The sequence below is a fragment of the Podarcis pityusensis genome (assembly GCF_964106645.2).
Source record: "Podarcis pityusensis genome assembly, chromosome: 13".
In the NCBI taxonomy this organism is placed as follows: domain Eukaryota; kingdom Metazoa; phylum Chordata; class Lepidosauria; order Squamata; family Lacertidae; genus Podarcis; species Podarcis pityusensis.
Window position 1 is genome coordinate 55,361,587 of NC_138038.1, and position 69,365 is coordinate 55,430,951.

The window sequence follows — 69,365 nt, forward strand, 5'->3', positions numbered from 1 at the left end:
TCCAGGGCTCTTTAACTGCTCCGATCTTGCAGTGCATATGGGACCTGGGGGGGGGGGGTGTTGTCTTTTCCTTCTCTTCTCGCATCTTCTTTTGGGGGGGGGTTGGGGTTGGGTTAGAAACAAGGATCAGGGGAGTAATGAAGGATAGAAACAAAGATTTCTCCTGAGCTCGGCTTGCCAAGGGTTAAAATGAACTTGGGGCGGATTCCTAGAGAGGACCGGAAGAAAGGTGCGCGGGGGAGGGAGTTCCTCCCAAGTCCCGGCCCCGCCCTGCACAGCCTTTCCTGCAAAGGGGCGTGGCTTTTGTCTCCCTGCAGGAGGAGCGGGGGCTCCGGGGTCTCTCCCTCGGGATCTGGTGAGTCTCCTCTTTCTTCTTGCATAAGGCGCATTGCAGAGGAAGATGCCTGGTGGGGGGCGCTCGTCTCAGGAATGGGGGGCTCCCAAGTCGGGGAGCAGAGGGTCCTCCCTCTTCCTCTCTGCAAAGCCAGAGGAGAGCCGAGGGAGAGGCACCTTGACAGAATTTCCGTCTGGCAGAATTATGCCTGGCCTGGAAAAAGGGGGAAAAGAAAAGGGTTTCTAGAGAAGGAGAGAGAGAAAAAACCAAGGGGGTTGAGATGTGCTCCTGAGCAAAAGCCCCTCCCTCTCAAGTGCCCTTCTGCAAGGGGAGGGGGGGCTTTGTCTCTCTCTTCTGCAGCCTGGGATGTGGGGAGTGGGGGGGGGGGATGCAGGGGTGGGTCTTCTCAGCTCATGCAGCAGGGGACCCCCAAGTCAGGGAGCAGAGGATCCTCCCGTCATCTCTCTGCAAAGCCCGGGAGGCGTCACAGGAAGGCTGCAAATGTATTTTTTCATTTATTTAAAGATAACTATGAAAAATGTTGGGCTGAAGTGAAAAAAGATTTAGAAATTTGGTCAAATTTGAAGCTTTCACTGCTGGGCCGTATTGCTGCGATAAAAATGAATGTATTGCCTAGAATGTTGTTTTTGTTTCAAACTTTGCAAATTGTGGACAGAATGGATTGTTTCAAGAGGTGGCAGAAAGATATTTCTAGATTTGTCTGGCAGGGCAAGAAGCCCAGAATAAAATTTAAAATACTAACAGATGCAAAGGAAAGAGGTGGATTTGCCCTGCCAGACCTCAAACTTTACTATGAATCAGCAGCTTTTTGCTGGTTGAAAGAATGGCTTGAAAACACTGACATTTTGGACCTAGAAGGTTTTAACAATGTATTTGGATGGCATGCATATCTATGGTATGATAAGGTCAAAGCACATAAAGCATTTAAAAACCACATTGTCAGGAAAGCGCTGTTTAATGTTTGGATAAGATATAAGGATTTGTTAGAAAACAAAACCCCAAGGTGGCTGTCACCAATGGAAGCGAAAGCCTTGAAAAAGCTCAATATGGAGGTCAAATGGCCGAAATATTGGGAAATTTTGGAACAAGATGGAGATAGACTGAAATTGCAGAGCTTTGAAAAACTAAAAAACAAAGTGCGAGACTGGCTTCACTATTTTCAGATAATGGAGGCATTTAAATTGGACAAGAAAATTGGCTTCCAGGTGGAAAAATCAAAATTAGAAACTGAACTGTTAGAAACCAAAACTAAGAATTTGTCAAGAATGTATAACTTGCTGCTGAAATGGAACACTCAGGATGAAACGGTAAAATCTGCTATGATTAAATGGGCACAAGACGTTGGACATAACATTATGTTCGCTGACTGGGAACAGTTGTGGACCACAGGTATGAAATTTACGGCATGTAATGCCTTAAGAGAGAATATTATGAAAATGATATACAGGTGGTACATAACCCCAGTCAAGCTTGCAAAAATCTATCATTTGCCCGATAATAAATGTTGGAAATGTAAAGAAACTGAAGGTACATTTTTTCACCTTTGGTGGACGTGCCCAAAGATTAAGGCTTTCTGGGAAATGATATATAATGAATTAAAAAAGGTATTCAAATATACCTTCCCCAAGAAACCAGAGGCCTTTCTCCTGGGCATGGTCGGCCAAATGTTGATAAAAAAGGATAGAACTTTCTTAATGTATGCAACAACAGCAGCAAGAATACTCATCACAAAGTATTGGAAGACACAAGAACTTCCCACACTGGAGGAATGGCAGATGAAACTCATGGACTGTATGGAATTGGCGAAAATGACTGGTAGAATCCGTGACCAGGGAGAAGAGTCGTGGAGGAAGATTGGAAGAAATTCAAAGATTATCTACAGAAACACTGTAAAATTAAAGAATGTTAGAGTGATGTTGGATTGAAAATAAGTGGTTTCCAGCTGTACAGGATTTAAAGTTATAGATAGACTAAGATTAAGGATTAGGATTAAAGAAGTTTAAGGAAATGGAAATTTGGCTTTTAGAGGTAAAATTTTAATGTTATATTATATTAAGATTAAAGATTGGGATTAAAAAAGAGGGAAAGAAATTGCTGGACAAACAATTTGAATTGGAATACAAAAGAGGGAGGTATGAGGAGGTCCAGAAAATAAGTAAATTTAAAGATGGAAACGAAAAGGTGATATTGTTTTTAATTGTTCTTTTTTCCCCCCTTGTATTTTGTCTTTTTTTGCTCTTTTTCTTCTTTCTTTTCTGGATTATGTATTGTGCTTTTTTGAATTGTGTATTTTTTGTTTATGTTTTTTCTGTTCAATCTTTTATTGAAACCTTAATAAATATCATTTAAAAAAAACGGCAACAAATGTATTTTTTCATTTGGACCCACACACTGCTTGCCACTTTCCGGAGGGGGGAAAACTGGTCAGGGGAAAAAGTGATGTATATTATTATTATTATTATCATCATCATCATCATCATCAGTGCCATGCCCATCTGGCTGGGCCTCCCCAGCCACTCTGGGCAGCCTACAGCATATATAAAAACATCAAGCTTTAAAAATCTCCCCAGGCTGCCTTCAGATGTCTTTTAAAAGTTGTGAAATTCTTTATCTCCTTGACCTCTGAAGGGAGGAGTGATGGATTGTTTAATTTCTATACCTCTTATTATAAAGCTCAGAGTCTGGCCTGTGGTGAAGTCCAGTCCTGCTTCCTAGCAAGACTCATCCACACTTGCCCAGGGAACATATTTCTCCTTCTGATTGTGTTCCAATCTAATAATGGAGCAATGTATTTGCTTTGCAGGATTTGCCACCATCTCTCATTAGGACAGACAGCTCTTGGCAGAAGACCAAGGGATTCCTTCTGATCTCGTGGAAGCTTCCTAAGAGCACAGATGGATGAGCAAGACTCAGCTGGCAATGAGAGCAGTGGGGGATTCTGGGCAAACTCTGTGCAGAGGATCCTGGGTGAGGAGGACACCCTTCGCTCAGATGTGCAGAGCCAGAGGTTCGGGCAGTTCTGCTCCCAGGAGGCCAAAGGACCCCGTGAGGTTTGCCACCGGTTCCTCCACCTTGACTGTCAGTGGCTGAAGCCAGAAAGGCACACGAAAGCTGAGATGCTGGACCTGGTGATCTTGGAGCAGTTCCTGGCTGTCCTTCCAGCGGAGATGGAGAGCTGGGTGAGGGAATGTGGAGCGGAGACCAGTTCCCAGGCAGTGGCCCTGGCCGAAGGTTTCCTCCTGAGTCAGGCGGAGGAGAGGAAGCAGGTGAGAGAGACTTTCCTCCGGATACTCCCAAGGGGCTCCAGACAGGAGGGAGAACATCCCTAAATCTCATCCTTCTTTGAAAGTATCCAAGGTGCTATATTGGACATCCCTAAAGATTTTGCCCCTAATAGTTCTCATTCTATGTTTTGAATCCTTGATTCTCTTTTAGGGAAAGGATCTGTTGACAGTAACAGGTCCCGATTCCTCTGAGGCAGAGAGGACTTCATTGGACACCAGAGAGAGGCCGCTGGGTAAGGAGGAAGGAATTTCTTCTCATTTGGGTCACATTCTCTGGACTTGGAAATTAATCCATGGGGTTGTTTCACCTTTTGGGGGAAGACAGTTGTGGCCAAGAGCCCAAAGGAGATGTGATGTATTTTTGCACAACAAAATATGAAATGGGTAAAAATGCAAAAATGCTCTCGGCAGGGGAGACTTCTTCTAAGGCCCACCTGCAGTTAGAGAGGCACTGCTTCACCTCTGAGAGAAGCATCATGCACTCCTGGCTCCCCACTTGCCCTTGTATCTTGCAGGTGACAGAAGGATGCCGGCAAGACCTCCTCATCTGTCTTTTAATGGTAGTGGAGTGGAAGCAGTGGCTGTGGAACCAGATCAGGTAATGGGAAGCAGCCTTGTGAAGAAAGGCTGAGGGGTGGGGCAGCCAGGGATCCTCTGGAGTCAGAATGAATCTCTCCTCTTGGTCTCTGTCAAAACTGCCTTTAACAAAGACTGACAGTGCTATTCAAAAAGGTTTCTGTGCTGAGAATAAGGAACAGACACCCCACCTTAACTAGCCCTCTGAATGTCGCTAGTATCTATGAGTAGTTGCTTTTTTATTTGTCTATTTATTGTGAAATGCTGAAATAGGCTTCTAAGGAATTAACAAACCATAAAAAATTGTAGCCAGGATTCATCTAACCAGTCCCATCTGTAGCCCAGGGCTTTCCCCACTCTCCTCCTTGTGCCCCCAGTCCATAGGGCATTGGGAGGGTTCCCTCCCTACACAGAACAATGCATACAATAAAAGACACAATAAAAGACGCTAAAGGAGCATCTGTGCTTAAAATATGTGGCAAGACTATCCCATGAAAGCAACACAGCAATTAACAGGCAGGACACAAAAGAGCAATGTGTAGTGGATAATATTTGTAATGAGTATGGGTTGCTCGTGCGTAAGTTGCCGCCTCTCCTGGCTATGTTGCCTTGTTAAACCTTTCTGTCTGGACAGCCCTTCACTTCGTGGCTGCCTCAGTCGCTAGCAGAATCCGTCAGTGGGCGTTTCTTAAACCTTTTCCAACATAAAAGTTGTTTGACGCCCAGTCTCCTCCTACTCTCCCTGCGCGGAAGTCTTCTGCGCAGGGAGGGCGTGGGTAGCGGAGGACCCGTGCTCTCCCCGCTGGTGTCCGGTGAAGAGTCCTGGAGCCCTCTCGCCGATTCCCCCATCTGCCCCCCTTTATCCCTGGTGTTGCGCTGATTTGCTTCCCCATCTGCTGAGCTGCCTCTCTCCCTGCTGGGCCCTTCTCCAGCATCATTTGAGAGCCTTCCCTCCGCCTCTAGCTCCGATGTCATTTCCCTGACATCCACCTCCTCCCCAGGACCCCCGGCCCAACCTGTTGACCCATCTTCGTCCCTTTCTTCGGCTGACGATGCGGGGAACCCCCGGAAGGAGCTGTCGCCATCCTCTGAGGATTCAAAACCCGCTTTCCACCCGCTCTGATCCCTTCCCGCGGGGTGGGCCTCCCAGTCTGCTTCTTCTTCCTCCGAAGCCTCTTCTCCCTCCCCTTCGGAGGCAGAAAAACCCACAAAATCCTCTTCATCGTCTTTGGTTCCAAATTGCTCCTCCCAGAATCTCGCTAGTGGTTTGGGTTTGTCCGGGAACAGGCGGTGAAATTCCTCCACCAGATACCCGTCAGTGATTGCTTCCGCGGGAACCCACGTGTTTTCCGACCCGGATTCTCCCTCCCAAGCCACCAAGTACTCCACCTGGCGTCCTCGCCACCTTGAATCAAGTATTTCCATGGCCAAGTTGTGGTGCTCCCTCTCTTCTACCTGCAGGTGTGTGGTGACTTCTCCCTCTCGCCCCGGGAACCCCCGTCCTTCCCTGTACGGTGAGAGTAGGGACCTATGGAACACCGGGTGTATCTTCATGCTGTCAGGCAATTTGAGCTTGAATGCCACGGGGTTCACCTGCTACCTCAAACGGTCCCAGCCGCCTGGGCTGCAACTTCTTGCACCCCCCCTTAAAAGGTAACCCTTGGGTTGACAACCACACCCGATCTCCCACCCGTATGGTCTCCCCTTCCCTACGGCGCTTGTCTGCCTGCCTCTTGTAAATTTCCTTGGCCCGCTCCAAGTTCATCTTAAGTTGCTGGTGCAGGGTTTCCATTTCTTCCACAAACCGCTCTGCCGCCGGTACGCTCCAACCTTCCTCCCCACTCCCCGGGAAGGCCCTGGGGTGACACCCATAATTGGCCATGAACGGGCTCATTCCCGTGGACACATGTTCAGCGTTATTGTACGCAAATTCAGCCAGCGCTAGTTTCTCTACCCAATCGTTCTGCCTCTCGCTGACGTAGCAGCGTAGGTATTGCTGGAGTATACTGTTCGCTCTTTCTGCTTGCCCGTTGGTTTCCGGGTGTCTCGCCGTCGAGAAGCCCACTTCGACCTGCAGCAAGCTCATGAGCTTCCTCCAGAAACGGGAAGTAAATTGTTTCCCGCGGTCGGAGATAACCCTCGAAGGAGCTCCATGCAACCTGAAGATGTGATCTACAAACAACCTGGCTGTTTCCTCTGCCGTGACCGCATGTGAGCAAGCTATAAAATGGCACATTTTTGTTAGTAGATCGACCACTACCATGACCGCTGTCTTCCCCCGGGACTTGGGCAAATCGGTCATAAAATCAATGGACACCACCTCCCACGGTTTCCCCGGCGTGGGTAAGGGTTCCAGTAATCCTGCGGGGGCAGCCCGCTCCCCCTTTGCCCTTTGGCAGTGGTCGCACCCCCGTACATATTCCCGTACATCCTCCCTCACCCTGGGCCACCAGAACTGCCTGGTGACGAGCATCATGGTTTTGTGCTGTCCAAAGTGCCCCGCTGTGGGGTTGTCGTGGAGTTGTTTGAGTACCTTCCCCTGTAGGGTCTACCCCGGTACATACAGCGCCCCCTTATAGTACAGCACCCCTTCCTTCTCCTCAAACCCTCCTTGGGTTTCTCTTCCGTCTCGGAGTTCCCAGATTTTAGTTTGTGCGAACACGTCGTTTCTAGTAAGTCCAGCCAGTTCTCGTTTCCCCACCAAGGTTCCCCCCCACACCCATCGGTCCTCGGGGATCACGTGTTGTATCTCCGGCGGCCCCTCTCCTTCCATGTACTCCGGCTTCCGGGAGAGAGCATCTGCTCTCACGTTTTCCTCTCCTGGCACGTATCAGATTTCGAAGGAAAACTTGGAGAACTCCCGTGCCCATCGAATCTGTCTTTGGTTGAGCACTCGTGCGGTCCTCCAGTATTCCAAGTTCTTGTGATCTGTACAAACCTGGATCTTGTGCTGCGCCCCTATTAGTAGATGTCGCCATCGACGAAACGCCGCATAGATCGCAAGCAGTTCGCGGTCATACACAGTATAGTTTTGCTCCGACTTGTTCAGCTTTCTCGAGAAAAAGGCACACGGTCTCCATTCCTGCTTGCTCCTCCTTGGCTGCAAAAGAACCGCCCCAATGGCTCTGTCGGACGCGTCGGTCTCTAGCCTCATGGGTTTCTCCAGATCCACGTGCAGGAGCTGCTCTTCCGATGCGAACGCCTTCTTCAGTTTTTCAAAGGATTGCTGGGCCTCCTCTGTCCAGACGAACTTCCTTTTGCTACTGAGACAATCTGTGATGGGTGCTGTCATGTGGGCGAAGTTCTTGATGAACTTCCTGTAGAAGTTGCTGAACCCTAGGAACCTCTGCACGTCCTTCCAGGTTTTGGGCGTCTTCCACTCCAGCACTGCCTGCACCTTGCTTGGGTCCATCGCTAAGCCTTTGTCTGACAACTTGTACCCCAGAAACTCGACTTCTCTGGCGTGAAACTGACATTTTTCCAGCTTGACCCACAACTGGTGCTTCTGCAGTCGTTTTAGCACTTCCCTGACGTCTCTGACATGTTGCTCCTCATTGTCCGAATAGATTAAGACGTCGTCCAAGAAGGCTACGCAGTTCTTGTACAACAGGGACCCCAACACGTGGTGCATGAAAGCTTGAAAACCGGCGGAGCCCGACTGTAATCCAAAAGGCATAACTAGGTACTCAAAGGCCCCCAGGGGTGTGAACATTGTGGTCTTCCATTCGTCCCCCTCCCTCATCCTAATCAAGTTGTATGCTCCCCTGAGATCAAGCTTGGTACAAAATTTCCCCTGCCTCACCCATGTTAAAATGTCGTCAATCCTGGGCATTGGGAAGGTCACTGGTTCCGATACCAAATTGACGGCCCTATAGTCCACAACGAGCCTGGGTTGATTAGTGTCCTTTTTGTCCACAAAGAACACCGGACTGCCCCCTACCGTTTTTGATTCTCTTATGAAGCCTCTTTTCAGGTTCTTGTCAATAAATTCCCGCAGCTCCTTCATCTCCCTGTCCGACATGGCATACAGTTTACCCACTGCCAGCTGCGCCCCTGGGAGCAAGTTGATTTGGCAGTCAAAGGGTCTATGGGGGGGTAGTCTATCTGCCTCCTTCTCGCTGAAGACCTCCTGCAGGTCAGCATATTGTGGTGGCACCTCCCCTTTCGGCTCCACAGCTATCCCAGCCACCCTGGCCACGGTCATTCTTGGGGTTTCTCCCCCTAGACAGTGTTCCAAGCAGTAAGCGGACCCAAATGTGACCGTTCTCTGATGCCATGCCACCACTGGATCATGTTGTGCTAGCCAGCTCATCCCTAATATTATTGGGGGCCCTGCCAGTGAGGCTACGTGAAAGGCGATGGTCTCCGTGTGCCTGGAAACCCTCATTCTCATTGGTGGGGTCTGGTGCGTCACTTCCCCTCCCAGAAGCTCCCTGCCATCAATGGTGGTTACTTGCAAGGGGAAATCCAGGGGCAGCAGGTGGAGCTGGTGCTCTAGTGCAAAGTCCTTGCTGAAGAAATTGCAGGAACTGCCTGAATCCAACAGCCCTTTCACCTTGACTGGGTGCCCATTTGGGAGTTCTAGCACCACTTCTATGGCTATAGCCGCCCTGGGGGGGTCTGGTTGGGGCACTTCTATTGGTTGCTGGCCTGGCTGCTGTACCCGCTGAGTGGCAGCCAAGCTTTGGCGTTTCCCTGCTCCTTTACCATCTCCTCCTCACCCCCTGCAGCTCCCACCATCCCTTGCCAGGCCTTTCTTTGCGGGCAGACCCTGGCAAAATGTCCTGGTCACTGGCAGAGAAAACACTTCTTGGTGGTTTTCCCATCCTTTCCCTCCCTTTGCGACCTTCACTGGGGTTTGAAATCTCCCGCGCGCGCGCCCCATCTATTTCCATTGGCTCCGCCGGCGGGGAAGGCTGCCTTGGTATTTCAGGAATGCGGTAGTCATGGTAACGTTGCTCTCTCCCTTCCCGCTTCTCCTGGGCCCGCGCTTCCTGCCTTACACCAATCGCAAGCACAGCCTTGGTTAGCTGATCCATCGACTGCGGGCGGGGTGCGCGGGAAAGCTCGTCCTTCGCCGTTGGGGACAGCCCCTCCTCGAACAGCATTTGAATGGGTTCAGAGTCCAATTCCCACCCGAGCCGGTGGACTAACATGGCAAAGCGTGACCAGTAGTCTCTAACTGACTGGTTCCCCTGTTTGCAGCCCATCAGTTCCCGCCGAGTCACACTTTGCTGTACATCACTGGAATACATCGCATCCATCGCCTGGAAGTATTTCCTCAGGTCTTTCAAGGCGGCATTCTCCGTTGCCATTAGGGGCCTGATCCATTCTCTGGCCCCATCCTGCAGATGTCCGACAATATAGGCAACCCTCTCCCCATCGTCTGCAAAATCATTCTGTTGCAGTTCCAAAGCGTACTCTATTTCCGTTCGGAACGCACTGTAGTCCTGGGGTTTCCCTCCAAATTTGTGTACCAGTCCCGGTACCTTCCTTGCTACGGGGGTGGGTCTGACCTGAGCATCCTGAGCCCGCCTTTCGTCCAGCCGCGCCGTCAGAAGAGCCACATGCTGCTCCAAATCTCGGTTCCTCTCCACCAGATTTTGCACTCCAGCTGCTCCCTCCGTGGCGCCAACTTCTCCGGTCTTGCTCATGATGCTGCCTGCCTGTCGCTGTGCACGAGCGACGTCAGGGACTGACGGATTGCTGTAATGAGTATGGGTTGCTCGTGCGTAAGTTGCCGCCTCTCCTGGCTATGTTGCCTTGTTAAACGTTTCTGTCTGGACAGCCCTTCACTTCGTGGCTGCCTCAGTCGCTAGCAGAATCCGTCAGTGGGCGTTTCTTAAACCTTTTCCAACATAAAAGTTGTTTGACACCCAGTCTCCTCCTACTTTCTCTGCGCGGAAGTCTTCTGCGCAGGGAGGGCGTGGGTAGCGGAGGACCTGTGCTCTCCCCGCTGGTGTCCGGTGAAGAGTCCTGGAGCCCTCTCGCCGATTCCCCCATCTGCCCCTCCTTATTGCTGGTGTTGCGCTGAATTGCTTCCCCATCTGCTGAGCTGCCTCTCTCCCTGCTGGGCCCTTCTCCAGCATCATTTGAGAGCCTTCCCTCCGCCTCTAGCTCCGAGGTCAGTTCCCTGACAATATTCATGCTGTCTAAGAGGAGGAACTGTTCCTTTTCCTTTCAGGGTCCTCTGTGCTTTGAAGATGTAGCTGTTCGTTTCACGGAGGAGGAGTGGGCGTTGCTGGATCCTGACCAGAGAGCTCTGCATAAGGAAGTCATGGAGGAGAACCGTGGGATCCTAGACTCTCTTGGTAAGGCTCCCTGTTGGATCACAGTATCTGTTTTGAAATTCCATACGTATATATATCTATGTGACAAACCTCCCAGGTTTTGATTAGCTCAGCAATGCCACCTACACCATCTGGGATTCTAACCCACAGCTCACCTTGAATGGACTGTTTTGTCTGTGAACATTTTTCCTCTAGCTATTTCTTTTAAAACAAGGAATTATGCTGATGTGAACTATTCACACATTTCTGAATGTATGCTTCAGGGTGTTGCAGGAAGTTGAAGAAGCCTCTGTCAGGTTTTTTGTTTTTGCTTCTGTCCGGTTTTGGCTGACCAAAGAGGCGACTGACCTTGGAGATGGAGCAGATTTCATGACTGAGTCAAATAACATCCACCCCAGAAAAAAGCCAGGCTTTTCGAATCTTAGGTTCCCATAGAGATGTCTGTGATTGCAAATCCCCAAAGGCAGTGAATGCTGTATTAAGATTTCCCATGTAACTCCCTTCAGTTCTTCCTCTATCAGAAGTATTAATGAACATTGTTCAATAACGGGTACTCTTTTGGCCGGGGTGGTTCTTTGGGTCTCAGTGAATGGAGAGCAGACAGACTATTGGGTGTCAGAAGCAAGCTTTATTTAACTGATGGATGATCCAATGAAGCAAGCAAAATAACATCCATATTCCACACTCACTACAAAACAATAACAGCTGTACAATCTAAAGCGAATAGCATACAAAATAACATAGCACACGTGTATAAAATGGGCTAAAATACCAGAAAGTGCCACACCTAACAGTTAAAATACCAGAAAGAGGTTGTTGTTGTTGTTGTTATTTTTATACTCTGCCTGTCAGGAGCCAAGCTGCTGTCTTGATAACACAGCACGCAAGTCGTAATTAGCTTGAAGATTTATTGCAATACAAACACTTTGGAGGTTTGTGTATGCTCTTTGCAATAAGCACCCTCTGCTTACTCAGAGAGATATTTGCAGTTCTTTATTTTACATATGTACAAGCAGCACAGTACAACTTATGCATCCGAATCGTCTGGTTCAGATTCGGGGAGTGGTCTTCACCCGCTTCTCCTCCAACAGAAGGGGCAGGGAAGTTTCATGTGACGTCTCTGAGCCTTGAGCTTTAACCCTCTCCTTTCCTGTGCCGAAGGCATAGGCTCTCCGCCTGCCCCTGAGCTCTCTGTGCAGTGCTGGGACTCTGCTTCAGCATAGCAGAGCCTTGACACCTCCTGGCTCCCTCCTGCTAAGTAAAGTCTCTCAATAGTTTTTCAAAAGTTTCAACGGAAGACGTCTCAAAAGGACAGTGTCTCCGGAATGATACTACTTTTTTGTAATAGTCTTCATCAGCCAATATTTTTCAACAGAATATGTAAGTACGATTCATGCTAAGGATCAGCAGAGCATTATTGAGAGACTTTACTTTTGAAACTTTTGAGACGTCTTCTGTTGATACTTTTGAAAGACTATTGTGAGACTGTCCTTAGACATCTGTTTTGAACACATGGCTTGACAGTCCTCGCTACCACTCTGTTATATTGTATATATGAACTTTGATTGGCTTACTCCTATAATTTGAATGATATCATTATTCTATTATATATTTTTTACTATTAGCCTACGTGTTGTGTTTGTATTGTGTTGATTCTTCAGTCAGAGCCAAATCTAATGCTGCAGCAGATATATCTATTAGAAGCTACATGAAAAGCAGTAGCACTACGCAGTCCCCATTTCTTCCTGAAATTAAAGGGACATAATCCATTTCTCTATTTCCTGCAGGTGGTGTTAAATTGGAAATGAAGAACAAGGGAAACCTTGACAAAATCTGCACAGTGGAGAAGCCATATCAATATTTGGAATGTGGAGAGAACTTAAATCAGACCTCCCATTCCACTTCCCATCAAAGAAATCCCTTTGGGATGAAACCCTATCAGTGCCTGGAATGTGGGAAGAGCTTCAGTCACAGGTCCCTTCTCACTTACCATCAAAGAATTCATACAGGGGAGAAACCATATCGGTGCTTGGAATGTGGAAAGCGCTTTAGCCAGAGCTCCAGTCTCAGTTCTCATGAAAGAATTCATACAGGGGAGAAACCATATCAGTGCTTGGAATGTGGAAAGAGCTTCAGCCAGAGCTCTGGTCTCAGTTCTCATCAAAAAATTCATACAGGGGAGAAACCATATCAGTGTTTGGAGTGTGGAAAGAGCTTCAGTCGGAAGAATAGTCTTACTTCCCATCAAAGAATTCATACAGGGGAGAAACCATATCAGTGCTTAGAATGTGGAAAGAGCTTCCGCAAGAAGGCCCATCTCTCATCCCACCAGGCAATTCATACGGACGAGAAACCATATCCGTGCGTGGAATGTGGGAAGAACTTCAGTCAAAGAGACAAGTTCATGGCTCATCAAAGAATTCATACAGGGCATAGACCACATCGGTGCTTGGAATGTGGGGAGAGCTTCTTTAAGAGTTCTGCTCTCATTTCCCATCAAAGTATTCACACAGGTGAGAAACCTTTTCAGTGCTTGGAATGTGGAAAGAGTTTCACTCAGAAGGGAGGTCTCACTTCCCATCAAAGTATTCATACAGCAGAGAAGAAATATTTGTGCTTGGAATGTGGGAAGAGATTCAGTCAGAGGGGCAAGCTCATAGCCCATCAAAGAATTCATACGGGGGAGAAACCATATCAGTGCTTGGAATGTGGGAAGAGCTTTGCCTGGAGGGACATATTCACTTCCCATCAAAGAACTCATACAGGGGAGAAACCGTATCAGTGCATGGAATGTGGGAAGAGATTCAGTAATAGGGCCTACCTCACTTCTCACCACAGAATTCATACAGGGGAGAAACCACATCAGTGCTTAGACTGTGGGAAGAGCTTCACCTGGAAGGAAAGTCTCACTTCCCATAGAATAATTCATGGAGAAGAGAAACCATATCAATGTGTGGAATGTGGAGAGAGCTTCACTCGTAAGAAAAGTCTTTCCTGCCATCAAAGAATTCATACAGGGGAGAAACCATATCAGTGCTTGCAATGCGGGAAGAGATTCAGTGACAGTTCCCATCTCTCTTCCCATCATAGAACTCATACAGGGGAGAAACCACATCAGTGTGCGGAATGTGGAAAGAGATTTAGTGAGAGGGCCAAGCTCACTATCCATCAAAGACTTCATACGGGGGAGAAACCCTATCAGTGCTTGGAATGTGGAAAGAGATTCAATCAGAGGGCCCATGTCACTTCCCACCAAAGAATTCATACAGGGGAGAAACCATATAAGTGCTTGGAATGTGGAAAGAGCTTCAGTCAGAGTTCTGCTCTCACTTCCCACCAAAGAATTCATACAGGGGAGAAACCATATAAATGCTTGCAATGTGGAAAGAGCTTCAATCAGAGTTCTGCTCTCACCACCCATCAAAGAGTACATTCAGGGAAGAAACTATAGCTGTGCTTGGAGTGTGGAAATAACTTAGGAGGGCCAAGCGAACTTCCAATCAGATGAATGACAACACATTGGCTATCAAACAGATGGAATCTTATTCCCTGCCGGAATAGATTTGGAAGATGTTTTCTCTTTCCTTACTATTCCATGGACAAGAAAATCAACCCACAAGGGAAGAAACGGCTAGAGTGGGTTTACTCACATGATCTTTATATCCTGCATGGGAGTCCTGTCAATGTTTTATATGGACAGATCAGATTGTTACATAAAAGGAGGGGAAGTGTGATTGACTACATCATAGTGTCACCATCTCTTTTCCACTCAGTGAATTCTTTTGAGGTGCTCGAGAGAGCAGAAAGCAACCATTTCCCATTATTAGTTAAAATCTACCCCCTGTTAGAATCTCTCTCTTCCCACCCCACCCCCCAGCCAACAGATACTTCCAGAGAACTTGTGGGTGCAAAAAAGCTGAAATGGTCATTGAGACTAAGTGACAACATCCTAAAGACCCTGGTCTCTGAATATCGGATGTGTCTATGCAAATTCCTTGAGAGAAACTCGTCCAACCCGGTGGAGATTTACCAACAAATAACAGCAGAAATCAAACCCTTCTTGCTCAACACCAAAGAACCTAAAAATTATCTTGTAGAACAGGGATACTGGTTTGACACAAGAGTGCAGAAATGCAAGGAAAAGGCTGCCTGGATCTATTAGAGCACCGGGGTTCTTTCAAAATACTCTTAACTTTTGGGACACTCAATAAAGATAGGATAGCATATAAGAACATTTTAAAAAAGCAAAAGATAGGCTTGGGAAGACAGTTGTGGCAAGACTTGGCTCAAGAAGCAGCTGACTGGAGGGAGGACAAATTTTGGGAATTGGTGTCCTGTGGAATGAAATATGTGAAATTAACACATGATACCATAATCCCAGCCTGGAAAGGGTTGAATACTACAGCAAGCTTTTTAGCGATCATTCAAGGCTCCCAAATAAGGCCGGTATGAACACCAACCTGTCAAATTTACTTAAATGGTGAGAGGTGTCCCCAAATGACATAAAACATCTCACTGAAGGTTTAAAACCAAACAAAACCCCAGGAAGACACGATGCCTCCAGAGCTCATCAAGACTGACTTGGAATGGTGGTTACCTATTTTGGCCAGGCTATTTACACAGATAGATAACACAGCCCAAATTCCTCCCAGCTGGAAGATGAACATAATTGTTCCAATTTTCAAGAAAGGAGGCAGATCTTTGCCACATAATTACCACCACATCAGCCTGTCCCCATCCCATGGGGCAGCCCTTTAGATAATGGGAGATGGCTATCATATCTCCTCTTCTCCATGATAAACATGCCCAGCTCCGTCAACTGTTCTTCATAAGGCTTGGTTTCCAAACCCTTGGTTGCCCTCCTCTGCACCTATTCCAGCTTGTAAAGGATGGAGCAGATCCAGAACTTTGGCGGCTTGCAAAAGGGATGAAGGGAATCCAAAATACACCACCCACAGCAAAGTGCATAGGCTGCATTTTTGAGAAGAGGGTTAAACCTCCTTTCCCTTCCTGCACACAACATAACTTTCCTGCATTGCAAGGGAAAAGAAGACTAGAAAACCCTCAGGATTCCTTCCAACTCTCTGATCCCATCAGTCCATGATTCTATGTTGATGCAGTCTAGAATAGCTTTGTTGGTGCCATAATAAATAACAAGATGGAAGATGAAAAAATCTTTTTTAATAATTCCAGTGGCACCTTTGTTACTGCAACACTGTTGACTCATAATAAGCTTGTGATCTACTAAGAGCCCTAGATCCTTTTTACATGTACTACTGGCAAGGCAGGTGTTCTCCATCATATATATATATATATGCAGGGTGATTGAGCGGGTGGTTGCTAAACAACTCCAGGCACATCTGGAGGAAGCAGACCATGTGGATCCCTTCCAGTCGTCATTAAGGCCCCATCATGGAACTGAAGCTGCTCTGGTTGCGCTGCCCGATGATCTCTGGTGAGCTAGGGACAGAGGAGAAAACTGTTTTCTGCTTCTGCTGGATCTCTCAGCGGCTTTTGTTACCATTGACCATGGTATTATTCTGGACCGTCTAGCGGGGTTGGGAGCTGGGGGCACTGTTATGCAGTGGTTCTGTTCCTCCTGGGTCATGTCTAGAAAGGGATGAGTGTTTGGACCCCTGAAGGCAGCCATGTACCAAGAGGTTTCTAATGGTCAGTGTTTTATTGTGTTTTTAATATTTACCCATCTTATATATTTGCTCCTGATTATTCCTGCCTGTATGCAGAACCTGACATTTGTCCTTGCTGAAATTCCTTGATGGCATTAATATGCCATCTTTCTCTCCAGGAAGCTCCAGGTGGAGTCACATGGGTCTTGCCCTTCTGATTTAATCCTGTGAGGTAGGTTAGGCTGTGAAGTTACACCTGGCCCCCAAGGTCATCCAGTGGGCTTCATGACCAAGTAATTAACTTGGCTGGGAAACAGGGAAATGTAATTATCTCTTTTGTTTCACTTGGTGGGGGTTTGGTGGAGAGCAAGGGAACCATGGGGCAGGGTCCAGGATGCTCAGCTTACTGCCACCAGACCTCCCCTTTCATAATGTAACCCTGATGTATTAGTGATGTAGTTTGGGGGGGATGTAACATGGGGATTGTAAGTTTGGGGGCTCTTTTGTTTGGGGCTTCCATCTTGTTCCACCTGGTGGCAGGTGGGAGTCCTGTCGCGACAGTCTTCAATAAAGACCAAGCCTACTGGCTGCTGTTTTGCTCTGGTATTCCTGGCTGGTGTCCTTGTTTTTTGTCCAAGAGAGCCCTCCAATTTCTCCATTAACATGGTATATACCGTATTTTTTGCTCCATAAGACACTTTTTTCTTCCTAAAAAGTAAGGGGAACTGTCTGTGCGTCTTATGGAGTGAATACATGGTCCCTGGAGCCGAATTGCCCAGGGGCAAAAAGCAGATCTTTTATTTTCTTTTTTTTGAAAGAGGGAAGTGGGTGTTGAAACAAAGCAGCTGATCCTTTGCGATCAGGGAGATAAGAGACGATCAGGGAGATAAGAGACGCTAGAGATAAAGGAGGCTGCCTGGGTGGGGGAGGTAAAGACAGCAAACTTGCAAAGGGGGGAAACAGGAAGACTAAAGCTATAAGGAGAGAAATTAGAAGAAAAGGAGGAGCAAAAAACTGCTCCAGCTAAGGAAAAGACACTAAGGCAAACAAGAGGGAAGGGAGTGTTGAAAGGAAACAGCTGATTGGTGGGATCGGAAGAGAGATAAGGGAAGCTAGTGGAGGCTGCCTGGGAGTGGGGAGGTAAAAGCCCATGGATCCTCAGGATTTTTGCATTGGGTCACCACAACAGCCACAACCCCCGGAAAACCTGTTAAAACCTATAGTTTGTTCAGCAGCCTCAGCCTTTCTAGCTGGAGTCCATGGGCCCATCAGTCAATCACTCCGGGGGGCGGGGGGAGGTTGCAAGGCATGGAGCTGGTCTTCCTGGACTCCCAGCTGTGGTAAGAGTTTGCTGCTAGACTGCTGGTCCTTGCCCAGTGAAGAAATGAACCTTGGAATGAAAAGGCAGCTCAGCACATTGGCCAAGAAGGTCCCCAAATAAACGGGGTTGGGGTGGGGCAGGGGGGTTGACGCATGATGCTCCTGCTGGGCTTCTGCTTTGGAGAGAGATAGAAGGGTTACATGGTGCGCTAGGCTTGCCAAGGGTTAAAAGGAACTGAGCTGGATTCCTAGAGAGGACAGGAGATAAAGGTGGGGGAGGGGCAGGTCCTCCAGAGCAAAAGGCCCTCCCTCCCCAGTCCCTTCATTGAGCTACATAACTGGGAAACAGCGGCAAAGGCAACTGCTTATATACATTCCTGAAAGCCTGGGCCACTCCCAGTCCCAACGTGATTGGCTGTCTAAACTTCCAAGCTGTGAATCACGACTCTCAGTTCAAGGGCCAATGGCAGAGGCCCAAATCCTGAAATGTTCTGTGATTGGACATCATGTATCGAATCAGAACACAGGAGCTCAGATTCCTTAGTCCAGACTCGGGCTCAGGCAAACACAGACCAGTGAATACATAACAGGCTCCAGCCTCAAGATACACATGGTGCCCCCCAAAAGCATTTTTTGGGGGTGCGGGGAGCCTGTTGGCATTTGTGGCGGTTAGAACATATTCAAAGCTGGATCAAAGCCAGGAGTTTCTGCCCAGGAATCAGAGGAGAAAAGAGTAGTCTAATGATCTGTCCTTCTGGCCAGGGAGCTCTGGGAATTGTAGCTCAAGTGGAAGGCGCTGGTGGGGGAGGGTCTCCCAACAACTCTAACCACTTGGGGGGGGGGGCTGTCTCTTTCAGCCCCACCCTAGGTTTGTCTCCTATAATCCTTGAATTGTAGATTTGGAAGGGCCCTCGAGGATCATCTAGTCCAGCCCGCTGCAATGCAAGAGTCTCATCTACAGCATCCCTGGCAGGTGGCTGCCCGACCTCTTCTTAGAACCTTCCAAGGAAGGAGAGTCCCTTCCTCTTTCCAGCAGGGCCTCTCCTGCCTCGGATTCCTTGGATGGGGAGACCTCCAGGGCGTCTCAGCAGGGCTTTCTGTTCAGTCTCTAAAGATCCCCTGAACACCTGAGCGGCCTCATGTCTGAATGGGCAATCACATGTCGATCGGGAGTCTGATGGGTGGGTGGTGGGGAGAGCTTTACTTCCAACGGAAGGACAATAGAGGACTTGCTTGCATCTTGATCTCAGCATCTGAGGAGCCCTGCAGGATCAGGCCAGTGGGGTCCCCATATTGAGTCCAGCCTCCTGTTCTTCTGGAAAGCCCACCAGCAGGACTGGGGGGGGGGAGCCCCTCTCTCCACCTGCGCTTCCTCCTTCCCAAAAACTGGGTTTCAGAAGCAAGGCTGCCTTCGACTGGAGACAAAACATGAGCCCCCCTGGACCTCTCTTCCTCCATGCGTTGCCCTCATCCTCTTTGCTCTCCATCTTCCAACAATCTGTGTCTCTTTATAGCATAGGTCAGGTTTTCACTTCTATTCTTTGTTCATATTTTGTGTCCAAATGCTTTCATCTGCTTAATACATGGGAATTTATGGGCTTTATGTTTTTGTGGTTCTCATTATTCCTGTTATTAGGATAGTGCCATTAGAATGCTGTTATAATAGAATCCAGTTCTCCAGAGCAAAGGTACCTCCTTCCAAGGGTTAAAATGAAGTGAGTGTTACATTCCTAGAGAGGACCGGAAATAAATGCAGGGGGGAGCAGGTCCTCCCAAGCAGAAGCTTCCCTGTCCTTTCCTGTAAGGGGCTGGTTTTTGTCTCCTCTGCAAGGAGAAGGGGGTTGTTGCCTCTGCCTCTTCTGGGATCTGGTGAGTCTCTTCTCTCTTCTTGCATGGGGTGCATTGGGGAGGGTGCATGGGGGGCTGGGGGGCTGTTCGGCTCATGCAGGGGGAGATCCCCAAGTCAGGGAGCAGAGGGTCCTTCTCTTGCTAAGAGGCAAAGGGACCCCTGACCCTTAAGTCCGGTCAAAGGCAACTATGGGGTGCAGCGCTCATCTCGCTTTTCAGGCCAAGGGAGCAGGCGTTTGTCCACAGAGTTTCTGGGTCATGTGGCCAGCAGGACTAAATAATAATAATCAGTGCTTTTTTCTGGGGGGACGCAGGGGGACGAATACCCCTAGACATTTTCTGAATCTAAGTTTGGCCTCATTGAGGGGCAGTATTTCAATATGAGTAGGAAAATGAGAGTACCCCTAAACATTTTTAAAGGAAAAAAGGCATTGATAATAATACTAATTTATTACTTAGACCCCGCCCATCTGGCTGGGCCTCCCCAGACACTCTGGGTGATTCCCAACAGAATATTAAAAACACAATAAAACATCAAACATTAAAAACTTCCCTAAACAGTCTTCTGAAAAGTCAGATAGTTCTGTATCTCATTGACATCTGGTGGGAGGGTGTTCCACAGGGCAGGCGCCACCACCGAAAAGGCCCTCTACCTGGTTCTCTGTAACCTCACTTCTCACAGGGAGGGAACCGCCAAAAGGCCCTCGGAGGAGGACCACAGTGTCCTGGCTGGACGATGGGGGTGGAGACGCTTCTTCTGGCACAATGGGACACCAAGAGGGAAACCATAGTGCCCAGAAACGCTGTTTACCTTCCCGCTGCAGCAGTACCTATTTATCTACTTGCACTGCGTGCTTACGAACTGCTAGGTTGGCAGGAGCAGGGACCGAGCAACGGGAGCTAACCCCGTTGCAGGGATTTGAACCGCCGACCTTCTGATCAGCAAGCTCAAGAGGCTCAGTAAAGCCAGAGCGGGAGGCAAGTTCTCAGGAGGTCTGCAACTGTATTATTTACCTGGACCCATACACTTATTGCCACTTTAGGGAGGGGTCTCTGGATCAGGGGGGAAAAGTGATGAGTTTATGGATTATTTGATTTCTATACCTCTTCATATATTAGAAAAATCTCTAAGCAGTGCACAGGAAACGAAAGCAAGCACAGACTACGTAAACAAAAATATTGCAAAAATACACAGTTGCATATAAAAATGTTACATTGATACAAAGTTACTCATATAGATAAATAATGTAAATCAGTGAAATTAATAAACCCCATTTATTAACCAGATGGAAACATTGGGACATAAAATATACACACACCAAAAAAATGAAAACCTGACCTATGCAAAAAATGAATAAACACTCTTAGAATACGGAGGGCAGAGACACATCCTCACTTAATAGAGAACTTTTTTCTTCTGACAGTGTGCAAATTTTATAACAGAACAATGTATTTGCTTTGTAGAATTTGCCAGCACCTCTCATACAGAATTTGACAGGTGAAAAAGGGGATCCCTAACATTCTCTTGGAGGCTTCCTGAGAGCACAGATGCATGAGCAAGACTCAGCTGGCCCTGAAGCAGGAAGAGACCATGCTATGGAAACTGGGAGCAGTGGGGGATTCTGGGAAAGCTCTGGGCAGAAGATCCTGGGAGAGGAGGACACCCTTCGCTCAGAGGCGCAGAGCCAGCAGTTCAGGTGGTTCTGCTCCCAGGAGGCCAAAGGACCCCGAGACGTTTGCAGCCACCTCCACCACCTTTGCCGTCAATGGCTGAAGCCAGAAAGGCACACGAAAGCTGAGATGCTGGACCTGGTGATCTTGGAGCAGTTCCTGGCTGTCCTTCCAGCGGAGATGGAGAGCTGGGTGAGGGAATGCGGAGCAGAGACCAGTTCCCAGGCAGTGGCCCTGGCCGAAGGCTTCCTCCTGAGTCAGGCAGAGGAGAGGAAGCAGGTGAGAGAGACTTTCCTCTGGATGCTCCCAAGGGGCTCAATAGATAAGGGAGAGTATCCCAAATGCTCTACTAATGGCCCATCCTTTTTTTTGGAAAGCATCCAAGGAGGGATATCAGAAACCTCTAAAGTTTTTGCCTCTTTCATTCTTATTCTGACCCTCTTCCCTGTTTGGAATCCTATTTCAGGGAAAGGTTCTGTTTGCAGAAACGGGTCCTGATTCCTCTGAGGCAGAGAGGACTTCATTGGACACCAGAGAGAAGCCGCTGGGTAAGGAGGAAGGAAGTTTTTCTTCTTTTGATTCCATACTGTTGATTTTGAAACTAATATTTTGGGAGAAGCCACTTGGGGCCAAGAACCCAAAGGAGATGAGATATATTTTAGCATAACTAAAATATGAAATGGGGACAAACTCCCAAATGCACCTCTGAGAGAAGCATCCTGCACTCCTGTCTCCCCACTTCCCTTTGTCTCTCACAGGTGAAAGAAGGATGCCGGCAAGACCTCCTCCTCCATCTCTTCATCCTGGTGGAGGGGAAGCAGCGGCTGAGGAACCGGATCAGGTGGGGGGAAGGAGCCTTGGGGGGAAAGAGGCTGAGGGGTGGGGCATTGGAATGCACAATTTAAAAAATTCCATTTAGACATTAAAATAAGCATCCATAGTCAAAATGTGTAGTGAAACAAAGCCATTAAAACAGCACAACAACAAACAGGCAGAAAACAACAGAACAATGTGTAGTCGATATGCTGTCTAAGGGGACGACCTTTTTCTTCTTTCAGGGACCAGTGTGTTTTGAAGATGTCGCTGTTTGTTTCATGGCTGAGGAGTGGGCGTTGCTGGATCCTGCCCAGAGAGCTCTGCATAAGGAAGTCATGGAGCAGAATCATGGGATCTTGGCTTCTCTAGGTAAGGTTCCCTCTTGAATCATAATATTTGTTTGGAAATTCCATAAATATATCTATGTGTGAAGCCTCCCAGATTTTGATTGAGCTCAACAGCACCACCTAGAGCACCTGTGATTATAACACCCTCACAGCTCACCTTGAATGGGGGGCTATGGATGCTTTTGTCTGTGGTTATTATTTCGCCATTGATGCCTTTTTAAACCATGATCTGGCTGTTTGAACTACCATGGACTTTTAAAATATAGACTTCAGAGTGGTTAGGGAATCATAGAATCATCTAGTCCCACCCCCTGCAATGCAGGAATCTCATCTAAAGCATTCATGACAGATGGTCTTCCAACCTCTTCTTAAAAACCTCCAAGGAAGTAAAGTCCATAACATTCCAATGGACACAGTTCCACTGCTCAACAGCTCTTACCCTCAGAAAGTTATTTCTGATAATTAGTCAGACTCTACTTTCTTGTAACTTCAAGCCATTGGTTTGGATCCTACCCTCCAGAGCAGGAGAAAACAAGCTTGTTCCTTCTTCCATGTGGCAGCCCTTGAGATATCTGAAGATGGCTCTCATATCTCCTCTCAGTCTCCTGTTTTGCAGGCTAAACATACCCAGCTCCTTCAACCGTTCCCCATAAGGCTTGGTTTCCAGACCCTTGATCATCTTGGCTGCCCTCCTCTGCACACCTTCCAGCTGGTCAGCATCCTTCTAAAATTGTGGTGCCCAGAACTGGAAACACTATTACAGATGTGGTCTGACCAAGCCGGAATAGAGTGGGACTATTACTACCCTTTATCTGGACACTAGACTTCTGTTGATGCTGCCTAGAAGATCATTCGCCTTTTTTGCTGCTGCATCACACTATTGTCTTATATTAAGCCTGTGGTCAACTAAGACCTCTAGATACTTTCCACATGTACTACCATAAGGCCAGGTGTCCCCCGTCCTATATTTGTGCATCTTGTTCTTCCTGCCTAAGTGAAGAACCTGACATTTGTCTCTGTTGAAATTCATTTTGTTAGCTGGGGCCTAGTTCTTCAATCTGTTAAGGTCATTTTGATTTCTGGTTCTTTCTTCTGTGACATTAACTACCCTTCCCAGTTTGGTGTCATCTGCAAATTTGATTTGCATCCCCTAAATTCCTCTATCCATGTCATTTATAAAGCCATTGTACAACAACAGATTCTGACAATTTTTTTGTTTTTGCTTTTGCTTTTGCTCTGGTCTGTTTTTTGTTGACCAAAGAGATGACAGACTAGAGATGGCCCAGATTCCATGATTGAGTCAAACAAAATCTGTCCCAGAAAAGAACCAGTCTTGTCAAATCTTAAGTTTTCATAAATATGTCCCTGAATGCCAGTCAACAAAGGCAGTTAACCCTGAAGTACGTCCTCCCATCTAACTCCCTTCAGTTCCTCCTCTCTCAAAAGCGTTAATGAGCTTTGTTCAATAACAGGGGGCTCCATTTTTTTCTGAGGCTTTAATCCATTTCTCTCTTCATTGCAGGTCGAGATGGATTGGAAATTAAGAACAAGGGAGACCACGACAAAATCCACACGGAGAAGCCATATCAATATTCGGAGTCTGGAAAGAACTTTAGCCAGAGCTCCCATTCAGTTTCCCATGAAAGAAGTCCCGTTGGGAACGAACCCTGTCAGTGCTTGGAGTCTGTTAAGGGCTCTCATATAAGCACAAGCGTCTGTCGACATCAGAGAATTCACAGTGGGGAGAAACCATATCAGTGCTTGGAATGTGGGAAGGGCTTCGTCTGGAAGATAAGTTTGACTTCCCATCAAAGAATTCATAGAGGGGAGAAACCATATCCGTGCTTGGAATGTGGGAAGAGGTTCAACCAGAGAGCCCATCTCACTTCCCATCAAAAAATTCATACAGGGGAGAAACCGTATGAATGCCTAGAATGTGGGAAGAGGTTCAGCCAGAGGACCCACCTCAGTTCCCATCGAAGAATCCATACAGGAGAGAAACCATACCAGTGCTTGGAATGTGGGAAGGGCTTCAGTCAAAGGGCCCACCTCACTATCCATGAAAGAATTCATACAGGGGAGAAACCATATCAGTGTACGGAATGTGGGAAGAGCTTCCGTAAGAGTTCCGTTCTCACTAACCATCAAAGACTCCATACGGGGGAGAAACCATATCATTGTTTGGAATGTGGGAAGAGGTTCAATGAGAAAACGAATCTAATTTCCCATGAAAGAATCCATACAGGGGAGAAACCGTATCAGTGTGTGGAATGTGGGAAGAGCTTCCGTAAGAGTACTTTTCTCACTTCCCATCAAAGAATCCATACGGGGGAGAAACCATATCAGTGTCTGGAATGCGGGAAGAAGTTCAGTCAGAAGGCCCACCTCACTTCACATCGGAGAACTCATGCAGGTGAGAAACCCTATCAGTGCTTGGAATATGGAAAGAACTTCAGTCATAGCATCTCTCTCACTTCCCACAAAGAATTCACAAGGGAGAAACTCTAACTGTCCTTGGAATGTGGAAATACCTTTGAAGGATCAAGCTCACTCCCCATCAAAGAAGTCACAGCGGGGAGAATCACAGGATCATGGAGTCATAGAGTTGGAAGGGATTCTGATGGTTATCTAGCTGAACCCTGTGCAAAGCAGGAATCTCAGCTAAAGCATCCATGACAGAGGACCATCCAACCTCTGCTTAAAAACTTTCCACTTTCCACCACCTTCTGATGGCATCTGTTCCTCAGTCAGATAGATCTTACCTTCAGAAGTTCTGCCTGATGTTTAGTCAGAATCTCCTTTCTTGTAACTTGGAGCCATTGGTTGGAGTTCTATCCTGTGGAGAAGGAGAAATCACATCTTCCATGTGACATCCCTTTAGATATTTGAAGATGCCTATCATATCTCCATGCACTCTTCTCTGTGATAATCACCCCCAGCTCCCTCAAGCATTCCTCATAAGTGTCAGTATTCAAGACCTCCCTTTTTGTGATATTATTTTATTTTCCTTATAGAAAGTTACATTTGTTAATCAACAATTATATTCCAATTCAATAAAACTAGCAACTTCCCGCTTAATGATAATAATAATAATAATAATAATTTATTATTTATACCCCACCCATCTCGCTGAGTTTCCCCAGCCACTCTGGGTGGCTTCCAACAAAATATTAAAATACAGTAGTTGGTCAAACATTAAAAGCTTCCCTAAACAGGGCTGCCTTCAGATATCTTCTAAAAGTCTGGTGGTTGTTTTTCTCTTTGACATCTGGTGGGAGGGCGTTCCACAGGGCGGGCGCCACTACCAAGAAGGCCCTCTGCCTGGTTCCCTGTAACTTGGCTTCTCGCAGCCAGGGAACTGCCAGAAGGCCCTCGCTGCTGGACCTCCATGTCTGGGCTGAACGATGGGGGTGGAGACGCTCCTTCAGGTATACTGGACCGAGGCCATTTAGGGCTTTCAAGGTCAGCACCAACACTTTGAATTGTGCTTGAAAACATACTGGGAGCCAGTGTAGGTCTTTCAGGACCGGTGTTATGTGGTCTTGGCGGCCGCTCCCAGTCACCCGTCTAGCTGCCGCATTCTGGGTTAGTTGTAGTTTTCGGGTCACCTTGTAAGATAGCCCTGCTTAAGGGAAGTGTTCGTGCTGCTTCCCTTGTGATTTAAGATTCAGGTTTCAGCCCTTGAGATCTCTCAGGTATCATATCTCCTCTTAGGCTTCTGTTTTCCAGGCTAAACATACCCAGAACACACCCAAGGCAGAACTGAGTGGTGCTATGACTTCCATTGCTCTGCACACCAGACTTCTGTTGATTCAGCCTAGAACAGCATTAGCTTCCCCCCCCCCCCCTGCAGCATCACATTGTTGATTCCTATTCAGCTTTTGTTCCATTAAGACCCCTAGATCCTTTTCACATGTCCTTATGGCAAGCCAGGCGTCCCCCATCCTATATTTGTGCAGCTGATTCTTCCTGCCTAAGCGCAGAACCTGACATTTGCCCTTATTGAAATTCATTTATTGCCTTCATACATCACCTTCAAGGAGCTCGAGGTGGTGCCACATAGTTCTCCCCCTCCTTTTGTAATCCTGACAATAACCCTGTGAGGTAGGTTAGGCTATGAAGCAGTATCTGGCCCCCCAGTGTGGGAATTTGAACCCAGGTCATCGTCCAGCCCTCCTTCCAGTATACTACACTGACTCTCTAATGAGTCTCTTAGAAATTGTGCATGCATGGGTGTCTGCTTAAAGTTCAGTTGTGGTGTTCTGGTGTTTGTACGCATGTGTAACAAAGTAATTAATATAATAAGAACAGTATAATAGTAGATTTAAGGTAATGATAGCTAGTGAGGGGTAAAGTGTGAGTTTGGGATGTTGGGGAGTGAGAGGTGATTGGCTAAGAGTTTGAAAAGGATTTTGAATAAAACATACAATCAGGCCTGTGGCTTATTAAACTTTGCATATCGTCTTAAATGTGTTTGTGGGAGGGCGGTGATTGGTTTGTTTCGTTGTATGCTCTGGATGAAGGCAGTATACAAATTGAATGAATTAAATACAAAAAGTAGTCATAAGCAATAAATAAAACATTTAAAAATGCAAAACCAAACCGAACAATTTCCACATAAATCGCAAGAGCTAAAAAAAGCAAAATAGCCACACAGGTACAACTCCCTATGAAACATTTGAAACCATGTGCTTATGTATACAAAAAGTTATCTTAAAAACCTAATTATTAAATAAATCAGCTGTGTTCCAACACACACTTCATTCTTCACTCCTTTAGGGTGAAGTGTTCAGGGAAGAGTTCTCTGGGGTGTCACTGGGAATAAAGGGGGTGTTTGGTGGAAGACCCAGTCAAGACCCAGCTCCCAGCTGTGCCCCTTGAATGCAGTGGGGAGGGGGCGCAGGAGGGGGGGGCGCTGCCAGAGCCCCTCTGAGCCAAGGCGGTGGCAGCGCAACACAGGCAGACAAACTAGACCTCTGCAGAAGTAGAGCGCATCTAGAGCTCTTCATAAAAGCAAACCTAGCTATACAGCAACGTACCAACCAAGCACAAACAGAGATATGGGGACCCCATGTCTGGAGCAGCACAGGAAGACTGCCCTGAAACCATGTTGACTCCCAAACGGACCAAATGTTTTCTGGGCAAGGAGGGAGGGGGCGAGGGAACCTTCCCATTGTCTCAGGAATTGGGAAATCACCATCTCAAAGGAATGGCCAGACTACCAGGAAAGGCAATCAGATAAGGCATCATCAGATAACCTGGCAGGCAGGAAAAACAACAACATTCAAATATCTGTTGCAGACCACCTTTTCTGTGATGTAGGCATGATGTTTGTGGGGGGTGATCTTGGCTTACACCCCTTCTGTGATGTATGCATGATGTATGGAGGGGCGGTCGAGCTCCAGGGCAGGGAATTTAAAATGTCTGTATAAGGGCAGGCACGCCTTGGTTCGGGGTCCTCCTCAGGGGCAAGCACCCTGTTGCAGCAGATCAATAAAGACCAGGCTTACTAGCTGCTTTGCTTCTCAATATTCTCTGGTTGGCCTCTGTTCTTTTCTCCGACCGATAGAGAACCTGCAAAGGACTCTCTAAGGCTCTTGTGTCCCCCATAAGGGAAGGGCAGATTTTTGTCTATTACAGTGCAGTGTTCCCTCAGCCTCCTCTCCTCTCCCTCCTCCTTGGGAGTCCTCTGGACAGCCGTTGCTGCTGCCCTGGTCTCTGAGCTGCCCCAAAGAGATGTGTCTCCTCACGCTGCCCCACAGGGGCCTGGGACTTGTCTGTCCATTCCTACCAGCAAGGGCTGGCAGATGGGCTGGCTGGGCTCCCTCGTCCGCTTGCTTGCTTCCTCCAAACCCACTTCAGCTCCTGCTAACCAGCACCCCCTGGCCTGCCCCAGAGGCACCATTTGTCAGGGGAGCTGGTGACCAAGGCTGCTGCAACAAACAGCTGGGCCAGCCTTTGGGAGGCAGAGACATAGTAATAATAATAATAATAATAGTAATAATAATAATAATTTTTATTTATACCCCGCCCTCCCAGCCAAGGCCGGGCTCAGGGTGGCTAACAAGCAATAATAAAAACAAGTTGAATGATTACAACTAAAAAAAAAGGTTAAAATACAACATTAAAATATTGAAACATTAAAAAATTAAAATGTAGCCTCATCGCAGGAGGAGAAAGGAAAAGAAAAAAGAAAGGGAGGGAGGGAATCAAATTGGCTCCAAGCCAAAGGCCAGGCGGAACAACTCTGTCTTACAGGCCCTGCGGAAAGAAATCAGATCCTGCAGGGCCCTGGTCTCATGAGGCAGAGCGTTCCACCAGGCTGGAGCCAGAGTTGAAAAGGCCCTGGCTCTGGTTGAAGCCAATCTGACTTCCTTAGGGCCTGGGACCACTAGGGTGTTGCTATTTATGGACCTTGAGGCTCTCCGTGGGGCAGACCGGGAGGGACGGTCCCATAGGTACGAGGGTCCTAGGCCGTGAGGGCATCAGAGGAGGGAGTGAACAAAAGAAGGCCAGAGTTGCCTGCAGCACCCCTGAGCATCACTCAAGGCACCCCAGGGTGCCACAGCACGCTGATTGAAAACCACTGCGTTAAGTAATATGTTTGAATGTTGAAGGTGTGTGTCTAGAGACAATGGATAAGACAAACACTGTTCCATGTCCTGCTGGACAAGTGTCTGAGTCCAGAGTCCCTCAGCATGCACCTAGTCATCTCCACAAGAGACTGAAACTTTCCCTCCATGACTGAGTTTTGTTGCATGGTGTGGCTCACACACCTCCCCTTCCTCTTCCAGGAGGGTTCTCATGTGGCTCGAGGTAACCCTACCTCCATTGTCGCTGACCAGAGTTGTGAGTTTCCTCTGAAACTTGCTGCTCACTGTGGCCAGGTATTTTCTGAACATCTCCACTGCTTCACTTTTCTCTTTTAGAAGTACCTTGAGAAAACACCCAGAAAAATTAGAATATGCTTCACACACATCTGCATACACTACACTCTGGTGCTTTTCTGTTATACAGTGGTACCTTGGGTTACAAACGCTTCAGGTTACATACGCTTCAGGTTACAGACTCCACTAACCCAGAAATATTACCTTGGGTTAAGAATTGTCGGCTATGATCGTTTTGAATTCTGATTCTGTTTTCTATGGCATGAGCTGTCCCTCCCAGTTTGGTGTCATCTGCAGATTTGTTGAGCATCCCCTAAATTCCTTCATCCACCTCATTTATAAAGACTTTGAACAACATCGGGCCCAGGACAGAACCCTGCGGCACCCCACTTGTCACTTTTTCTGGGATGACAAGGACCCATTATGCAAAACTCTTAACTTCACATACTCACTCCTGGAATCTGGGCAGGTAGAGATGGACCAGGAGTGAGACCTTGGGGGTTGTAGCCGGCAGCTCCTCAGTGAAGATGTAGATGCAGTGTGTGGTGACTGTGAAAAAAGACAAACTTCACACTAGGGATCGCTAGGAAAGGAGTGGAAAAGAAAACTGCACTTCCTATGATGCCTTGATAGGAATCTATGGTGTGACTGCATTTGGGGCACAATCTCCAGTCCAGGAAACAGTTTCAGCAAAGGGCCGCCGAAATGACCAAGGGGGGTGGCCGACTTTCCTATGGGGATGTCTAGTTTAGAGGAAGGCGAGTGAGAGGCAGCTTGATGGAACTGGACAGAAGTCTGCCTGGCCTGGAGAAAGCGCACAGAGAGAGAGAGAGAGAGAGAGAGAGAGAGCAGCTTTTCTCCCTGTCGCCGAGCGGGGCTGCGCTGGCTTGCAAAGGGTTAAAAGGCACGAAGCTGGATTCCTAGAGAGGAGAGAGGAGATCCAGGCCGGGGGGGGGGTCTCCTGAGCCGAAGCCCCTCCCGGCCCAGTGTCTCCTCCGCACGTGCATCGGTGGTCTCTTGGGAATCCGGTGGGTCTCTGCTCTTCTTGCCAAGGGTGCAATGGGGCGAAGGGGGCAGGGGGGTGCAGGGAGGGCCTTCTCAGCCCATGCACGGGGGGGGGGGGGCAGGGAGCAGAGGGTCCTGCCCCCTCCTTCTCTCCTGGGGGGCTCCTTCTGCAAGGGGGGGGGCAGCTGTCTCTCTGCCCCTCCTGGCCTCGGGCGAGTCTCTCCTCTCTTCTTGCCAAGGGTGCAATGGGGAGAAGGGGGCAGGGGGAGGGCTGCTCAGCTCAAGCAGCAGGGGGACCCCCAAGTCCGGGGGGGGGGCAAGGAGGGGCGAGCTCACTGGGCGCCTGCAGCTCTTCTTCCTTGGCCCTTTGGCGGGGGGGGGGGGCTGCAAAGAAACCCAGTTCAAAGCACTGATCATCTGCCGGGGTTGTCGCCCAGCAGAAACATTAAAATGTACGCAAAAAATAAAAAGCAAAACCTGACCTATGCAAGAAAGAAAGAAAGTCTGTGGGAAGATGGAGGGCAGAGAAGAGAAAGCGCTTCTTGGTGCGGGGCAGAGTCCAGCCTGCGGAACTCCCTGCCACTTGAGGCCAGGCTGGGAGCAGGGCGGGGAGGAGGAGGAGGAGGGGGGGGCTCTGCTTGGCTTCTTGTCTCCCCAGCGATGCTGCTGAATCCCAGTTGCTGGAAGGAGCGCAGGGGGAGAGAGGGGCTCTTGCGCCCCATCCTGCTGGGGGGCTTCCCATTCAGGCCCCAGTGGGAACGGGAGGGGGGAGTCCGGAGGGGCCCAAGGGCCTGATCCTGCAGGGCTCCTCTCCTGCTCCGATGCTGAGCTCCGCAGTTGGAGTGAAGCTTCCCTACCACCACTTGTGAATCAGACACGGGAGTTATCAGGACTCCAGGCTGACACTCATGTGCCCATTCAGACATGCAGCCGCTCAGGTGTTCAGGGGATCTTTAGGACTGAACAGAAAGCCCTGCTGAGAAGCCCTGGAGGTCTCCCCAGCCAAGGAAACTGAGGCAGGAGAGGCCCTGCTGGAAAGAGGAGCAGGATCCCTTGGGAAGACTCTCTCAGGGATGCTGGAGTTGAGATTCCTGCATCGCAGCGGGTTGGGCTGGATGACCCTCAGGAGCCCCTTCCAAACCTACAGTTCTCTGACCCCAGAGCCATTGGAGGATGGAAGTTTTTAAATGTTTATTTATATGTTGGAAGCCTCCCAGAGTGGCTGGGGGAACCCAGTCAAATGGGTGGGGTATAAATAGTAGAATAATCATCATAATCATAATCATAATCATAATAATGGAATAGGAGGGTCCTATATTCATTAGGACCTCAGCGCCTAGGACTTGCCGATCACATGGTCGGCGGTTCGAATCCCCGCGGCGGGGTGCGCTCCCGTCGTTCGGTCCCAGCGCCTGCCAACCTAGCAGTTCGAAAGCACCCCCGGGTGCAAGTAGATAAATAGGGGCCGCTTACTAGCGGGAAGGTAAACGGCGTTTCGTCTGCTGCGCTGGCTCGCCAGATGCAGCTTGTCACGCTGGCCATGTGACCCGGAAGTGTCTGCGGACAGCGCTGGCTCCCGGCCTCTAGAGTGAGATGAGCGCACAACCCTAGAGTCTGGCAAGACTGGCCCGTACGGGCAGGGGTACCTTTACCTTTTTATATTCTTTAGAGAAATGTTGGAGGGTATGCAGTCAATCTTCTTTTGAAAGATCTGGACTTTGAACAATCTTTTCGCGTAATTAAAAGTAATCCTGCCTTTGCTCTGCTAAGTAGTGTATTTTTTGCTCTATGACTCACTTTTTGCCTCCTAAAAAGTAAGGGGAAATGTGTGTGCGTCTTATGGAGCGAATGCAGGCTGCACAGCTATCCCAGAAGCCAGAACAGCAAGAGGGATCGCTGCTTTCACTGCACAGAGATCCCTCTTGCTGTTCTGGCTTCTGAGATTCAGAATATTTTTTTTCTTGTTTTCCTCCTCCAAAAACTGGGTGCATCTTGTGGTCTGGTGTGTCTTATAGAGTGAAAAATACGGTACTTTGCAGCATGGAAATGGTGACGGTGATGATAATTCTTCAATAATAATAATAATAATAATTCCACTGCATCATTTTTTCTTTTTTAATATTTTCTTTTAAAGAATTTTTTGTTTGCATTCATACCAATATAACAAAACAATATATTTTGGAGGTTCTTGACCCCTGGACTTCCCCCCACCCCCTCTACATTATTTTCTCTGTGCTCGGCTGAGGTGCCTGTGGCTCAGCTATTCATGCCTGTTGCTTGGGAATTTTAGGCCTACTCCTGGTTCCTGCATTTAATAATAATAATAATAATAATAATTATACCCCACCTGTCTGAGTAGGTTTCCCCAGCCACTCTGGGTGACTTATTCTGCTGGGCTAAGTCATTACCTAAAAGTATTTGCACATCTATCTCTTCCCAGACTCCTCTTGGGGGGGTTGTTGGTTTTTGTTGTTTTTATTGTATATTTTGTGTTTTTAATATTGTGATTTTATGTTGTGAGCACCCTGAGACCTGTGGGTATAGGATGGTATACAAATTAAACAAATTAATTTGATAAATTTGATCAGCAAAGTGTTGAATTGAGCCTCATCATAATCCTACATATTTTTATTTATGTGTTTGTAAGTTGTCCCTGCAGCTATGAATGAAAACAAATAAAGGCACTAGAGGACTAATCTGCATAGTATTATTATTATTTTAAAATCCAAAGTTCACAAGCTAAGAAACTGGTTTCTCTGGTGGCAGATAGAAAAATTAAGTATAACTTGTCTTTGCATCCTTGATGGAACTGTCTTAAACAAAATCTGCGCCGACATTTTAAAAAACTGCACCAGAGCTTCTGAGTCCTCTCGGCAGCTTCCAAATGCAAGAATTATCAGATTTAAGGCATTTGTATTCACGTCTGTGAATGTGGGTTCAGGCTGACACAAGTGGGAATAGTTCCTGGCATTTCATAAAATGAAATTCAATTAAATGAATAAAATAATAGTTCCTGCCTCCTTTGCCTCAGCCTCCAGGCCACCATTTCCCTGCCAGATTCTGGCCTCTTTTTGCACCATCTTGGCCCTCAGATCCCTCAATCCCCCCAGCTCCTCCTCCTGGGCTGCCATTATTATTATTATTATTATTATTATTATTAATTGAATTTTCTCCGGCCGGCTCTGCGCCGCTTGACCAGCGTCTCTGGGCTGAACTGATTATTTCCGTTTTCTCCCCTTTGGGGCAACAGAGTCCTTTCAAGACCAAGCAGAAAGGCTCCTTCTTCCCTCCATTTTCCCGCCTGGTCTCTGGGAATTTCCCCTTTTTCCCCCTGAGGGAATTCATTTCTCCCTTCTCTGCCTTCATCTCCAGGCGGAGGGACATTTCTTTTTGGGCCTCTTTTCTAGGTCTCACTTTCTGCATCTTCCGCCGGAGTTTTGGCTCACAATATTTCACGTTTTCTCTTCAGCGCAGCCTCTTTTTCCTTGTCCGCCTTTTCCCCGCCAACTGAATCTGTTTTCTTCAAAGCCTGAGCTTCTCTGTCAGGTTTGGGTTTCCTCCATTTTGTCTCCTGACTGAAATTCCCTCAGAGGTTTTTCCTCCGTTTCTGCTTCTGCCTGACTCTCTCTTCCCTTCAGGAGTCCTGGGTCACGGTGGGGCCTTCTCCTCACAGAACTCTCTTTCCCTCACAAAATAGACAACTTTCTGCAGGAATTCATTCTCCTCCTGAGTTATACTTCCTGTCACGACTCTTCCACCATTTGAGGCAAACCCTCCAACTTTCTAGGACTCCTAGAGATAGATATATATTTAACCACCACAGGTTCTCTCTTGGATTTTGTGTGAGGGAAACCTTAGATGCTTGGAGACTCAGGGAGACGTTGAATGGATAAGAAAGGTTTTATTTACAAAACCAAGTTGGTAAAACAAAGAAGGGTCAGGAGTTGTGTCCTTTCAGGAAACCGTGAACTTATTAATGACACTAAACCTAAAGAGCTTTCAGGCGTTAAAACAAAGAAGTAAATGCACAGCTTCTCTTCAACTTCTCTGGCTGAAAATCAAAGGTAGATGTTCCACTTTCTAGAAGAGGAGGTGAAATGCTTCACTCGGTTCCTCTTTCCTCCCTCTCATTCCTTTACTCAGTTCTGAGTTAAATCCTTTGGACGCAGCCCAGCTTCCTTCTCTGCTTAAAACTGGGGCTCCCTTTCCGTCACTTCCCCTCTCTCTTGGCAATCCCACTCCTCAGGGGTTTCCAAATAGCAATGCATATCTGGCTCTGCGGGGGTTAAGCTGTATAACACTTATTATTATTATTAATATTATTAATTTATAACCCATGCTTTCCCTTAAGTTCCCAGGGAAGAGGACACCATTAAAACCATTTAAAACAAGTTGCAGTGACAGAAAGAAACTGAGTTGTTCTTTTCCTGGCTTTTTAGCACTTTCCTACCCACATGAACCTTAGTCTCATGCATGTGTTCCTCTGGGGCTTGGCCAGATCAGGATTTGGCCCTCAGAACAAGAAATAGGGATCCCACCCCAGGAGTCTGTCTGGAGATGTTGGAGATGCAAAGTGCTAGAAGCAGAAATGTGTCCTGAAGGGGCTGGGATGGAGAGCAACTCTTGAGGAGCCCAGGATGAGGACCCTCAATAGTGTCCACACTTGGAACAAATGATTCACTTCTCCATCACTGTTCTGCTTCTATCCCTGGGCTGAAAACACCGAGAGGCAGGAGCCTCCAGGCTCATTCGTCGGACAGAAATCTCTTCCGTTGCCTCCACTTTTGGCCTGGTCACTTTCCTTCCAGGAGAGCAAGAGGATTTCTTCTTCTTCTCCTTTCTTCTTCCTTTCCTTCTTAAACAAAGCTCAGAGTCTGGCCTGTGATGTAGTCATACTCTGGTTCCTAGCAAGACTCATCCACACTTGCTCAAAGAACCTTTCTATTCTCCTGACAGCGGGTCAATTTTATAACAGAACAATATATTTCCTTTGTAGAGTTTGCCAGCACCTCTAATTCAGACAGTCAGAACTTGGCCAAAGAAATAATGGATTCCTTCCTAAAGATGGATGAGCAAGACTCAGCTGGCCCTGGAGCAGGAAGAGGCCATGCTATGGAAACTGGGAGCAGTGGGGGATTCTGGGAAAGCTCTGGGCAGAAGATCCTGGGAGAGGAGGACACCCTTCGCTCAGAGGTGCAGAGCCAGCAGTTCAGGTGGTTCTGCTCCCAGGAGGCCAAAGGACCCCGAGACATTTGCAGCCAGCTCCACCACCTTTGCCACCAGTGGCTGAAGCCAGAAAGGCACACGAAAGCTGAGATGCTGGACCTGGTGATCTTGGAGCAGTTCCTGGCTGTCCTTCCAGCGGAGATGGAGAGCTGGGTGAGGGAATGCGGAGCAGAGACCAGTTCCCAGGCAGTGGCCCTGGCCGAAGGTTTCCTCCTGAGTCAGGCAGAGGAGAGGAAGCAGGCGGAGAAGAAGCAGGTGAGAGAGACTTTCCTCTGGATGCTCCCAAGGGGCTCCAAACAGGAGGGAGAAGATCCCTAAATCCCATCCTTTTTTTTGTCCCAGCCATTCCTTTTCAAACCCATCGCCACATTCTCTAATTGCTCATCCTTTTCCCTTTTTTAAACATTCTCTACATTCTCTATTACAAATTCTTGTTGCTCTTTCAGGAAAAGGATCTGTTGGCAGAAACGTGTCCTGATTCCTCTGAGGCAGAGAAGACTTTGTTGGACACCAGAGAGAAGCCGCTGGGTAAGGAGGAAGGAAGTTTTTCTTCTTTTGATTCCATTCTGTTGATTCTGAAACTAATCTTTTGGGAGAAGCCTTTGGGGCCAAGAACCCAAAGGAGATGAGATATATTTGAACATAACTAAAATATGAAATTGGGACAAACTCCCAAATGCACCTCTGAGAGAAGCACCATGCACTATTGGCTCCCCACTTCCCTTTGTGTCTCGCAGGTGAAAGAAGGATGCCGGCAAGACCTCCTCCTCCATCTCTTCATCCTGGTGGAGGGGAAGCAGCAGCTGAGGAACCGGATCAGGTAGGAAGAAGGAGTCTTGGGGGGAAAGAGGCTGAGGGTGAGGGACAGAGGGCATTTCTGAGACAGAACAAATCTCTCCCCTCCGCATTGCTTCTGTCAAAGCTCCCCTTAACAAAGGCTGAAAATGCCATTAATGAAGGGTTATGCTCTGAGGATAATGAGTTGCCAATTCACCTTAACTCTGAATGTCGCTAGTATTATTTCTTACAAATTGTCTTTAGGACATCTGGATAGTCTTTTCATTCCAGAACAAAACTTAGGGAGAGGAGAGAGGGATTCTTCCATTTGGCAAACTGGAACACTTGCACAGACATATTGATCTGAATAAAACAACGTGGAGTTCATTAAAATAAGCACCAATAATCCAAATGTGCAGCAGACCAATCCTATTAGAACAATCCAGGCAGGAAGCAAAAGAGCAACGTGCAGGAAATAATCTTCATGCTGCCTAAGAGAAGGATATTTTTCTTTCAGAGCTCAGTTTCTTTTGAAGATGTCGCTGTTCGTTTCACGGAGGAGGAGTGGGCGTTGCTGGATCCTGCCCAGAGAGCTCTGCATAAGGAAGTCATGGAGGAGACTTGGAGGACCATGATCTCTCTGGGTAAAGTTCCCTCTTGGGTCATAATCTCTGTTTTGTAATTCAGTAGATATTTCACCGTGACAAACCTCCCATATTTGGATGGATCCCAACGTTGCCACCTAGAGCACCTGGGATTCTCACCCCCCACAGCTCGCCTTGCATGGAGGGCTGGGGACTGTTTTTTCTGTGGATATTGTTCCTCTGCTTCTCTCTTTTTGCACAAGGATCAGGATGTGGATAGGCTTTCTGATTGTTTTGAAACAATCAGTTGTTCCATATCCAGTTCTAACTGTAGCTTCTGGCTTAGGAACAGCTTTCTTTCTTTCTTTCTTTCCTTCATACAGTTGTAAAGCTATGGACTTTTCTTCATCTACTGCTGACTCAGGTTTTTCCCCAACAGATTCTGTCCATTCTCTCATCTGCAGTCTCTCAAACCTCTCCAACCATTCTGCACATTTCGTCTCTTAGCTGTTGGTTATGACATATCAAAAATCAAAAGGCATTCATTGTTATTTTTGCTATGATTTACTAATTATGATCTATTAGTTCTCCTCCCTTGACTGTCTCTGCTTCTCTGCACTTATAAATAGTTACCGTCGGTTTTCAGTCCGTTTCACATAGAAAAAACAAACAGAGAATGGAGATTTACAAACAGTGTAGCTTTCAAGCTAAAGGCAAAGTTTCAGAACTATATATTCATTTTAATCTTTTGAAATCAGCAGTACTTAGTTTTGAGCTTTTTTGAGATATTTTCCAGACCCATTTAGAATTCTGTCATTACCCAGTAGTTTAATTCTCCCCTGCACGCTAGGTAATTGGTAGACAGAGAATCCAATTCATATTCAAAAAGACTTCTGACCTTGCAGATGGAGTTGGTTTGATGATTGAGTCAAAGAAATTTCATCCCAAACAAGAACAAGCTTTTTGAATCTGAATTTCCCATAAATATTTCTTTCTTAGGCTCTGATTTGTTCCTCTCTTCATTGCAGTTGATGATGAATCAGAAATTAAGAACAAGGGACAACACAACAAAATCCACACAGTGGAGAAGCCATATCAAGATTTGGAGTGTGGGGAGAACTTCAGTCAGAGCTCCCATGCCACTTCCCATCAAAGAAATCCTATTGGGAAGAAACCCTATCCGTGTTTGGAATGTGGAAAAAGCTTCAGTGACAGCAGCAATCTCGCTTCTCATCAAAGAATTCATACAGGGGAGAAACCATTTCAGTGCTTGGAATGTGGAAAGAGCTTCAATCACAGCTCACATCTCAAAGCCCATAAAAGAATTCATACGGGGGAGAAGCCATATCAGTGCTTGGAATGTGGGAAGAGCTTCAGTCAGAGCAGCCCTCTCACTTCTCATTTAAGAATTCATACAGGGGAGAAACCATATCAATGTTTGGAGTGTGGAAAGAGCTTCAGTCGGAAGAATAGTCTTACTTCCCATCAAAGAATTCATACAGGAGAGAAACCATATCAGTGCTTGGAATGTGAGAAGTGCTTTACTACGAGAAGTGACTTTCATCAACATAAGAGAATTCACAGTGGGGAGAAACCATATCAGTGCTTGGAATGTGGGAAGAGCTTCAGTCAGAGGGCCAATCTTACGTCCCATCAAAGAATTCATACAGGGGAGAAGCCATATCATTGTTTGGAATGTGGGAAGAGCTTCAGTCGCAGCTCTTATCTCACTTCCCATCGAATAATTCATACATGGGAGAAACCGTATCAGTGCTTGGAATGTGGAAAATTTTTCACTACAAGCAGATACTTCCGTCTACATCAGAGGATTCACAGTGGTGAAAAACCATATCAGTGCTTGGAATGTGGGAAGTTCTTCACTACAAGCAGATACTTCCATCGACATCGAAGTATTCACAGCGGAGAGAAACCATACCAGTGTGTGGAATGTGGAAAGAGCTTTTCCAGGAAGGACAGTCTCACTTCTCATCAAAGAATTCATACAGGGGAGAAGCCGTATCAGTGCTTGGAATGCACAAAGTGCTTTGCTGCAAGAAAAGAGTTATGGCGACATAGGAGAATTCACACTGGGGAGAAACCATTTCAGTGCCAAGAGTGCGGAAAGAGCTTCACCTTCAAGCAAACTCTCACTTCCCATGAAAGAACTCACAGCGGGGGAAATCCTGGAATTATAGAATAGTAGCTTTAGGAGGAATCTTGAGGGTTATCTAGTCTGACCAATGCAATGCATCTTCTTGATGTTTAATCAGATTCTTCTTTCTTATTATGTTATTGTGGGGTTACATGGTTCTTCATCTCCTTTTCAATCACTGTGAGTTAGGTTAGGCTCCCCAAGGCTGTCCAGTGAGCTTCATGGTCAAGTAGGGATTTGAACTCACGTCTCCCAGGGTGTAGTCGAATCCTGTAGGCCAGGGGTGGCCAACTTCCAAGAGACTGCGATCTACTCACAGATTAAAAAACTGGCAGTGATCTACCCCCATTTTTAGGGGTTCAGGTCAAAGCCCCATTTTTAGGGGGTTTGGGAGGCATAAGTTGGTTGGCTTTTGGGGGGGCGCAACATTTTTACATTATTTTGGGGTCAAAGGAAACAGTAGCTCACCGAAGGATGACAGCGGGGCAGGGCAAGGTAGCGATCAACAACGATCTACCAAAACCTTGCGATCGACCTGTTGGACATCCCTGCTCTAGGCAATATACTACACTGGCTCTCCCATGAGGCTCTTACAAATTGTTTGTGCATGTCTGGTGTTTGTATTTAAAGCTGTATACTCCTCTAGCAAAGTAATTTATGTAATAATAGTAAATCAACTAATATATTATAATAGATTTAAGGTAATATTAGCTGGGGGGAGGGGCTGTTGATTGGCTGAGAGTTTGGAAGTGTGTTTAAGTAAGTACAACTTAACAGTCAGGCCTTTGGCCAATTAAATGTTATCCTTTTAAGTCTCTTTGTGGGAGGAGAATATTGGTATGTTTCATTTTTGTTTTTATTATGTACCGTATTTTTCGCTCCATAAGGCGCACCTAGTTTTTAGAGGAGGAAAACACGAAAAAAAATATTTTGAATCAAATGTTGTACTAAACTATTTAAAGTAGCAAAGGGGGCGGCTCCTGTCCGCTTTGCTGCTTTAAAGCGAGCCTCAGAGGAGGGAAGGAAGGGGAACCATGGCTTATCTAAGTCCAGTTCATAATGCTGAGCCTGACTTTATATGCATCTCAAAGCCCTTGACATATATACATTATAATGACAAGCTGAGATAGGCCTCCTGCAGAGGAGGAGGGGAGGGAGCCATCATAGCTCAATGGGGAGAGCATGGAGAAGATCCCAAGTTCAGTCCTTGAAAGCTTCTCCGGGTAGGGCTGAGGGTGGGTCTCCTGAAACCCAGGTGAGCCTCTGCCCATCAGTGAAGACAAAACTGAGCTCAGTGGGCTCAGGGGTCCTGATGTGGTACTCTGTTCCTGTTTAAATTAGCCTTTTCTTCAGAACCATGAGGACTACATTCTTAGTTTTTTTTTAAAGGGAACAGCTGTAACCTCAGTGGCTTTGCATGCAGAACACCACACGTTCAATCCCCGGCTTCTCCAGGCCTGAAACTCTGGCAAACTTCTGCCAGTCAGTGTTGCCATTACTAAGCTAGATGGAGTAGTGGGTCCGACTCCTTATAAGGCAGCTTCCTAGGTTCCCATTTTTGCTTCAGATCTGAGTGTGAGGCTTGCTGTCATGTTTAGTGTGGCGAGGGTGGTTCTTTGCACATCTGGAAGATGACTGTGTCACCTCCCACCACCCTCCTGAAGGTGCTTTTACAGCTCAGGGAAAAGGGCAGGCAGCCACAGCATCTGTAGACTGTAGCATCCTGAATTAAGGGAGGGAGGGATTCCCCTTGCAGCCAAAGGATTGTTGGAGACCACCATGAAAGAGCTGATCTTCAGCTTGAAACCAGGACTTGCTCTTTCACCATGCTGCTCCTCCAGCTGCCAATGCCATCCATGTGTGTGCGTGTTTTCGTCTTTAAATAAACAGCCCATGCAAGTTTCCAGCTCTTATGGCCATCAAGATTAGCCTGGCCGTCTCAGTGGAAATCTGGGGAGGCTGAGGTGGACTTTCCAGTGGTCAAAGTGTGGTTGTGTCTTCCTGCCCAGCATCTATTTCCTGCCCTCTTCCCCCGCACCCTGCTTCGAAGCAAGCCACGGAGGAGGGAAGGAAGCGGAGCCATGGATCCTCTGCTCGCAACTGCAGCAGATTCCCTTCGCTTTGAAGCAGGAAAGTGGGAGAGGAGCTGCTTACACCTGCTTACACGCTTACGGGTGTAAGCAGCTCCCTTCCCACTTTGCCAGAAAACAGGGAATTGTGGTTACGTCCTCAACAGAAGCTGAGTACTGTGCATTAGCAGAACTATGTAACAAAATGAAATATTATGTACAGATCCTCAATGACTTAGGTGTGAAATGTAATTATCCAGTACAAGTGGGGGAGGATAATTAAGCAGTAATCTCATTGGTGGGTTCTGAGCAGTTTAAAGGCAAAACAAAACATATTGAAATTAAATATCAGAATGTAAAATAAAATGTGAAAGGAAACCTGATAATGTTGAAGTATTGTGCAAGTAAGCAAAACACTGCAGACATTTTTTACAAAACCTGTCCGTTTGAAAAACATGCAGAACTGGTCACAATGCTGGGAATTGTATTACATGATATGTGAATATGTTTGTATATGTTTCATAATCCTGTATCTGTTTCTGTTCGAATGAGAAGGGGTATTAGGAATACATTCTTTAAAGAAACAGATAAGGTTCCTTTAAGTTAAAAAAGCATTACAGCAGTTTCTTCAATGTGTGGGAGTGCCAGCTTAACTGGAGTCAGCTGGAGATGCAGTTAAAAGGAGAAGCTGTGAGTTTGCAATTTGAGGCAGGACTGTTTATCATAAGATTAAAAGTATACCATGCCAATGAAGGAGAAGAACTGTAAATAGTTTTGTAAACAGTAGCAACTAACATGTTTGTAGTACCTGAAAATGTTTGCATAAAGTAATTCTTCACTGTGCATCCGAGTGTGTCTGCAGTTCTGTCGTCTGCCGCCAGGGAAATTCTGCTAGAGCTTTGGGAAGCAGTTATAGTCGGTAACCTCTAATACCCTGTTTGATCATAATACACATTTTGAAATTCCATACATAAATCTCTATGTGATGAAGCTCCCAGATTTTGATAGAGCTCAACAGCACACCTTCGGCCCCAGTGATTCAAATCCCCCCACAGCACACTTTGCATGGATGTTTGTAAAGGCTGTTTGTTAAACACAATAAACCAAACGGACTCACTTTGCATGGAGGGCCATCTACTGATTTGTTGTGAATATGCTTCCTCCAGTTATGTCTTTTTAAACAAGGATCAGGCTGGTCTGAACTGCCCAGTCCTTTTTAAAATGTTGGCTTCAGAGTGGTTAGGGAAATGGAAGTAGCTTCTGGCAGATTTTTTTTATTTTAGCTATGTGTTTCTGGTTGACCCAAAAAGATGGCTGACATAAGAGGTGGAGCAGATTTCATAATTGGGCCAAACAAAATCCATCCCAGAAAATAGGCTTTTCAAATCTAAGGTTGCCATAAAGATGTCCCTGAATGCCTGTCAATAAAGGCAATGAACCCTGAAGTAACACCCTCTGATCTAACTCCTCTCAGTTCTTCCTCTCACAAGCGTTAATGAGCATTTTTCAATAATTGGCGGCTTCATAGCTTTCTGGCGCTCTGATTCATGTCTCATTTCATTGCAGCTGGTGACAAATTGGAAATTGAGAGCAAAGGAAACCATGAAAATTTCTACATGGAGAAGCCATATGAATATTCAGAGAGTGGAAAGAACTTCACTCAGAGCTCCCATTCTACTTCTGATAAAAGAAATCCCTTTGGGATGAAACCATTTAAGTGCTTGGAATGTGGAAAGAGCTTCACCCACAAGAAAAGTCTCACTTCCCACCAAATAATTAATAAAGGGCAGAAACTGTCCCTAGAATGCACAATGGGCTTTACTGCAAGAAAAGCACTTCTGTGACATCAAAGACTTCACAATGGGGGAAAACCATTTCAATGCCAAGAGTGCGGAAAGAGCTTCGCCTTGAAGCAAACACTCACTTCCCATCAAAGAATTCATATGACGGAGACACCCTAATAGTGCTTGAAATGTGGAAAAAACTTCACCTGGAATGAAAGTTTCACTTCCCATCAAATAACTTGCATCCGGGAATGTAATAGAGTTATAAGATTGTAGTGTTGGAAGGGACGCTGAGGATCATCTAGTCCAATCCCTGGCAATGTTGTGATGTAGTGCCTGATCCTCAAGGTTGCCCAGTGATCTTCATGGCTGAGAAGGGATGCCAGATTTAAAATTATATTATGAGGCATCCTGTCTCCGCTGGCTAAAGGAATGGATAACATTGAAAAGTACAGATATTTTAGACCTGGAAGGTCACGATAATAGATTTGGAATAGATTTGGATTGCTTGCATATTTATGATATGAGAAGACCAAAGACATTTTATTTGTAAAATCTAATAAAAAATACTTATAAAAAAGAGAATGCATTTTAATACTACTACTAAGGTAAAGGTAAAGGACCCCATGACGGTTAAGTCAGGTGACTATGGGGTTGCGGCGCTCATCTTGCTTTCAGGCCGAGGGAGCCGACGTTTGTCCACAGATAGCCAGGATGACTAAACTGCTTCTGGGGCAATGGAACACCGTGGTGGAAACCAGAGTGCACGGAAATGCCATTTACCTTCCCGCCACATTGGTACCTATTTATCTACTTGCACTGGCGTGCTTTCAAACTGCTAGGTTGGCAGGAGCAGGGACCGAGCAATGGGAGCTCACCCCATTGCGGGGATTTGAACCGCTGACCTTCTGATCAGCAATTGCAAGATGCTCAGTGGTTTAGACCACAGCGCCACCCGCCACCTACTACTACTAATAATAATAATTGTGTTTTTGTTGTTAAATTTATACCCCACCCATCTGGCTGGGTTTCCTGAGCCACTCTGGGAGCCACACAGTACATATAAAAAATTATAAAACATCAAAAACTAAAAACTTCCTGATCCAGGACTGCCTTCAGATTTCTTCTAAAAGTTGTGAGGTTCTTTATCTCCTTGACATCTGAAGGGAGGGTGTTCCACAGGGCAGGTGCCACTGCTGAGAAGACCCTCTGCCTGGTTCCCTATAACCTCACTTCTCGCAGGGAGGCAAGCAGCAGAAGTCCTTTGGAGCTGGATCTCAGTGTCTGGGCTGGACGATGGGGGTGGAGACGCTCCTTCAGATATACTGGGCCAAGGCCGTTTAGGGCTTTAAAGGTCAGCACCAACATTTTGAATTGTGCTCGGGAACATACTGAGAGCCAATGAAGATAATTTAGGACCAGTGTTCTATAGCCCCAATGCCCACTCCCAGTCCCCAGTCCAGCTGCCGCATTCTGGATTAGTTGTAGTTTATGAGTCACCTTCAAAGGTAGCCCCATGTAGAGTGCATGGCAGTAGTCCAAGCAGGAGGTAACTAGAGCATGTACCTCTCTGGCGAGACAGCCTGTGGGCAGGGAGGGTCTCAGCCTGTGTACCAGATGGAGCTGGTAGACAGCGTTGACCAGCATCATCCAGGTCTTGCCCTCAATGAGACTCTGGGAAGTTGTGCCTGCATTTGTGTCTGCTTAAAATTTGTGTCTGCTTAAAATTTGTGTCTGCTTAAAATTTGACCACCTTCCCGCTGGTCAACGTCCTTCTTAAATTGTTTTGCCCAGAATTGGACACAGTCTTCCAGGTGTGGTCTGACCAAGTCATAATGGCGCAGTACTATTTCTTCCCTTGATCTGGACACTGGACCTCTGTGGACGCTGCCTAGAATAGCATTCGCTTCTTCTCAGCTGCATCACACTGTGAACTCAGGTGGAGCTTGTGGTCCACCAAGACCCCTCGATCTTTTTCACATGCACTGCTATGTCCCCCGTTCTATAGTTCTGCATCTGGTTCTTCCTGCCTAAGTGCAGAATCTGACCTTTGTCCCTATGGAAATTCATTTGTAAATGGTCATCTTGAATCCCGATTCTGTCCTTTGTGCCTTCCCTCCCAGTTTGGTGTCATATGCAAACTGGACGAGCATCCCCTCAGTTCCTCCATCCAAGATCGACAGATGGAGCAAAACAGGCCCCGAACAGAGCCCTGCAGCCCGCCCCCCCCCCCCCGTCACAACTCTATGGCGTCACCTCATGGGGGGTGCAGTCGCCTCTCCTCATGAAGGATGTTTGAGGAGTTGGAAAAGGTTCAGAAAAGGGCTGCCAAAATGATCAAGGCGGACTTTGCTATGAAGAAAGGTTGCAGCCTTTGGGGCTCTTTAGACTTCAGAGCAGTGCCTCCCATTTAGCTAATTACTGACACACCCCCCCCCCAATTTTCAAAAGCCAAGCCTGGCCTAGAGAAAGTGGAGGGAGAGTTGCATCTCCTGAAAGTGGAACTCAAAGACACCCAAGGAATCAGTATGTTGGAAGATTCAGGACAGAAAATTAAACGCAAGGCAGAGTTCACCTGTGGAACTCCCCGGCACAGGACACCGGAGAGAGGGGGAGAGAGGGGGAGCTGGCTTGCCAAGGGTTAAAGGAGATTGAGTGGGATTCCTAGAGAGGAGAGGAAGTCAAGGGGGGGTTGGGGGCCAGGAACTCCCCCAGAGGAGGAGGGGCCTTTGTCTCTCTCTTCTGCACGTGCTGCATCCGTGGCGCCTCCGGGGAGCCGGTGAGTCTTTGCTCTTCTTGCAAAGGGTGCAATGGGGAGAAGAGGGGGGGTCCCCGGGATGCAGGGGGGGGTCCAGTTGCTGCAAGGGGGAGCAGGGGGAGAGAGGGGCTCCTGCGCCCCAGTCCTGCTGGTGTTCTGATATTTGGGGTACCAAATGTGAGCCCCTTGAATTGGGCCAGGAAAACTGGCCATCCAAGCAGCTGTTTGAGAGGGGAATTAGATGTGTTCTCAAGGTTGTGGGGCTTCAGTGAGGAGGGGGGGCCCCATGGATGCCCCATGGAGAAAAGGGGGAGAGAGAAAGACAAGGAGTCAAGAGAGGGAGCCCGGCCACTTTTGCATTTGGGCAGCTCCGCCTAGAGGGCACTGCCATGGCCTCGTGGGGTCCAGAGCGTGGAGGACCCTGGCCTCGTCCTCTCTCTCTGAGCTGGAAAGGGATCCTGCTAGTCACTGAGGTGAGTGTGTGGGATCCAGGAGAAGCCCCAGACATGCTGGCTGGGGGGAGGTCAAGCTACGTCACAGTATTTTTATTTTTATGATTGATCATTACCTGCCTTTCTCCTTAAGGTCCCAGAGTAGCTGCCAACATTAAAGCACAAGATTAAAACTCAATATTGCACTTGCTTCTTAGTGCTGTCCCACATGAACTTTGGCCTCATGCATGTGGCCCTCAAGGGCTTGGCCAGATCAGGATCTGACCCTCAGAACAGAGAAAAAGGGATCCCACCCCAGCAGTGTGTCTGGAGGACATTGGAGATGCACAGTGCTAGAAAATGAGACAGAAACAGAAAAGGAGAGTGCCCTGAAATGGGGGTGGGAGGGAGAGCAACTCTTGAGGAGCCCCACTCTGGCCTAGTGCCCACATTACACTCGGAACAAATGAATCATTGTTCTGACTTCATTCCTGGGCTGAAAACACTGAGAGGCAGGAGCCACCAGGTTGATTCATCTCACAAAAACACCTTCATTTGCCTCCACTTTTGGGCTGGTCACTTTCCCCCTAGGAGGGCGAGAGGATTTCTTCTTCTCCTTTCTTCTTCCTTTCCTTCTTAAACAAAGCTCAGAGTCTGGCCTGTGATGTACTCATACTCTGGTTCCTAGCAAGACTCATCCACACTTGCTCAGAGAACCTTTCTATTCTCCTGACAGCGGGTCAATTTTATAACAGAACAATATATTTCCTTTGCAGTATTTGGCAGCACCTCTAAATCAGACAGACAGAACTTGGCCAAAGAAATAATGGATTCCTTCCTAAAGATGCATGAGCAAGACTCAGCTGACCCTGGAGCAGGAAGAGGCCATGCTATGGAAACTGGGAGCAGTGGGAGATTCTGGGAAAGCTCTGGGCAGAAGATCCTGGGAGAGGAGGACACCCTTCGCTCAGAGGTGCAGAGCCAGCAGTTCAGGTGGTTCTGCTCCCAGGAGGCCAAAGGACCCCGAGAGGTTTGCCGCTGGTTCCTCCACCTTTGCCACCAGTGGCTGAAGCCAGAAAGGCACACGAAAGCTGAGATGCTGGACCTGGTGATCTTGGAGCAGTTCCTGGCTGTCCTTCCAGCGGAGATGGAGAGCTGGGTGAGGGAATGCGGAGCAGAGACCAGTTCCCAGGCAGTGGCCCTGGCCGAAGGTTTCCTCCTGAGTCAGGCAGAGGAGAGGAAGCAGGTGAGAGAGACTTTCCTCTGGATGCTCCCAAGGGGCTCCAAACAGGAGGGAGAAGATCCCTAAATCCCATCCTTTTTTTGAAATGACTTTGGACACCCCTCAAGTTTTTGCCCCAGCCATTCCTTTTTTAAACATTCTCTACATTCTCTATTACAAATTCTTGTTGCTCTTTCAGGAAAAGGATCTGTTGGCAGAAACGTGTCCTGATTCCTCTGAGGCAGAGAGGACTTTGTTGGACACCAGAGAGGGGCCGCTGGGTAAGGAGGAAGGAAGTTTTTCTTCTTTTGATTCCATTCTGTTGATTCTGAAACTAATCTTTTGGGAGAAGCCACTTGGGGCCAAGAACCCAAAGGAGATGAGATATATTTGAACATAACTAAAATATGAAATGGGGACAAACTCCCAAATGCACCTCTGGGAGAAGCATTCTGCACTCCTGTCTCCCCACTTCCCTTTGTCTCTCGCAGGTGAAAGAAGGATGCCGGCAAGACCTCCTCCTCCATCTCTTCGTCCTGGTGGAGGGGAAGCAGCGGCTGAGGAACCGGATCAGGTATAATAATAATAATTTTTTTTTATACCCCGCCTATCTGGCTGGGCTTCCCCAGCCACTCTGGGCAGCTTCCAAAAAATATTAAAATACTGTAATATGTCAAACATTAAAAGCTTCCCTGAACAGGGCTGCCTTCAGATGTCTTCTAAAAGTCTGGTAGCTATTTTTCTCTTTGACATCTGGTGGGAGGGTGTTCCACTACCGAGAAGGCCCTCTGTCTGGTTCCCTGTAACTTGGCTTCTTGCAGGGAGGGAACCGCCAGAAGGCCCTTGGCACTGGACTTCAGTGTCCGGGTAGAATGATGGGGGTGGAGATGCTCCTTCAGGTCTGCTGGGCCTTTGAGGCCGTTTAGGGCTTTAAAGGTCAGCACCAACACTTTGAATTGTGCTCGGAAACGTACTGGGAGCCAGTGTAGGTCTTTCAAGACCGGCGGCCGCTCCCAGTCACCAGTCTAGCTGCCGCGTTCTGGATTAGTTGTAGTTTCCAAGTCACCTTCAAAGGTAGCCCCACGTAGGGGGAAGGAGCCTTGGGGGGAAAGAGGCTGAGGAAGGAGGGGGAGAGGGCATTTCTGAGACAGAACAAATCTCTCCCCTCCTCATTGCTTCTGTCAAAGCTGCCCTTAACAAAGGCTGAAAATGCCATTAATGAATGTTTATGCACTGAGGATAAAGAGTAACCCCTTCACCTTAACTCTAAATGTCACTAGTATTATTCATTATAAGTTGTTTTTAGGACATCTGGATAGTCTTTCCATTCCGGAACAAAACTTAGGTGAGAGGAGAGAGGGATTCTTCCATTTGGCAAACTGGAATTCTTGCACAGAGACAATGATCTGAATAAAACAACGTGGAGTTCATTAAAATAAGCACCAATAATCCAAATGTGCAGCAGACCAATCCAATTAGAACAATCCAGGCAGGAAGCAAAAAAGCAACGTGCAGGAAATGGTTTTTATGCTGCCTAAGAGAAGGATACTTTTCTTTCAGAGCTCAGTTTCTTTTGAAGATGTCGCTGTTTGTTTCACGGCTGAGGAGTGGGCGTTGCTGGATCCTGCCCAGAGAGCTCTGCATAAGGAAGTCATGGAGGAGACTTGGAGGACCATGATCTCTCTGGGTAAAGTTCCCGCTTGGGTCATAATCTCTGTTTTGGAATTCAATAGATATTTCTCTGGGACAAACCTCCCATATTTGGATGGATCCCAACGTTGCCACCTAGAGCACCTGGGATTCTCACACCCCACAGTTCACCTTGAATGGACGGCTAGGGACTGTTTTGTCTGTGACTATTGTTCCTTCGCTTCTGCCTTTCCCCACAGGGATCAGGATGTGGATAGGCTTTCTGAGTGTTTTGAACCAATCAGTTGTTCCATATACAGTTCTAAACTGTAGCTTCTGGCTTAGGAACAGCTTTCTTTCTTTCTTTCTTCCTTCCTTTCTTCCTTCCTTCCTTCCTTCCTTCCTTCTTTCTTTCTTTCTTTCTTTCTTTCTTTCTTTCTTTCTTTCTTCCCTTTTTACATTTGTAAAGCTGTGCACTTTTCTTCATCTACTGCTGTCTCAGGTTTCCCCCCCCCCCAACAGATTCTGTCCATTCTCTCACCTGCAGTCTCTCTCAAACCTCTCCAGCCATTCTGCACCTTTCATCGCTTAACTGTTGGTTATGGCATATCCAAAATCAAAAGGCACCCCGTGTTATTTTTGCTATGATTTACTAATTATGATTTATTAGTTTTTCTCCCTTGACCGTCTCCGCTTCTCTGCACTTATAAAAAGTTCCCGTCGGTTTTCAGTCCGTTCCGCATAGCAAAAAACAGAGATGGGACATTTACAAACAGTGTAGCTTAGAAGTTAATGAAGGCAAAGTTTCAGAACTATATATTCATGTTAATATTTTGAAATCACCAGTAGTTAGTTTTGAGCTTTTTGATATATTTTCAAGACCCGTTTAGAATTCTGTCATTACCCAGCAGTTTAATTCTCCCTTGCACGCTAAGTAATTGGTAGACAGAGAATCCAATTCATATTCAAAGATATCTCTGACCTTGCAGATGGAGTTGGTTCAATGATTGAGCCAAAGAAATTTCATTCCTGAAATGAACAGGCTTTTTGAATCTGTATTTCCCATAAATATGTCAGTGAATGTCAGTCAGCAAAGGCAGTGAACTCTGCAGTAAGACCTCCCATCTAACTCCCTTCAGATCTTCCTTGATCACAAATGTTCATTGGCATTATTCGAAAACTGGGAACTCCATTTCTTTCTTAGGCTCTGACCTGTTCCTCTCTTTGTTGCAGTTGGTGATGAAATCGAAATTAAGAAAAAGGGGCAACAGGACAAAATCCACACAGTGGAGAAGCCATATCAAGATTTGGAGTGTGGGGAGAACTTCAGTCAGGGCTCCCATGCCACTTCCCATCAAATAAATCCTATTGGGAAGAAACCCTTTCAGTGCCTGGAATGTGGAAAGAGCTTCAATCACAGCTCACATTTCAAAGACCATCAAAGAATTCATTCTGGGGAGAAACCATATAAGTGCTTGAAGTGTGGGAAGTCTTTTCCTACAAGCAAATGCTTCCATCGACATCAGAGTATTCACAGCGGAGAGAAACCGTACCAGTGCATGGAATGTGGGAAGAGCTTCTCCAGGAAGGACAGTCTTATTTCCCATCAAAGAATTCATTCCGGGGAGAAACCATTTCAGTGCTTGGAATGCACAAAGTGCTTTACTACACAAAATTTATTTCATCAACATCAGAGAATTCACACTGGGGAGAAACCATTTCAATGCCAAGAGTGTGGAAAGAGCTTCAGATGGAGAGCCCATTTCACTTCCCACCAAAGAATTCATACAGGGGAGAAGCCGTATCAGTGCCTGGAATGTGAGAAGTTCTTTACTACAAGAAGAGACTTGCAACAACATCAGAGAATTCACAGTGGGGAGAAACCATATCAGTGCTTAGAGTGTGGGAAGAGCTTCAGGCGGAACGACCACCTCACTTCCCATCAAATAATTCATACAGGGGAGAAACCATTTCAGTGTCTGGAATGTGGGAAGAACTTCAATCGGAGGTCATGTCTCACTTCCCATCAAAGGATTCATACAGGGGAGAAACCATATAAGTGCTTGGAATGTGGGGAGTCTTTTCCTACAAGCAAATACTTCCGTCGACATCAGAGTATTCACAGCGGAGAGAAACCGTACCAGTGTGTGGAATGTGGGAAGAGCTTCTTCAGGAGGGACAGTCTCACTTCTCACCTCAGAATTCATACAGGGGAGAAGCCGTATCAGTGCTTGGAATGTGAGAAGTGCTTTACTACAAGAAGAGACTTGCATCAACACCAGAGAATTCATACAGGGGAGAAACCATATCAGTGCTTAGAGTGTGGGAAGCGCTTCAGTCAGAGGGCCAATCTCTGTTCCCATCAAAGGATTCATACGGGGGAGAAACCATATCAGTGCGTGGAATGTGGGAAGAGCTTCAGTCGGAGCTCAAGTCTGACTTCCCATCAAAGAATTCACAGTGGGGAGAAACCATATCAGTGCCTGGAATGCAAGAAGAGGTTTACTACAAGCACACACTTCCGTCGACATCAGAAAATTCACACTGGGGAGAAACCATTTCAATGCCAAGAGTGTGGAAAGAGCTTCAGTCGCAGGTCTCATCTCACTTTGCACCAAAGAATTCATACAACGGAGAATCCCGAATAGTGCTTGGAATGTGGAAAGAGATTCACCTGGAATAAATATTTCACGTCCCATGAAGCATCTGGTGGGGCTGGGGCCATTTCATCCATCTCAAGGCCTCCACCTGCGCTCTCAAAGCATCCCCACCCACCCAGTTTGCATATGACTAGAGGTGGGCATGACCTCACCTGCCCAGGTAACATAGAGCAGGACTGGTCAGCCACCTCTCTCTCTCTCTGACTACTTTCATCGAAGAAGCAACATCTGCTTAGCCTAAGATGCCTTCTTGGCTTGCAGCCAAGAGAGGACAAAGGAACTGTCTCCTTATGGGATAGTTTCCAGGTGTGCATTACTTTTGTAAGCTAAGTCTGCCTTCTGGGATCCAATTGTGAACAGAATGTGAGTGAGTAAATTCTTTTTATACTTTTACAGAAGGCTGTGTTGTGTCTTATCTTTTATGAGGGACTAAAGGGGACATTACAAATGAAACTTATTATAGAGGCTTTAGCGAGCCTGAGCAAACGCATCTGCTGTGAGTTTAAAAAGGGGAATGTTACTCTGCTAAATTGTGGAACTTGTTAACACAAGTTGGAAAGGATATAATCAAACAATATATCCTCTCCTGCATCCCTGAACATTCCCACACTAACTACCGGCTGGTTGCTCATCTCCCTTTCCTGGGCAAGGTTCTGGAGCGGGTGGTTGTGGACCAGATCCAGGGGCTCTTGGAGGAAACTGATTTTCTACATCCATTTCAATCAGGGTTTAGGTCCAGTTTTGGCACAGAAACTGCTTTGGTGGCCCTGAATGATGACTTCTCTCAAGAGAGAGAGACAGGGGAACATGTCCCTGTTAATTCCCCTCAACCTCTCACTGGCTTTTGATACTACTGACCATTGTCTCCTTCTGGAGCAGCTGTCCGAACTGGTCCTACTTGGATGGTCATTCCCAGAGGGGATGCTTGGGAAATGCCTTTCAGACCTTGGCCCCTAGGAGTTGGCTGCTGTGCAGGAGGTGGTGATAGCCATCAACTAGGATGGCTTTCAAAGAGGATGAGAGGCATTCATGGAGGGGAGGGATATGGATGGCCCCTTCTAGCCAGGCTGGTTCTGCTCTGCCTTCCCAGCTGGAGGCAGCCACGCTTCTGAACCTCTGTTGCTGGAAACCCCAGGAGGGGAGAAGAGGGCTCTTGTCTGAGGACCTCTCTTGTGGGTTTGCCATAATGGGCATCTGGTTGGCCACTGTGAGGACAGGAGGCGGGGCCTGTGGGGCGGATCCAGCGGCCGATGTTCTCCTCAGATGTCAGCCACATTGGAGTTTAGTGCGGATTTGAAGCCCTTGCCTCAGGATAAATATAAAGGAAGGAGGCGCGGTGTATCTGAATGGAGAGAACTTCTCCCCGCTTCTCTCCTCATCCTAGATGGTGCGGGGAGGGTCATAAATCGCAGGGCACTCAAAGGGACCCCAAGATGTGGGAGGTGACCCCCGAGGGCTGAAGTCCGGGGCTGGGCTGGCTCCCTCCGCCATCCGTCCACTTGGCACACACGTGCGCGCCCCCTCCCTCCCTCCCTCCCTCCCACACAATCACGCGCGCGTCCTCTGCCGAGGGGGCAGGACCGGTGGGCTTCTGCTGGCCAGAGCCGCTTCTTTTCTGGCGAAGCCTCCCTCTCCGCACAAACCCATTTTCATGTCTCGGGGGGGGGGGGGGCGCTCTTCCCGCATCCTCCTCCAGTTGCCTTTCCGTCCAGCCAGGCTCCGAGCGGCTCTATTGATGCTGCTTCTGCCGCCGCGCCCACCTCGAAGCTGGACCAGCCGCTCCGGCAATAATGGATACTTTTGTTTAGAGAGAGATTTGTGGATATATTTCTCGCCGATTTTGCGCCCCCCCCCGGCAGGGGCCCCCCTCGCCGCCCCCCGGCTCCGGCCCGCGCTGCGCAGGCCCCTGGCTCGCCATCCCGCCTCGCCTTTCCCTCCGCCTTCGCCCGCGAATGGAGGGGGGGGGGGGAGGGAAGAGGGGGTCCCGGTCAGTGGGGAAGAGGGGGGCGAAAGAAAGGCAGGCGGGAGGGGCCTTCCTGGGAGGAAGCCGGCGGGAGGGGCGGCGGAGCCCGAGGGGAAGCAGCGCGGAGCCGGACGCACCAGAACCGCCTCCCCCCCCCCCGCCAGCTGCATCACACTGTGAACTCAGGTGGAGCTTGTGGTCCACCAAGACCCCTCAATCTTTTTCACATGCACTGCTATGTCCCCCATTCTATAGTTCTGCATCTGGTTCTTCCTGCCTAAGTGCAGAACCTGACCTTTGTCCCTATGGAAATTCATTTTGCTTGCTTGCCCCCAGTTCTCCAATCTGTAAATAGTCATCTTGATTCCCGATTCTGTCCTTTGTGCCTTCCCTCCCAGATTGGTGTCATCTGCAAACTGGACGAGCATCCCCTCATTTCCTCCATCCAAGATCGACAGATGGAGCAAAACAGGCCCCGGACAGAGCCCTGCAGCCCCCCCTGGTCACAACTCTATGGCGTCACCTCATGGGGGGTACTGTCATCTCTCCTCATGAAGGATGTTTGAGGAGTTGGAAGAGGCTCAGAAAAGGGCCGCCAAAATGATCAAGGCGGACTTTGCTATGAAGAAAGGTTGCAGCCTTTGGGGCTCTTTAGACTTCAGAGCGGTGCTTCCCAATTAGCTAATTACTGAGCCCCCCCCCCCCCAATTTTCAAAAGCCAAGCCTGGACCAGAGAAAGTGGAGGGAGAGTTGCATCTCCTGAGATTGGAACTCAAAGACATCCAAGGAGTCGGAATGTTGGAAGATTCAGGACAGATAAAATTAAATGCAAGGCAGAGTTCACCTGCGGAACTCCCCGGCACAGGAGGGAGAGGGAGAGAGGGGGAGCTGGCTTGCCAAGGGTTAAAGGAGATTGATCTGGATTCCTAGAGAGGAGAGGAAGTCAAGGGGGGGGTTGGGGGGAGAAACTCCCGAGCCCAAGCCCCTCCCTCTCCCGCCTGCCTCAAAGGGAGGAGAGGCCTTTGTCTCTCTCTTCTGCACGTGCTGCATCCGTGGCGCCTCCGGGGAGCCGGTGAGTCTTTGCTCTTCTTGCAAAGGGTGCAATGGGGAGAAGAGGGGGGTCCCCGGGATGCAGGGGGGGTCCAGTTGCTGGAAGGAAGCGCAGGGAGGGAGAGGGGCTCTTGCGCCCCAGTCCTGCTGGTGTTCCGATATTTGGGGTACCAAATGTGAGCCCCTTGAATTGGGCCAGGAAAACTGGCCATCCAAGCAGCTGTTTGAGAGGGGAATTAGATGTGTTCTCAAGGTTGTGGGGCTTCAGTGAGGGGGGCCCCCATGGATGCCCCCTGGAGCTCCTTGGAGAAAAGGGGGAGAGAGAAAGACAAGGAGTCAAGAGAGGGAGCCCGGCCACTTTTGCATTTGGGCAGCTCCGCCTAGAGGGCACCGCCATGGCCTCGTGGGGTCCAGAGCGTGGAGGACCCTGGCCTCGTCCTCTCTCTCTGAGCTGGAAAGGGATCCTGCTAGTCACTGAGGCCACCGGAGCCCCCAGTGAGAGTGTTGGATCCAGGAGAAGCCCCAGACATGCTGGCTCGGGGGAGGTCAAGCTACGTCACAGTATTTTTATTTTTATGATTGATCATTACCTGCCTTTCTCCTTAAGGTCCCAGAGCAGCCGATAACTTTAAAACACAATAATAACTTTGGCCTCGCCCATTTGGCCCTCAGGGGCTTGGCCAGATCAGGATTTGGCCCTCAGAGCAGAGAAAAAGGGATCCCACCCCATCAATCTGTCTGGAGATGTGGAGATGCAAAGTGCTGATTTCATTCCTGGACTGAAAGCACTGAAAGGCAGGAGCAACCAGGTTGATTCATCTCACAGAAACCGCTTCATTTGCCTCCACTTTTGGCCTGGTCACTTTCCCCCTAGGAGGGCGAGAGGATTTCTTCTTCTTCTTCTTCTTCTCCTTTCTTTTTTTTCTTACAGAAAGCTCAGAGTCTGGCCTGTGGTGCAGTCCAGTCCTGGTTCCTAGCAAGACTCATCCACACTTGCTCAGGGGACCTCCTTCTTCTGCTGACCGTGTGCCAATTTCATAACAGAACAATATATTTCCTTTGCAGCATTTGCCAGCACCTCTAAATCAGACAGGCAGAACTTTGCCAAGGAAAAACTGGATTCCTTCCTAAAGATGGATGAGCAAGACTCAGCTGGCCCTGAAGCAGGAAGAGGCCATGCTATGGAAACTGGGAGCAGTGGGGGATTCTGGGAAAGCTCTGGGCAGAAGATCCTGGGAGAGGAGGACACCCTTCGCTCAGAGGCGCAGAGCCGGCAGTTGAGGCAGTCCTGTCACCAGGAGGCTGAAGGACCCCATGAGGTTTGCAGCCAACTCTACCGCTTTGACCATCAATGGCTGAAGCCAGAAAGGCACACAAAAGCTGAGATGCTGGACCTGGTGATCTTGGAGCAGTTCCTGGCTGTCCTTCCAGCGGAGATGGAGAGCTGGGTGAGGGAATGCGGAGCAGAGACCAGTTCCCAGGCAGTGGCCCTGGCCGAAGGTTTCCTCCTGAGTCAGGCGGAGGAGAGGAAGCAGGTGGAGAAGAAGCAGGTGAGGGCTCCACGGAGGGAGAAGATCCTAAAAAACTCTCCAAATTGCTCATCCTTTTTCCTTTTCTAACCCTTCTCCTCATTCTCTTTTTTGAATCCTTGTTTCTCTTTCAGGAAAAGGATCTGTCTGCAGAAATGGGTCCTGATTCCTTTGGGGCAGGGAGGACTCCATTGGACACCAGAGAGAGGCCGCTGGGTGAGGAGAAAGGAGTTTTTTCTTAGTTGGGTCACATCCTGGCGATTCTCAAACTCATCTGTGGGTTCTTTCAGTGTTTTGGGAAAGACACTCGGGGCCAAGAGCCCCAAGGAGAGAAGATGTATTTAAACAAAGCTAAAATATGAAATGGGTACAAAGGCCAGAAAGTACCTCTGAGAGAAGCATCCTGCACTCCTGTCTCACCACTTCCCTTTGTCTCTCGCAGGTGAAAGAAGGATGCCGGCAAGACCTCCTCCTCCATCTCTTCATCCTGGTGGAGGGGAAGCAGCAGCTGAGGAACCGGATCAGGTGGGGGGAAGGAGCCATGGGGGGGGGAGGATGAGGGGGGGAAGAGAGGGCGTTTCTGGGGACAAATGAATCCCCTCTTGCCTTCTGTCAAAGCTGCCCTTAACAAAGGCTGAAAATGCCATTAATGAAGGTTTTTGTGCTGAGGATAAAGAGTAACCCCTTCACCTTAACTCTGAATGTCACTAGTATTATTCATTATAAATTGTCTTTAAGACAACTAGAGAGACTTTCCATCCCAGAACAACACACAGGGAGAGGAGAGAGGGATACTTCCATTTGGCAAACTGGAATTCTTGCACAGAGACAATGATCTGAATAAAACAAGGTGGAGTTCCACCCATTTTCACTAAGAGTCATACCCATCATTAAAATACACGATGAAATAACTCCATTAAAGCATTAAAATAAGAACCAATAATCCGAATGTGCAGCAGACCAATCTGATTTAAACAACCCAGGCAGGAAGCAAAAAAGCAACGTGCAGGAAATGATTTTTATGCTGCCTAAGAGAAGGATATTTTTCTTTCAGAGCTCAGTTTCTTTTGAAGATGTCGCTGTTTGTTTCACGGCTGAGGAGTGGGCGTTGCTGGATCCTGCCCAGAGAGCTCTGCATAAGGAAGTCATGGAGGAGACTTGTAGGACCATGATCTCTCTGGGTAAAGTTCCCTCTTGGGTCATAATATCTGTTTTGGAATTCAGGAGATATTTCTCTGGGACAAACCTCCCATATTTGGATGGATCCCAACGTTGCCACCTAGAGCACCTGGGATTCTCACACCCCCACAGCTCACCTTGAATGGAGGGGACTGTTTTGTCTGTGAATATTGCTCCTCCGCTTCTGCCTTTTCCCACAGGGATCAGGATGTGGATAGGCTTTCTGAGTGTTCAGGGAAGTTGGTTCTGCCAGCTTTTGATTTTTGTGGATTTTTTGGTGGAGCAAAAAGTCTTTCTCCAAATTGATTTCCAATGGATGAGAGGCTTTTTCTGCCTCTGTTTAATTTACAGATCAGTCTTTGCTACCTCCAATCGTCCATAAATCTCTTCTGGCTTCGGAACAGTTTCTTTCTTTCTTTCTTTCTTTCTTTCTTTCTTTCTTTCTTTCTTTCTTTCTTTCTTTCTTCGCTCCATACAGTTGCAAAGCTGTGGACTTTTCTTCATCTACTGCTGTATCAAAAATCAAAATGCATTCATTGTTATCTTTTCTATTATTTACTAATTATGATTATTTAGTTCTCCTTCTTTGATCTTCTCTGCTTCTCTGCACTTATAAAAAGCTACCATCGGTTTTCAGTCCGTTCTGCATAGGAAAAACAGAGATGGGACATTTACAAACAGTGTAGCTTAGAAGTTAATGAAGGCAAAGTTTCAGAACTATATATTCATGTTAATATTTTGAAATCACCAGTAGTTAGTTTTGAGCTTTTTGATATATTTTCAAGACACATTTAGAATTCTGTCATTACTCAGTATTTTATTTCTCTCCTGGACACTAGGTAATTGGTAGACAGAGAATCCAATTCTTATTCAAATAGAGTTCTGACCTTGCAGATGGAGGTGGTTCCATGACTGAGCCAAAGAAATTTCATCCCAAACAAGAACAGGCTTTTTGAATCTGAATTTCCCATAAATATGACAGTGAATGTCAGTCAGCAAAGGCAGTGAACTCTCCAGTAAGACCTCCCATCTAACTCCCTTCAGATCTTCCTTGATCACAAATGTTCATTAGCATTATTCAAAAACTGGGAACTCCATTTCTTTCTTAGGCTCTGACCTGTTCCTCTCTTCGTTGCAGGTGGTGATGAATCAGAAATTAAGAACAAGGGACAACAGGACAAAATCCACACAGTGGAGAAGCCATATCAAGATTTGGAACATGGAGAGAACTTCAGTCAGAGCTCCCATTCCACTTCCCATCAAAGAAATCCTATTGGGAAGAAACCCTTTCAGTGCCTGGAGTGTGGAAAGAGCTTCAGTCGGAAGAATAGTCTTACTTCCCATCTAAATATTCATACAGGGGAGAAACCATATCAGTGCTTGGAATGCACAAAGTGCTTTGCTGCAAGAAAAAAGCTATGGCAACATAAGAGAATTCACACTGGGGAGAAACCATTTCAGTGCCTGGAATGTGGAAAAAGCTTCAGTTGGAAGCATAGGCTTACTTCCCATCAAATAATTCATACAGGGGAGAAACCATTTCTGTGCTTGGATTGTGGGAAGAGCTTCAGGAAGAGGACCTATCTCACTTCCCATCAAAGAATTCATACAGGGGAGAAACCATTTCAGTGTCTTGAATGTGAGAAGTTCTTTACTACAAGAAGAGACTTGCATCAACACAAAAGAATTCACACTGGAGAGAAGCCATTTCTGTGCTTGGAATGTGGGAAGAGCTTCAGTCAAAAGGGAAGTCTCACTTCCCATCAAAGAATACATACAGGGGAGAAACCATTTCAGTGCCCAGAATGTGAGAAGTTCTTTAGTACAAGAAGAAACTTACATCAACATAAGAGAATTCACAGTGGGGAGAAACCATACCAGTGCTTGGAATGTGGGAAAAGCTTTAGGAAGTGGACCTATCTAACTTCCCATCAAATAATTCATACAGGGGAGAAACCATTTCAGTGTGTGGAATGCGAGAAGTTCTTTACTACAAGAAGAGACTTGCATCAACACAAAAGAATTCACACTGGAGAGAAACCATATCAGTGCTTAGAGTGTGGGAAGAGCTTCAGGCGGAGCTCATGTCTCACTTCCCATCAAAGAATTCATACAGGGGAGAAACCATATAAGTGCTTGGACTGTGGGGAGTCTTTTCCTACAAGTAAATACTTCCGTCGACATCAGAGTATTCACAGCGGAGAGAAACCATACCAGTGTGTGGAATGTGGGAAGACTTTCTTCAGGAAGGAGAGTCTCACTTCTCACCAAAGAATTCATACAGGGGAGAAACCATTTCAGTGCTTGGAGTGCAGGAAGTGCTTTACTACACGAAAAGGCTTCCATCGACATCAGAGAATTCATAAGGGAGAGAAACCATTTGAATGCCAAGAGTGTGGAAAGAGCTTTAGTGACAGGTCCCATCTTACTTCCCACCAAAGAATTCATACAGGGGAGAAACCATACCAGTGTGTGGAATGTGGAAAGAGCTTCTCCAGGACGGACAATCTTACTTCCCACCAAAAAATTCATACAGGGGAGAATCTATATCACTGCTTGGAGTGCACAAAGTGCTTTACTACACGATATGGGTTCCATCGACATCAGAGAATTCACACTGGGGAGAAACCATTTGAATGCCGAGAGTGTGGAAAGAGCTTCAGATGGAGCGCCCATTTCACTTCCCACCAAAGAATTCATACAGGGGAGAAGCCATATGAGTGCTTGGAATGTGGGAAGAGCTTCGGTCGGAAGGATCACCTTACTTCCCACCAAAGAATTCATACGACGGATAAACCCGAATAGTGCTTGGAATGCGGAAAGAGCTTCACCTTGAAGCAAACTCTCACTTCCCATGAAAAACTCACAGTGGGGAAAATCCTGGAGTTATAGAATAGTAGCTTTGGGAGGAATCTTGAGTGTCATCTTGTCTAACCAATGCAATGCATCTTGATGATTAATCAGAATCTCCTTTCTTGTTCTGTTCTTGTGGGGTTACATGGTTCTTCACCTCCTTTACAATTGTGAGAATAACCCTGTACAGAATAATCAGGTTCCTTGTCTGTTTAGATGTTTAGCTTGAATGAGACATAGTGCACCCCAGAGAGAGAACACAAATAAGCAATGAGACAACCAATGCGTATTGGAATTTCTATATAACATTGCTTTATTGATTAACAAACTTAACACATAACAAGACAAGGGAACATGCACTCAGACACACATGCAATCACACACACACACACACACACACACACACCTTCTCTAGGTTGGCCAGACCTAGAGGGTGGCTGGCAGGCAGGCAGCTGGATCTCAACTGCGTCTGACACACACCTCAGTCCGAAAGAGACTAATCTTATATGCTCTTCTCATTGTGCATCTAAGTCTCATGTTCCTGAGTGACATGTTCCTGGCAGTTCTTAGCATGTTCTTGGAAGTCCTCCATCTTTAGCATGTTCTAGGCATATCACAACTCTTAATGTTTGTACCCGGTCTTCTGGCACGGTACAACACTCACTGTTTGGGGCTAGCATTGCATGGCTTGGTCTTTATGCTTCATTGTAGGTACAGGACTTTTTGCCAGAACATGAACACTCCATTCGCTTCTTTTGATCAGCACAGTTCATTAATAACACACTTCATTCATAATAGCATCCATTTTGTGATGTGTTCTTCAGCCTAAAATGTGTGATGGTCTTCAGCCATCTTGTGGCTCATTCAAAACATGCCATTCATAACAACTGTGAGTTAGGTTTGGCTCCCCAAGGTCTCCCAGTGAGCTTCATGGCCAAGTCGGGATTTGAACCCAGGTCTCCCAGGGTGTAGTCGAATACTCTGGCAATATACTACACTGGCCCTCCTATGAGACTCTTAAAAATTGTTCATGCATTTGTGTCTGCTTAAAATTTGGGTGCCATATTCTGGTGTTTGTGTCTAAAGTTGTGTACTCCTCTAGCAAAGTCATTTATGTAATAATAGCAAGTACAGTATTATAATAGATTTAAGGCAATGTTAGCTGGGGGAGGGGGAAGTTTCAAATTCTGGGGGTGAGCGGTGATTGGCTGTGAATTTGGAAGGGTGTTTGAGTAAGTACAACATAACAATCAGGCCTTTGGCTTACTAAACTTTCTCTAACCCTTTAAATGTGTGTGAGGCAGATGATTGCTTTGTTTCATTTTTTTCTTGTTTTTATTATCTATGTTGTGTTTTTATTTTGCATTTTAATGGTGGGAACCGTCCTGAGGTTTTTGGATGAAAGCAGTATATAAATTTCATAAACTAAATGTCGGACGGTAGTCATAAATGAAACATTTAAAAATACTCAAGCAAACAAAAAAATTTCCACATAAATCACAACAACAACTTTAAAAAACCAGCAACAGCAGCTACAACCCCCCATGAGTCGGTCTGGGCCCTGCCCTCCCAGAGCTGGCGGGAAAAGGCCCGCGAGGCAGGGAGCAGATCTTCCAGGTCTCCTGGTCCAGGTGGTCTCCAGGTTCTTGAGTAGAGACAGTTGTGGAGAGGGGCGGATAGGAGTTGTGAAGGAAGGTGGGTTAGATCCGTAGTGGAGAAACAACCTTACCATGTCTATTGCTACAGTTGTAGTAAAGTTACAAAAAAGAAGACAAAAGAGCATTCGAAACATTTTATTTAACTAAAACATTAACATTATAGCATATGTATCCATGTTTGGTAACTGATGTGGTTAAACATTTTTTAAAAAAAACTTAGACTGAGTGTTAGCACATATGAAAAACTTAAATCCTTACTTCCTGATGAATAGCCTTTGGACTATAATGTAACTTAAATAGAAAACTATATTTAGAAAGATTTTTCATCCAGAAGCATTTCATTTTAAAAATCTGCTTTACATTTTAAAAAACCATTGATTTTTATCCACCCTGACCACAGCCCAGCTGTTGCTCCCCCTCCCAAGCCTTTCCCAGCCAGGCCTGGCATTTCCCTGGTGGGGCATTTCATCCCTCTCAAGGCCCCCACCCGCACTCTCAATGCATCCCCACCCACCCAGTCTGGCACCCGCAGCCCAGAACAAAGATGGCAGCCAATGGGCAGGTGTCTGTGGAAGAAGCAGCTCCCCGCCCACAAACCCCCTTGTCTCCTGCTTCCTTTCTGGGTGCCCCCTGCCTCAGCACCACCCTCTCTTGCTGAAGGCTGTATGCCCCCCACCCCTCTAATACATATCGAAACAGTCATCGCATGTGTGAAAGATTCCTGCATTGCAGGGGTTGGACTAGATGACTCTGTTGGTCCCTTCCCTCTCTCTAGTTCTATGACAAGCTTGCTTTGTCCTGCTCTGGAAGGGAAGACTCAAGATACAGTCATACCTCGGGTTGAAGTAGCTTCAAGTTAAGCATTTTCGGGTTGCGCTCCATGGCGACCCAGAGGTAACGGAGCGCGTTACTTCTGGGTTTCGCCGCTCACGCATGCACAGACACTCAAAATGACGTCATGTGCATGTGCGGAATCGGTGAATCACGATACGTGCAGATGCGGGTTGCGTTCGCTTCAGGATGCGAATGGGGCTTCGGAACGGATCACACTCGCATCCAGAGGTACCACTGTAAAAGGCTTCAAGTTTCAGGAAAGGCCCTTCCGAATGAACATCAGGAAGAACTTTCTGACAATAGGAGCTGTCAGGACAGTGGAACAAACTCCATTGGGAGATTGTGGACACTCCTTCCTTGGAGGTTTGTAGGCAGAGGGTGGGTGGCCGCCTGTCCGAAGTGCTTTATCTGTGATTCCTGCATTGCAGGTTGCCCCTGCCTCTTTGAAGGAGGCAGTGGTAAAACCACTCTTCATTCAACTTCCCTGGACTTGGAAAATCTAGCTACCGGCCAGTTGCGAATCTTCCTTTCCTGGGCAAGGTTCTGGAGTGAGTGGCCCCGGAGCAGATCCAGACGCTCTTGGAGGAAACTGATTTTCTAGATCCATTTCAGTCAGGGTTTGGCGCAGTTTTGACACAGAAACTGCTTTGGTGGTCCTGAATGATGACTTCTCTTGTTATACGGAAGGGGGGAGCATGCCTTCCTTCACCCTTCCACTGGTCACCAGAGGGTCCGAGGCGATGACCTCAAGGGCACCCAGCCCCACGTCGACCCCCTCAGCCCCCACACCGTTACACAAGCACCACACTCTACCCCAAGCCCCATAAATAAAGTGCCTTTTCCCTTTCCTACACGGGCGAAATAAGCCCAAATTCTTATGCCTATTTCCCGCTCTATCTTTACTATGGGTTGACCGTACAAAGCTGTATTCCCTATTCCTTTCAATGGGTGCGTTCTACCCGATCAGAACCATGCATTCGCTTTGCAGAGCTAGTTCAGCGAGCTCCTGCACCCCTCATTTAACCTCTTGACAAGCTGCTGACGGCTCCCTGCTGGGAGGACAATGGAACCGAAACTTGTGAACTCATAAAAGTGTCAAATCTTGCTACAATGTATCTATTTTGTTTCCGACTTCAATTACCAATATAAAATGGACTAAAAAAGACTAAAAATCTTTAGAAATTCATATAAAATCAACCACAACTCCGATTTCCTTGCTTTTGGTGCCGATCGGCTCAGTCTCGTCAGGACTCCATGACACCTCCCCTGCCTCCATGATCCCTCGAGCGAGGTGTCACGTACTCAGGAAGACCCTAATCTGGTCAAATCGCTCTGCCAAGCCTTTCCTCTGGGCAATGCCAGGTGGCAGACTATACATACATGGACCGTTGTCTTCTCATCACCGGTACTCAGGAAGTGCTTATCTGTGCATATCTCCAGCTCTGCATATTCCCCCTCCCTCCTCTATATGTTAATCCGGTGTAACCCAACCTCTCTTTAATGTATTCATGATGTAATCCGTGTAACCCAACCTCTCCTTAATGTACTCATGATGTAACTGGGATATATTTTGCACTGTATTCTGGGACATGGAGGGAAGTTTTAAAAGTTCATGTCACCCCTTTCCCGCTGTTCAATCTCGCCTTGAACCTGTTGCGCAATAAACTTGGATCTTCTGCTGCTTGCTCCTGTCTCCGGCTGAGCTCATTTTCCTCCGCAGGGACCTGCGGATTTAGTCCGACGAGCTGGGTGGCAGAGTAGCCCCGCACCCAGATTTTACCGTAACACTTGAAAGAGACAGACAGGGAAACACGTCCCTGTTAATTCTCCTCAACCTCTCAGTGGCTTTCAATACCATCAACCATTGTCTGAACTAGGGCTGGGTGGGACTGCTTTGCAGTGGATCTGGTCCTACTTGGATGGTTATTCCCAGAGGGGGATGCTTGGCAAATGCTTTTCAGCCCCATGGAGCCTTCCATGTGGGGTTCCACAGGGCTCAGTCCTGTCCCCCATGTTGTTTAACATCTACGTGAAACCAAGGGTGGGGATATCTGGAGGTTTGGAGTACATGGTCAGCTCTATTTCTCCTTCACATCTGCAAGTGAGGCAGTGGAAGTGCTGGACCAGAGTCTTGCCTCAGTAATGGACTGGATGAGAGCCAACAAAGTGAAGCTCAATCCAGCCTGGCCCCCTCAAATATTTTTCTTGGTGGCGCAAAGGGACCTATGAGTTGGCTGCTGTGCAGGAGGCCGTGGTAGCCATAAAAGAAGATGAGAGACATTCATGGAGGAGGGGAGAGTTATAGGTGACCCCTGTGGGGCCCGATCCAGCGGCTGCAGGACTCTTCCGATGTTCTCATCGGATGTCAGCCAGTCGATGGCAGCACTGAAGCATCTTCCGAGAGGCGAGAGGACAGGATTTGAAGCTCCTCGAGTCTCTCGCTTCAAGTTGAATAGAAAGGAAGGAGGGGCGGGGGGGGGGCACATGACAGAGACGGACTTTCCATCAGATGGACGTTTATCCATGTTCGCCCGGTGTGGATGGAGAGAACCTCTCCCCGCTTCTCTCCTCATCCTAGACGGGGGGGGGGGGGTAATAAATCGAGGGGCACTCAAAGGGATCCCAAATGTGGGAGATGAACCCCCCACCCCGGGAAATAGCGAGGCTAGTGAAGCTGGGCCAGTGGGCTCCCTCTTCCTGGGGAGTTTCCCGCTGCCCGCGGCGGGCTCGAGGGAGAGGCTTCCGGGCTGGGCTGCGCTCGGCCTCCGCCTCCGGGCACCGGAAAGTCCCAGTGCGCCGCCCCACCGCCGGGTCCCTTTCGTTTTCGAGGCAGAAGCAGAAGCATGGGGTGGCGGCTGCCCCTCTTGCTGGCGTTCCTCCTGGCGGGGCCAGGTAAGGCGCCCGCGGGCCGGGTGGGACGGGCTGGGGGCCGCCTCTGGGACGCCCGAGGGCTGCGCGGGGCTCCGGGAGGGGGCTGGACGGGGAGCGGGGCGGGGAGGGCGCGGGACTCCGGGGACGGGGGAGAGAAAAGCCGGATTCAGGCAGCGCAGAGTTCCCCTGCGGGATGGCTCTCAAGAAGGGTGGGCAAATTCAGGGAGGAGGAGGGGGCGACTGAGGGCTGCTCTGCCTCCTGCTTCTGAATGCCAGTCTCTGGAAACCGGAGCGGGGGGGGGGGGGAAAGTGGCCCCTGTGGGGACAGGGGGCTGGACTAGAAGGGACACGGGACTGAGCCAACAAGGCTTTTCTGATGTTCTTAACGGAGGCGTTCGGAGCAGCTATTGCAAAAGCCCCCCCCCCCCTTCTGTGCTGGAGGAGCCACTCCCCCTCTTGGACCCCTTCCTGGAGCTCCCTTGGGTGGCACCTAGAAGGCTGAACAGGGTCCTTGGGGCAAGACACCCCCCCCCCCACTTTGCCAGGCTCTCAGCCCTATGGGGGTTTCGGCTACAATAAATCTGTTGTTAGTTTAGGGAAGCCTCCTGCCCCCCCAAAAAAGAAAAACACAACCCGCCCGATGTTTTGGATCACAACTTCCCAGCAGGAAAGGCTGTGATGTGTTTAGTTACCTACCAGGTTTCTATCTTGCTTCCCTCCCTCTGCACGGCGGCTGGACCCGCGTGGTCAGTGGTGGCCCTGCTCTGCCCCCACGGACAGAGGCTTCCTCAGACCGGTTTCTGGGGCCCACTAGTGGGGAGAGTGATCCTTTTTGGTTAATGTCTGGTGCAACTGTAAAATACAAAGCAGTGCCACTACAAATGCAAAATACGCAAAGTGTTACTAACGAAAAGCAAATTCAAAATTGACCAAGTCCTGTATAATGTTCCTGTCATGCTTGGAGCCTTCCTGTGGGCTCCGCTCTGGGGTGTCTGGTCAGTCCAGGATGATGTTGGGCTGAGTGGACCTTTGGCCTGATCCAGCAGCCAGACTCTTCTCACCTGTGTTAGGAATCAGCCAGGCGCCAGGCACATCTTGCGACTGTTGAGGGTCCATCTGTGACCACATGGAGACAGATCTCTGGATGCCAGGTTGGCAGTGGACATCTCCGTCCGGCTGGCCCCTCCAGCTGTCTTAAGCAGGTCAGCAGAAGAGCTGATCCATTGCATTGATACCCCTCCTTTTCCTCCAAGGAAGACGCAGTTCACCCCCCCCCCCAGTTAATCTCTACAACGACCCTGCGAGGGAGGTGAGGAGGCTGTGTTTTACTCCACCCAGGGCTGAGTGCGGGTTTGAACCTTGATCTCCCAGGTCCTCATCTGCCACTCTCACCGCCGCCCCACACTGGCTTCCTAGAGTCCTTTGGCTAGGAGGCAGCTCTAAAAACTGAATAGGTAAATAAATATGGGGAAAGTAAAATGCCCTTTAGAGAAGGATCTGAAATATTTTCCTGGAAGCTTGAATTTCTTTTAATAATAATAATAAAATAATTTTATTTATATTCCACCCTCCCCAGCTGAAGTCTGGCTCAGAGTGGCTAACAACAATAAAAGTAAAATAGCATTCTAAAATCAATTCATTTTAAAATCAATTCAAAATCAAATTAATGGCAACCATTGGGCTAGAGTTCTGTGAGGATTACCAAAGGAGGGGGTCAGACTGTGCCTTGGCCAAATTTTATTCTAATTTGTTTAATTTAATGTTTTGATGTGCTGGAAATCACTGTTTATTTTTGCTTCATAAAATGCGTGCACAGCTTGATTGTTGAAAAAAGGGGGGGAAATGAAACAACAAAATCAAGAGAGAGAAATACAGTGCCTTAAGGCCCACAGAAAGTTAACAAATTAAAACCCATGCCAGCGTTTCTGCTTTATTTTTCTGCCTCTGGGGAAACAGCAACACTTCCACATTCCTCAAGCCTTTGCTACTTTTGCTGCAACAGAAGTCCAAGGAGAACAAAAGAGGAGCCCTGCCAGTTTCTGGGTGTTCGCTTCCTTAATCGACTGACTCCAGCTACAAAAGCTGAGGCCGGGGTCTTGCTTTGGAGGTTTCTGTGGGGGCCAGCGATCGTTGCTGTTACTGATAGTCAAAAGGACTCTCTTTGTGTTGTATCTTTGGGTTAGACTTTGCTGTGATTTATGTGGAAGTTGCTCAGTTTGGCTTTGCATTTTTTAAACTTTTGATTTCTCATTCATGGCTACATTTGTGACGGTTTCTTTCATGTTGGAAGCCGCCTTGAGCATGGATTGAACTGTGGAAAGGAGACATAGAACTAAAATTATTTATGTATGGTTGGTTGGTTGGCCACTGGAGGAAGAGGAGGCTGAGCTGGATCCAGCGGTCAGGCTCTTCTCCTAGACTTAAGGAACCTCCAGGCCCAGAAGCAGTCTATCTAGATTCCTAAGTTTTTTTGGGGGGGGCATTTGGATACTCAGGGGACAGGATGCTAGGTGAGATGGGTCCCCTTTGGGGCCATGAATTTGTCTAATCCTTTTTCAAAGTCATCTGGGTTGGCGGTCGTTGCTGCCTCTTGTGGAAGGGAGTTCCACCGGTTAACTAGGCAACACACCATCAATGCCATCTCAGTGTATTGGTGGTGGGTTCACACGTGTCATTTCACTTTGTGGGCCATTGTGTACCGCTCCCTCCATGTTCCTGCTTTAGTGCCATCTTGGGGTGGGGAGGCTCCCTTGTGCTCCAGCGCAAAAACAGGGAGGAAAGTTCTCCCCAGTTTTGGAATGACAAATTACAGTCTTTCGAAAGTGGAAATGGAGCAATCTATCCAGTGCTGTTTTTGTAGGAAAAGAGGTGCCAGAACTCACCATTAACACCTCCCTTGTTCTCTTATAATGGATAATGGCGCCCATCCGAGAGGCCCTGAAACTGAGTTCCAGAGAGTTCTGGGTGGAAAAAAGCCCTGCATCCTTTTGCCCTGAAGCTTTTGCAGGGACAACTGATACTGAACACAGGATTGTGCAGCATTATTATTCTTATTATTTCATACAATGTATGAAATGATTATGGAAAACCTCAAAGTGGTTAACAAAAAAAGATCACAACCCTCCTTTAAAACATGTTGTTGTTTAGTCGTTTAGTCGTGTCCGCCTCTTCGTGACCCCCTGGACCAGAGCACACCAGGCCCTCCTGTCTTCCACTGCCTCCCTTATGCTGGGAGCTTCGAGAACACTGTCCCACCATCTCGTCCCCTTCTCCTTGTGCCCTCCATCTTTCCCAACATCAGGGTCTTTTCCAGGGAGTCTTCTCTTCTCATGAGGCGGCCAAAGTCTTGGAGCCTCAGCTTCAGGATCTGTCCTTCCAGTGAGCACTCAGGGCTGATTTCCTTAAGAATGGATATGTTTGATCTTCTTGCAGTCCATGGGACTCTCAAGAGTCTCCTCCAGCACCAGAATTCAAAGGCATCAATTCTTCGGCGATCAGCCTTCTTTATGGTCCAGCTCTCACTTCCATACATCACTACTGGGAAAACCATGGCTTTAATTATACGGACCTTTGTCGGCAAGGTGATGTCTCTGCTTGTCTAGATTTGTCATCACCTTTAAAGCATACAAAAGTTAAAATACTAAAACAAATCAGAATTACCTCGACTTTCTTCTTTTAATAATATTTATTATTATTATTATTTCAAATTTTACCAATTCCTTTACAGTACAATCCGAACAAATCTCTCATATCCTTTGACTGGTCACCCATGGGATCCTTTTGTTAACTTATAAAGCTGCTATATTACTTATATTTTATCCATTATATGTATTAATTCTAAATTATTAAACTACAATTTCTCCTCTGTTGCTGCACTTCAAATCCTGCATACGTTTTAACATAACCATCGTCAAAATTACATCAGCTTTCTGAGCATCTGGGTTAGGCTTGCATAAACAAGAATACTTTCAGCAGGTGCCAAAAAGAACACAGGGAAGGCGCCTGTTTCATATCAAGTGGCAGGGAGTTCCAAAGGGCAGGCCGTACTAAAAGATCAGGTTCTTGTAAATGTGGAACAGGCCTTGTGTGGCATCTGCAGCAGTGCCAGTT

General features: G+C 47.5%; 5 protein-coding genes across 5 annotated transcripts in view; all 5 read left to right on the forward strand.

Annotated features, from left to right (window-relative positions):
• The window catches only part of LOC308460984 (uncharacterized protein), a 165,564-nt gene extending 148,826 nt beyond the window's left edge, over window positions 1–16,738 (forward strand). Inside the window, exons 5-9 of the mRNA XM_080977530.1 lie at window positions 3,159–3,621; window positions 3,791–3,872; window positions 4,155–4,237; window positions 10,400–10,526; window positions 12,293–16,738. Coding sequence (XP_080833656.1) covers window positions 3,250–3,621; window positions 3,791–3,872; window positions 4,155–4,237; window positions 10,400–10,526; window positions 12,293–13,956 — 2,328 coding nt within the window. The 5' untranslated portion in view covers window positions 3,159–3,249 and the 3' untranslated portion in view covers window positions 13,957–16,738. The remainder of the gene's footprint in view (window positions 1–3,158; window positions 3,622–3,790; window positions 3,873–4,154; window positions 4,238–10,399; window positions 10,527–12,292) is intronic.
• A 3,513-nt stretch (window positions 16,739–20,251) lies between these two features.
• LOC308460998 (uncharacterized protein) lies at window positions 20,252–25,212 on the forward strand. The gene is made up of 5 exons (XM_080977566.1): window positions 20,252–21,250; window positions 21,438–21,519; window positions 21,730–21,812; window positions 22,030–22,156; window positions 23,657–25,212. Exons 1-5 carry the CDS (start codon window positions 20,849–20,851, stop codon window positions 24,640–24,642), a joined length of 1,680 nt encoding a protein of 559 aa, XP_080833692.1. The 5' UTR covers window positions 20,252–20,848; the 3' UTR covers window positions 24,643–25,212.
• A 4,632-nt stretch (window positions 25,213–29,844) lies between these two features.
• Window positions 29,845–41,677, forward strand: LOC308460989 (uncharacterized protein). Its single transcript, XM_080977537.1, has 6 exons — window positions 29,845–30,049; window positions 35,023–35,507; window positions 35,699–35,780; window positions 35,990–36,072; window positions 36,547–36,673; window positions 37,642–41,677. Exons 2-6 carry the CDS (start codon window positions 35,073–35,075, stop codon window positions 38,811–38,813), a joined length of 1,899 nt encoding a protein of 632 aa, XP_080833663.1. The 5' UTR covers window positions 29,845–30,049; window positions 35,023–35,072; the 3' UTR covers window positions 38,814–41,677.
• Window positions 41,678–45,332: 3,655 nt separating this feature from the next.
• On the forward strand, window positions 45,333–59,875 carry LOC308460983 (uncharacterized protein). The gene is made up of 6 exons (XM_080977529.1): window positions 45,333–45,397; window positions 46,584–47,053; window positions 47,229–47,310; window positions 47,521–47,603; window positions 48,590–48,716; window positions 58,178–59,875. The coding sequence occupies exons 2-6, from the start codon at window positions 46,634–46,636 to the stop codon at window positions 59,842–59,844; spliced, it is 2,379 nt and encodes a 792-aa protein (XP_080833655.1). The 5' UTR covers window positions 45,333–45,397; window positions 46,584–46,633; the 3' UTR covers window positions 59,845–59,875.
• A 5,256-nt stretch (window positions 59,876–65,131) lies between these two features.
• LOC308461053 (uncharacterized protein) overlaps window positions 65,132–69,365 on the forward strand; it is a 7,795-nt gene continuing 3,561 nt past the window's right edge. Inside the window, exon 1 of the mRNA XM_080977639.1 lies at window positions 65,132–65,276. Within this exon, the coding sequence (XP_080833765.1) occupies window positions 65,228–65,276 (49 nt within the window). The 5' untranslated portion in view covers window positions 65,132–65,227. The remainder of the gene's footprint in view (window positions 65,277–69,365) is intronic.

Bases quoted from the DNA above. Each gene is read 5' to 3' on its own strand.
- LOC308460998 (XM_080977566.1), top strand. From the start codon at position 20,849: ATGCATGAGCAAGACTCAGCTGGCCCTGAAGCAGGAAGAGACCATGCT. The intron at 21,520-21,729 runs GTAAGGAGGAAG...TGTCTCTCACAG, and splicing joins CACCAGAGAGAAGCCGCTGG to GTGAAAGAAGGATGCCGGCA. The intron at 22,157-23,656 runs GTAAGGTTCCCT...TCTTCATTGCAG, and splicing joins TGGGATCTTGGCTTCTCTAG to GTCGAGATGGATTGGAAATT.
- LOC308460989 (XM_080977537.1), top strand. From the start codon at position 35,073: ATGGATTCCTTCCTAAAGATGGATGAGCAAGACTCAGCTGGCCCTGGA. The intron at 35,781-35,989 runs GTAAGGAGGAAG...TGTGTCTCGCAG, and splicing joins CACCAGAGAGAAGCCGCTGG to GTGAAAGAAGGATGCCGGCA. The intron at 36,073-36,546 runs GTAGGAAGAAGG...TTTTTCTTTCAG, and splicing joins CAGCTGAGGAACCGGATCAG to AGCTCAGTTTCTTTTGAAGA.
- LOC308460983 (XM_080977529.1), top strand. From the start codon at position 46,634: ATGGATTCCTTCCTAAAGATGCATGAGCAAGACTCAGCTGACCCTGGA. The intron at 47,054-47,228 runs GTGAGAGAGACT...TTGCTCTTTCAG, and splicing joins AGGCAGAGGAGAGGAAGCAG to GAAAAGGATCTGTTGGCAGA. The intron at 47,604-48,589 runs GTATAATAATAA...CTTTTCTTTCAG, and splicing joins CGGCTGAGGAACCGGATCAG to AGCTCAGTTTCTTTTGAAGA.